We start from the raw sequence: 72,089 nt of genomic DNA, 5'->3' as shown, positions 1-72,089 counted from the left end.
TTCTATGGGTCCCTGCAAATATTCATTTATGTATAATGTACCACAAATGCAATCATTCAAATTCTATTACTAATCTGTCTATGTTTCAGAGTTAGAGAAAACTTCCAACAGCAATATATGACATTCTTCATAGTCATTGCTGCAGTACTGATTCTTGGGTCTTCCTGCCATGCAGAAGCCTGTGACTGGACTTATTTCCAGAGGCTTTACATCACCTTTAGCCAACAGATGTCCGAAGACTGATGTCTGGACACTAGGGTATAAGAAGGGAAAAATTTGATGAAATGTCTCTACTAATTTAATGTTCAAAAAAGTGAACAATTGCTTGAAATCTAGGAAGCAAATCCCATGTAAAGATTTTCACTTATTTTGTCTGTTCTACTTGGGGCCTCAGCACAATGTCTTTAGCTGTCCTGATTGCAAACTTCCATATAAAAACTCTCAAAAGTAGGGCTGAAGTATTTGCTGCCCATATGAAGCCTCTTTTTTGGTTTCCTCAGTGGTGTCGCAATCCACTGCTACTGCAGGGCCTCTGGAGACTCCAGTGTTCGCTAGCATCATTAAAAAAAAAAAATGGGAAAACAAAAAAGCAAAAGACCCTGATGTTAGCAAAAAAAGCTCCAACTATATGTCTTAAGTCAATTGATGACCAAGGTGAGGTGCTTTTGCAGACCCAGGTCTGGTGACTCCTAGGCTTGAACCCTTTTGATGTGATTCCTCAGGAGGCTGCCAGGGTTTCCGGTCTATCTACAAATACCACCACAACTCACACGTTGTTCAGGTCTGAGGTTGTTCTGAAGGCCTCAGCTTCCAATGTACATGCTGTAGTTCTCAAGAGAGACTCCCTGTCTTCCCTGATACCAAAGCTACAACCGAAGTTGCAGTCAGATGACCACATCCTCCAATCACACATTTAAAATGGACTACCAAACCAAAGCAAATGACTTCCTCTGCCTTTGACTACTGCTTCTCAGACCAAAGCAAAAGACCTCCTTAAAATAGCACAGGAGTTTATTGCCTTCATGAAATCTAGAGAACCCTCTCATTCTTCTACCTCTGAGGCTTCCCCATCTAAAAGGAACAGGGAGGTAGCTTTTCAGAACACGAAGATTCCACTATGTCTGAAGATGAGGAGGAATTATCTTACTCTGGCCACTTTCCACACCAAACTTACCCAAACTTAGATGACAACCCCCCCCCCCCCGAGCACCTTTTCATTTAGTGATAGCCTGCATAAAATGGAGGAGGCTTATAGTTGGAAAATAAGCAGTTCTTCCAGGCCCAGACCCACTACAGGAAACTGCTAAGATTAGCTTCAACAAGACCATTGGCTATTCCTCCAGTATACTTTGTATTGAATGATGTCATTGAAGACATAACCCTACATCCTGACTCTCTACCCCTGCTCCTAGGAAACAGACAGGTTTTATGGAGTGTTTGAATCGCACTAGCACCTCTAAAAAATCCAAAGGCTGATCCTTTTGTTGTGTCCACTGAATACACAAAAAAGTGTACCTAAAGGACCAACAAGGCACCCCCTGCCTAATGACAGGAAAAGTATATTTTAGACAAATTTGGGAAGAAGGCCTATGCCTCTGCCACCTTGGCAGTGAGAGCTTTGAATTGTCAATTCCATGTGCTAAACTACCTTGAATCTCTTCAAGACAAAATGCTAGCTAAGTCAGATTCTACTGCAGATAGAACCTTATCCAAGGAAATCCAGGAGATAGCCAGAGAAGTTTTACAAGTCTTCAGACACTCCCTAAAATGTGGCTATGATGCCTTAGATGCTTATTGCAGAGCAGCTGTCTCAGGTTCTGTTATCCGCAGGCATGCCTCAGGACCCAGCCCCTGTCATTTCAGGTAAGGGTTGAACTACTGGATGCCCCATTGGAAAAGAAATTCCTTTTTGGTCCTCCAGCTGATTATGTTTTTGAGAAAATGGACAAAAATTAAAGCAAATTAAAATTATGAAACAATTTTATCTGTCTCCAGCTCAATGTATAGCAGGAATTACCCTTCAAAACCTTGACATTTTTTCACCTAGACAAGACAAGGGGTGACCTCCCTGTGGTAAGACCAAGACAATCTAGGGGATGGCAAACATAACAATCATAAAGGGCAGGGGCCTCCAAAGAACCAATCCGTGACAGAGAGCAACTGTGACTATGTTCTACCCCACCCTCCCTTACCTTTTTCTGTTCCCTCCAAACCTCTAGCATGAAGACTTTCCTTCTTCCTAAATTAGTATAATTTCATCAGCAGAGACCAATGGGTCCTCAAAATCAAAGAAAAGGGTTCTGTATTCAATTCAGAGAAATATTACCCTTTTTTGGCATTCCAAAACCACCAAAAGAGCACGAAAGTCTCTTACTACCTATCATCAGAGAATTACTTCAGTAAGGATCCATTCAGCTTGTCTTTCCAAGACAAGAGGGAAAAGGCTTCTATTCAAGGATATTTCTAGTCCCAGGAAAAGAAGATACTTGGGGCTCATCTTGGACCTCTCCAAGCTAAACAGATTCCTCAACATCCCAAAATTCAAAATGCTTACATTGCAGAAATTACTCCTCATGATTTTCCAAGATGCCTCCATGGTCACCATAGACATAAAGGATGTTTACTCCATGCCCCATAGCAGACAGTCATAAAGAGTACCTATGATTTGTAGCAAAAGGCCCACACTTCCAGTTCTGTGCTTTATCGGTTTAATTTCTCCAAGTCTTTTGAGTTTCTAATACCATGACTGGAATGGACCCTATTTCTAAATCAAAGTATGATTAAAGTGCATGAAATTAGCATTGTTTCAATCTTTGATGTTAGCCAGAAGTGCTCTCCATAGCATTCCCAATGTACTCAGAACTGACTCCTTCTACAATTCATATGGAGTTACATGTATCAGTAACATATCTAAATACGACTGTAAATTCTTTTTTATTAGGCCCATTGTGCCTAATACTATTGGAACTGTCTGGGTAGCCTTCTTCCACATTGCCTCATTTCTGCCTGCAAATCCTGGTATTTTATGACTTTGTGTCTTTCTGTTTGTAAGACACTGTAGTCACTGGTTGTAGCTATTTCACTGATCAATGCTACTTTTATGTTCTTTTCATGGACTACTATATCTGGTTTTCTCGCATCTATTTTTTTGAAATGCTGGTAATGGGTGATCCCATGTGATATAAACTTCATCATTTTCTATAATACTTTGTGGTTCATGTTTCCAATGCTTCTCAGCTACTTTAATGTTTGCACAATCCCCAATGCAACAGTCTTACTAAATTATTATGCCTTTCAGTATGCAGTCCTTCTGCTATTAGTATCACATCCAGCAAAAAGATGTGTGACTCTTTCCAATTCTGTTTTATAAAACCTGCATTTCTCTGTTTCTCCCACATGTTCAATGGACTTTGTAAACCAAGGTGTATGTAGTCCACTCTCCTGGGCCGCCAATATTAACCTTTCGTCTTTTGATTTAAATTTCCCCTCTCTTTAACCATTCCTGCATTCTGTCCTGATTGACATAAGGTCCATGAGCTTTCTGTATTTGCAACTATATTTATGCATTTTCCACATTTCTTGCCTTCTCGTGTGATCCCTCACCTTATGTTCTTTCTTTTGTTTTTGGCACATTCAGTTACTCCCTGATTTTTATCTGCTTCTGGTTTGATTTCCATTCCCACTTAACACCGAAATGCTTCTGCTACACTAAGCAGGGAAGTCATGTTAGACTTATTCTTCTCATGTTTTAAAACTTTCACTATGTTTGTATCTTGTAAGGTCAGCAGATATGTATGCAATCCTACAATTGTGGATCTATACATGCACTCAGTTTTGAGGAGGCCCATACCTCCTTCAGAATGGGGAATATATAATCTTGGTATACACTGATTTTTATAAATTATTTGATAAGCATGAAGCATTTGTCTTGTTTTCCTGTCCAACTTATCCAATACCTTTTGGGGCTAGTCACTCACTCTAAAACTGTAAGTTAGGATAGGAAGAGCAAATTGGTTTATAGCCTGGACTTTGTTCCTAGATGTCGGAGCTGTTTTCAATATTAATTTTAGTTTTTGAAAACATTCCTTACTAAGTTTTATTCACATTTGTTCATGTTTTATTGTTGATCCTTCATCAATTCTCAAATATTTCTGCACTCCCTCTTACTCAAGTTATTTTATATCACATTCCTGTCCCAGGCTGATGTTTTCTTGGTGCTGCAGCTTTCCTGCTTTAAAAGTTGCTTTTGAACATTTATCAATGCCAAATAACATTCTTATATCATTTGAGAAAGTTTTGACCACTTATAGTTGTGCTTTCAGTTCCTCATCTGACAAACTATATAGTTTTAAATCATCCACAAAAAAGAAAATGAGAAGTCTTTACACTTTGTTGTTTTCTGTGAGCCAAATTGTAACCGTGACCTAATCTGTTAAGTAGGCAGCTTAATGGGTTAAGGGCAAGAGAAAAGAGTAGCAGTGACAGAGAGTCACCCTGAAATGTTCCCCTTTGAGTTTTTATCCCTGGAATAATAATTTGCCCTTTTTCATGGCTTAACTGCAAAGTGGTCTGCCACTGTTTCATGGTCACTATAATGTAATCGATCAGTGTAGGGTGTATCTTATACATTTGTAAACACTCTTTTATTACTGAATGTGGGATACTGTCAAATGCTTTTTTGTAGCTTATCCATGCCATACTTAGATTCTTACCCTTTTTACAGTTCTCCAATACGACTGTATTTAGCAACAAATGATCCTTTGTTGCATATGACTTTTTTGTTACCCTTTTGTTCTAATACTATGATTTAATTTTCTTCAAAATGACTATAAACTCTACTGGCAGAAATTCCAGTGTATAGTTTATACATAGTTGGAGGGCAAGTTATTGGTCTATAGTTTTTAGACTAGCTTGCAGGTTCGCTCTTAAGGAGGAGCATTGTTTTTCCTGTTGTTAACCAGGTTACTGTCTGTTTGGGGTGTGCATATAAATAGTTCTTACTCATGGCTAAATCTTCATGTAAAGATGTTAATATTTTTAGCCAAAAGTTAGGTACTGCATCTGGGCCAGTGGTTTTCCAGTTACAAATTTTCTTTAAATCAAGCAACTCTTCCCTTAGATCATTTCCTTCCAAACGTAGGGCACATTCTTTGTTCTCTGTTTCATGTGGGTATTCTACAGAGAGTTTCAGAGCATCTTCCTGTGCCATAGTCTCTTCAGTTTCATCTTGTTTCATTCGTTGTGCTGTCATATGGGAACTCACTATCCTATCACTCCACAACATTGACTGTGTCAGAGTTGCCACAGTTTCCTGTTCCTTCCTTTGTTGTGCATCTCCAGTTGAACTTTTATATTGGTTTGCCACTGAAGGCTTCAAAGTATCTTCATGTGGCAACTGATCAGATGTTTCCCACACAACTTGTTTCTCCTTAATTTGGGGATCCATTATTCTATCCTGCTGTTGTGTTATCACAGTTAGTTTTTCTACACTGAACCCTTCATTTAACATGTAATCCATAACCACAGTTTCTATTTCTTTAACTTCTCCATAACCAATCCTCCTTTCTAGATTCCATCCTTGTTTTCTTATTTTTTTGTATTGTAACATTTTCCTTATCTGGGTGCATTTGCCTGTATTTCTCTTCAAATATTTTTGGTGCCGAAGAAGAAGAGGAGGGGGAAGGCATGCCCGAAGGCAGGAAGAGAGGAGGAAGGTTAGGAGTGTAGTACTGAGGGTCGGAACTTTGAATGTTGGCAGTATGACTGGTATAGGGAGAGAGCTAGCTGATATGATGGAGAGAAGGAAGGTTGATATATTGTGCATGCAAGAGACCAGATGGAAGGGCAGTATGGTCAGGTGTATAGGAGGTGGGTTCAAATTGTTCTATCATGGTGTGAATGGGAGGAGAAATGGGGTAGGGATTATCCTAATGGAACAGTATGCCAAGAGTGTTTTGGAGGTGAAGAGAGTGTCTGATAGAGTGATGTTTATGAAGCTGGAAATTGATGGTGTAATGATGAATGTTGTTAGTGCATATGCTCCACAAGTTGGGTGTGTGATGGATGAGAAAGAAAAATTTTGGAGTGAGTTGGATGAAGTGGTGGTGAGTGTACCCAAGGGTGAGAGACTAGTGATTGGAGCGGACTTCAATGGGCATGTTGGTGAAGTGAACAGAGGGGATGAGGAAGTGATGGGTAGGTATGCTGTTAAGGAGAGGAATGCAGAAGGTCAGATGATTGTAGATTTTGTGAAAAGGATGGACATGGCTGTGGTGAATACGTATTTTAAGAAGAGGGAGGAGCATAGGGTGACGTACAAGAGTGGAGGAAGATGCACACAGGTGTATTATATCCTATGTAGGAGGGCCAGTCTGAAGGAGATTGAAGACTATAAAGTGGTGACTGGGGAAAGTGTAGTTAAGCAGCATAGAATGGTGGTCTGCAGGATGATGTTGGTGATCAAGAAGCGGAGGAGGAGTATGAAAGCAGTGCCAAGGATTAAATGGTGGAAGTTAAGAAAGGGTGATTGTGAGGTGGAGTTCAGGGAATAGTTAAGACAGGCACTGGGAGGCAATAAAGAGTTACCGAATAGCTGGGTAACTACAGCAGAGCTAGTAAGGGAGACTGCTAGGAAGGTGCTTGGTGTGACATCTGGATAGTGGAAGGAGGACACGGAGACATGGTGGTGGAATGAGGAAGTACAGGAGAGTATACAGAGGAAGAGGCTGGTGAAGAAGAAGTGGGATTATCAAAGAGATGAAGAAAGTAGACATGAGTATAAGGAGATGAGGCGCATGACAAAGAGAGAGGTTGCGAAGGCTAAGGATAAGGCATATAGAGAGTTGTATGAGAGATTGGACACTAAAGAGGGAGAAAAGGACCTGTACCAATTGGCTAGACAGAGGGACAGAGCTGGGAAAGATGTGCAGCAGGTAAGGGTGATAAAGGACAGTGAGGGAAACATACTCACAAGTGAGGAGAGTGTGTTGAGTAGATGGAAAGAGTACTTTGAAGGGCTGATGAATGAAGAGAATGAGAGAGAGAGAAGGTTGGATGATGTGGGGATAGTGAATCAGGAAGTGAAGCAGATTAGCAAGGAGGAAGTAAGGACAGCTATGAAGAGGATGAAGAGGATGAAGAATGGAAAGGCTGTTGGCCCAGATGACATACCAGTGGAAGCATGGAGGTGCTTAGGAGAAATGGCAGTGGAATTTTTAACCAGATTGTTTAATGAAATTTTGGAAAGTCAGAGGATGCCTGAGGAGTGGAGAAAAAGTGTTTTGGTACTTATCTTTAAGAATAAGGGTGATGTGCAGAGCTGCAGTAACTACAGAGGGATAAAATTGATCAGTCACAGGTTGAAGTTATGGGAAAGAGTAGTGGAAGCTAGGTTAAGAAGGGAGGTGATGATTAGTGATCAGCAGTATGGCTTAATGCCAGGAAAGAACACTACAGATGCAATATTTGCTCTGAGAGTGTTGCTTGAGAAATACAGAGACGGTCAGAAGGAGTTGCATTGTGTCTTTGTGGACTTAGAGAAAGCATATGACAGGGTGTCTAGAGAGGAGTTGTGGTATTGTATGAAGAAGTCGGGAGTGGCAGAGAAGTATGTAAGAATGGTACAGGATATGTACAAGGGTAGTGTGACATTGGTAAGGACTGCAGTGGGAGTGATAGATACGTTTAAGGTGGAGGTGGGATTACATCAAGGATCAGCTCTGAGCCCTTTCTTATTTGCAGTGGTGATGGACAGGTTGACAGATGAGATTAGACTGGAGGCCCCGTGGACTATGATGTTTGCAGATGACATTGTGATATGTAGTGAGAGTAGGGACCAGGTTGAGGAGACCCTGGAGAGGTGGAGATATGCTTTAGAGAGGAGAGGAATGAAGGTCAGCAGGGCTAAAACAGAATATATGTGTGTAAATGAGAGGGAGGGTAGAGGAATGGTGAGGATGCAGGGAGTAGAGTTGGTAAAGGTGGATGAGTTTAAGTACTTGGGATCAACAGTTCAAATGTAATGGTGAGTGTGGAAGAGAGGTGAAGAAGAGAGTAGAGGCAGGGGGGAATGGGTGGAGAAGAGTGTCATGAGTGATTTGTGACAGATGGGTACCAATAAGAGTGAAAGGGAAAGTCTACAAGAGGGTAGTGAGACCAGCTATGTTTTATGGGTTGGAGACGGTAGCAATGTCGAAAAGGCAGGAGTCAGAGCTGGATGTGGCAGAGTTAAAGATGTTAAGATTTGCACTGGGTGTGACTAGGATGGACAGGATTAGGAATCAGTATATTAGAGGGTCAGCTCAGGTTGAACAGTTTGGAGACAAAGCAAGAGAGGCGAGATTGCGTTGGTTTGGACATGTGCTGAGGAGGGATGCTGGGTATATTGGGAAAAGGATGCTAAGGATGGAGCTGCCAGGTAAGAGGAAAAGAGGAAGGCCTAAGATGAGGTTTATGGATGTGGTGAGAGAGGACATACACGCGGTTGGTGTGAAAGAGCATGATGCAGAGGACAGGAAGAAATGGAAACAGATGATCCGCTGTGGTGACCCCTAACGGGAACAGCCGAAAGAAGATGATGATCTTTGGTGCTGCTCTTTTTGTATTGATTACTCATGCTTTCACCATATTAAATGTCTTTTTCTTTCCCATGTCCATATTTCTTTTTCAGATGTCTCCTGCTCATTCTGTTTCTCCTTACATGGGGGACTCATTGTTCCATCATGCTGTGATATAACAATTGTTAGACTTCTAAATCCTTCACTTCGCAGGTATTCCATTTCCATAAACTCTGCTTCTATTTTTTAACTTCTGCTTCTGTTCTGTGTTCCCCTTTGTGATATTATTTTTGTATTGTGAAATTTTCCATATCTGGGTACCTTTGCCTGTATTTCTCTTCGAATACCTTTGGGGCTGCTTTTTGTATTGATTAATTTAGCTTTCGCCACCATATCAGGTCTCTCATTCTTTCTCATGTCCAAATTTCTTTTTTATACCTTGCAAAAATCTCAAGATTTGTTCTTTATATTTTCTCACTTTCTCAGTCACTTCTTTTTCCAAACACCCCGTGGTTACTTGGTCTATATAATGTTTTTCATGGTCTGTTGTATTAATGAGCACAAAATTGCATTTGAAACTTTTGACAGTTTTTCTTGTGTAAGTATTTTTCTTTCCTTTAATTTCTCTCTTAATATTTTTGTATATCTTCTGTTCTGAAATTCTGGGCTTCTTGCATAATAGTAACAATACATAATTTATTTTATTTTATTTATTTTATTTTATTTACATTTGTTTACCGGGAAATTCCGACTGAACGCAGGTCCTTTTTCAGCGGATGAAAAGCTCCACATCATATACATGATAAATAGAGATACAAAGTTGCAGCAATAGTAAAAAACATTACAGGTTGACTTTAGTACAATAACAAGATATTGATTATCAACAGTATATACAGTAAATGTTGCAAGTTAAGATAGTTTATTGTCGTTTATAATTTTTTTTCTTATCGTCAATAGTCCACTCTATCATCTTTATGGCTCTTTTTTGGCCTATCAGTTTTTATGACTTTTGTGGACTACAACTTCCTTGTACAACAGGGGGACATCCTCCCCCTGAGCCTGGTCTAACCCCATTGTACGAATGTTTCTGTGTCTTGAGGATTCAACGCTGTCATTTTTTTCTAATCCTGATACCAGTGCCCCTACCAGGATTAGGCACTTTTTATCCTGGGACTTATGCACCCAGCTGTCTTTTAGATTTTTTAACCTACTTCTGTCCATGATATATGCTACATAAAATACAGTCTATATATCAGTGTCACCTTGGTGAGATTTTGTAAAAAACAGGGCCCACCTTGTGAAGGTACTCACCAAGACTCGATGATGAATTCAGTTCCAGAAATACTACTCTCCTTTGCTTGCTGATTTTATCATCTCTCCATTCGGACCCCTATCATCTCTCCATTTGGACAGCTATCATCTCTCCAGTCACAGAGAATACCTTTGATTTGTAGCAATAGGCTCACACTTCCAGTTCTGTGCTTTACCATCTGGGTTATCTCCTGCTCCCAGAGTTTTCAAAAAATGTCTAACTCTTCTGATAGCACAATGCAGAACTCTGGTGGTTCATATTTACCCCTGCTTAAATGACTGTCTTATTCAGGGTAGATCCACATCAGAGACCCTAGATGCCTTACAGATCACCATAGATAGTTTACAGAAGGTTGATTTCACTTCATATCTTCAAAACTCCCAAACTTTCTCACAAAAAGAATCCTCTTTCTCAAAGCCCTCATAGACTCAGTTCAACAGAATGCCTTTCTTCCCCAAAACAAAATTGCTTTCTTGACAAGCTACTTGACCAGTCTGCTTCCAAAGCAGCTTATCACTGCAAGAGAATTCCTGAGGATACTGGGATACATGGCATCATACATCCTCATGATCCCATTAGTAAAGTTACAAATGGAGAAACTTTAAAGGTTTCTGAAAAATGTTTGAGAACAGCACTCCCAACCCCTGGAAACCCTAGTGCCCCCTCCTTCCATGTCTGAAAAAAGGAACTCCTATGGTAGAAGAACAACATACAAAGGAACCCAGGGCAGATTTCACTTTGAAAGAAGCAGACAGGACCATTACCATGGACAGTTCAAACATAGCTTGAGGAGCCCACTTAGGTCCCCTGAAGGTTCAAGGCATTTAGACCCACAGCAGAGAAAGATGCATATAAATCAAAAGGAGTTACTAGCAGGCTAGCTGGCCATAATTGCCTTTCAACAAAACTTAAGCCCATGGATACTGCAAATCTAGACAGACAACACCATGATTATATGGTACATAAACAAACAAGGGGGAACTTTGACCCACCTCCTGTGAAGCCTTGCCAGAAAAAATTGGATGCTGCTTCAAGAGATAGGGCTAACTCTTATGGCCTGTTATATTCCAGGCCAAAGCAGTATCCTAGCAGCTTCTCTAAGCAGGAACCTCCTAGAACCCAAGAAATGGATGTTGAAAAGACAGGTCTTCTTGCATCTGACTTTACAGTGAGGGATTCCCTCAATTGAGCTGTTTGCTTCTGTCCACAACAAGCAGCTACAGATGTTCTGCTCCAGAACACAACAGACAGGAAACTGGAAAATAAATGCATTTTCCTTCACATGGACAAACTGTTTCCTGTATGCATTCCTGCCCTTACCCCTGATCCCCAGGGTACTAAAGAAAATCAGGGCAGACAGATCCAGCATGATCCTAGTGGCTTCCTTTTGACTGAGACAACACTGGTTCTCCCTCTTCCTGACTCTTGGCGAGGGGAGATTCTGCACTCCTAAAAGTGGAGAACATCGATATTTGTGCAGTAACTGAGACCTGGTTCAAGGATCCAGAGAGCACCCCTGCAATACCAGGCTACAACTCTTACTACACTTTTCGGCCACCAAACCAGGACCAAAACACTAAAGGTGGTGTTGTGTCTATATTCACCAAGGATATTCACACCTCCAGGCTAGTTTCCCAACGCAATGCATCTGAAATATTACAGGTGCAACTAACACTAGGTAAGACTGCAATCCAAATTGCAGCTTGCTACAGATCCCTCACCATGCCCCAAGATTCTCACTACACCTTTCTAAACATACTGGAAAATATTAAGATACAACCTAACACCCTAATACTGGGTGATTTCAACTACCCTGCCATTAATTGGAAAAACTAATCGGGTACCAACACCTTTGCCCAATGGTTCTTGGAATTCATAAATTCCAATGCCCTGGGTCAACTAATCCATAGTCCTACCAGGGGCTCAAATATCCTTGACCTGGTCATTACCAACATGGGAGATCCATGCTCCACACCAGCGGTCACCCCCTTGTTGGTCAAGTCTGACCATAAGCTAATCACCCTTGACGTCCACATCCCACCCCCCAATAGGGAAACCTCCATAAAAAACTTCTCCAAACCCAACTTCATGCTACTCAAGTCAGAAGTGACAAACTTTACGACACACATGCAGACGGGAACTGAAAGTTCAACTGCCGAATCCTACACTAAGGCACTGTATGAGCATATCCACTCCTGCATAAATCGTGCCATTCCAAATAGAACCAAGACACTCTCCGCCAAAAAAAAGGAAGCAATCTGGTGGTCCTCTGCCATAAACAAGGTATACAACAGAAGGAAGAAACTGTTACAGAAAAAAGGAAAATCCCAGGATACAAAAAACTTCCTTACCAGCCTCAGTAAGAAGCTGAGATCCCTCATAAAATCCTTCAAAGCTAGTTATGAAAATAAAATTGCCAAAGATTCTAAGGACATCCACAAGGCATTCTATAGTTATGTCAAGAATCTAAATGGCAATACTCAGATATGCTCTGAGCTACAACAGAATGTTACTAAATATACTGATCCCAAGGATATTGCCAATATCTTAGAAGATCGATTCAGTGCCAGTTTCATTCTCCTCTCACCCCCCTAAAGGGCCCATCTCAATACCAAAAGATTGCCAAATGCCGGTAATCATGGCCACATAGGTAAAAATGCACTCTCCAAAGCTAAGAATACAGCATCCATGGGACCAGATGACTTCCCAGCTGTGTACTACATGAACTACAAAATGAACTGGCACCTCACCTAAGTGTCATGTTTAATCATAGCCTGACCTCAGACTTCATGCCCAATGAGTGGCGCACAGCTACAGTTATCCCACTCCATGGGGGGGGGTCCACCTTGGACCCCGGGAACTATCGTCCCATCAGCTTAACGAGCCTGATATGCAAAGCCATGGAACACATTATCATGAAACTTATAAACAAAGACATTGGCAACCTTCAAACACTGGACCCCACCCAGTTTGGTTTCGTGAAGGGCCAATCTTATCTCCTCAATCTGATTAACTTCTTAGAATCAGTCTCCAGAGCTGTGGATGAGGGTAAGATGGTCCACACAGCCTATCTGGACCTTGCCAAGGCCTTCAACACCATTCCCACTCTGGAATCATAGATAAACTTACTAAGCTGGGCATTAATCCCTACGTCACTCGATGAGGTCACAAACTGGCTTACTAACAGAACCCACACTGTAAAAGTAGCCGACTCCAAATCCAGCTCCAGACAAGTGACAAGTGGAGTACCTCAGGGTTCAGTCCTGGGACCGCTCTTGTTTGGCATCTATTTCTCTGAAGTACAGGCCAACACCAAGGGACTCTGGATAACAAATTTCTCAGATGACTGCAAACTGGGAGCCATTATCAAATCCCCAAATGATGTGGATATCCTACAAAAGGGCCTTACAGAAACATATGCTTGGTGCCAGAGCCATGGGCTCAAGTTCAATGCCAAGAAATGTATAGTTATCCACTTTGGGAAAAAGCATGTACCCATGAAGTACCACATAAGTGGCAGTACACTAAACACTGAAAGTGTGATAAGGGACTTAGGGACACAAGTGGACAGTGGTCTCACCTTCGATAACCACATCGCCACAACATTCAGGAAATCCTTCTGTGTGGCACATCTCATTACTAAGGGCTTTTCATCCAGGAAAAAGGAGGTCTTTGTCCCACTGTACTCAGCCCTCATTAGACCCATTATAGAGTACAACGCCCATTTGGTATGTACCTCACAAGACATCTGCAACAGTTGGAAAGGCCGCAGAAATACCTCACTAAAAGAATCACAAGTCTAAAGCAGATGCCCTATGCTGACCATCTAAAAAAACTCCAGCTATACTCTGTCACATATCGTCTACTCAGAGGCGATCTCTGCTTAACATACAAGACTATGTCAAACCCAGATCTATTGGACATGCTACACTTAAAGAAATCCTAATTCCTCAGAGCCACATGCTCCAGGGATCTAAACCTGGTCATCACAATGAACAAAACATGCTGGAGGGATAGATTCCTGTCCCAGAGACTCCCCATTCTCTGGAATAGACTGCCCATACATGCCAAGCAAAGCGCCTCTTTGGCCCTCTTCAAAAGGAACCATGATTAATGGATGGGAGATAGAAAATTCCCCCTGGGGATCATGTCAGTCACCCTGCTAGACAGGGGATCAGAGAAGAAAATTCCTGGGAAAAAATAGCTGAGGAAATGTTAGGGCTAGGCTTGTATAGCCCCTAGGGCCAATAGCCTAGTACCAACCTTTGAACCTATGAACATATTAACACCTAGGACTACATCCTAGCCCATGAATGTGCTCTTTATTCTAAGGGAAGCAAGAAAGCCCAATACCAGAAAATCATACCTGGCAAAATGGAAAAGATTTTCCACTTGGTGTCAAAACAATGACACTGGCCCTGCTCAAGCAGAAGTCAGCTCAATCTTGCAGCACACCTGTTAGGCCTCTTTAGACAAGGACTTCCCTATTCCGGCATTAAGGTTCATGAATCTGCAATATCAGCTTGCCTGCACAGTGATCCACTTATCTTCTAACACCCAGAAATGAATTGTTTACTAAAAGAGGTGATTCATTTGAGATCACCCACAAGGAACCCTATTTTGGCATTGGATTTAAATTGTTGGCTAGGAAAAATTAACCTTTGCCCACTTTGAACCTGCTGCCACTACCTTTCTAAAGATGCTCAACTGGAAGACCACCTTCCTTATAGCTTTCACTTCAGGCAGGAGAGTTTCTGAGCTACAAGTCCTCATATGTAAAGAGCCTTTCAGTGTTTTCCAAAGGGATAAGGTCACCCTCTGAACAAACTCATCTTTTATGCCTTTGTTGGTATCAGAACTTACCCTAAACTGGGCTGTCCACCTGCCAGTCTTCTACCCAAGTTCACAGAACATGACAGAGCAAGTCCTTCACTCCCTGGATGTGCACAGGCAGAACAGGTGCTATCTAAACAGGGCAAAAATCCCTAATGGAGCAGAGCAATTGATAGTGGCTTTCATAGAGGGTAAACATGGTAAGCCTGTCTCCAAACAAACCATCTATAAATGGACAGCTAACTGCATTAACTTCTTTTACTCATACCATGGAGAGGATTTGCCTGGCCATATTAAACCCCACTCCACCAGACATGGGGTGACTACCACTGCTTTCCTTAAAGGAGCTCCCACCCAGGTCACCGTAGAGGCAGACACATTGAACATAGTACACACCTTTATAAAACACTATAACCTAGGCAGTGCCTCCATGGCTAGAGCAGGTTTTGCTTCTGCCATCCTGCAAAATCCTGCTTCCTAAGGTCATACAGATGACCCACCACTCAACTTTCAATTTTGGGAGTCCTTCTAAGAATCAGTACTGCAACACTGACTATGAAGATTATAGTACAGTAGTGTCTCACTTACCATAATTGTAGATGAGTAGATCAGTGTTGCAGTACATGCTCCCACCCTCCAGATCCTCTGTCTACTGACCACTTGTCTCCCCTTGCTGGATACAGGGGATAGAGGAGTTTTAATGCAGATAGTCCTCTTATCTCCATCATCTCCTCTCTGCCTCCTACATTTTTTCTTTCTTCTCATATAAATTCAGACAACTGGGGAGGTCATGCTGTCCTCAGGCATCAGACAGCTTGTTCACTGCTTAGAAATACCTGAAAATGGTACAGATGGATGCCCTTCTTATACCCTGATTCACAGACATTGGTCTTTGGGTATTTATTGGCTCGGGATGATGTAAAGACATCTACCATTATGGTAAGAGGGACTGTAATGTCTGTTTAGACTAATACTTGCTTAATATGATGCAGTCATTACAATTCTTATCTGTAGGTAACAAAAAAATATATATAGCTCAACCATTAACATTAATAGTTGTATACCTCAGGATTGAGATCTTCCAGTCTTTGATTGTAGAAATATTTCAAACATCTCCTTTAGGGTATGGAAACACTTTGACACTGGAACACAGATGCGATGTAATCCATTTTATTGAACCAAAATAGGTTTTGCAGTTACTTGAGCTTTCAAGCTGGCATGAGCCCTTCATCAGGATTTATGGATTTAGCGTATGGATCACACTGCTACAGAGCTCTCCTAATTCCAGATGTATGAAGTGAAATGGAAAAGAAGAAAGAATATATGTGATCTTAAATCATCATGGCTTTTTATTAAGTAAATATTATGCTTATGCAATTGATCACCACTTTTACACTTTTCAGGTTATTAAATATACTCACATCTACAAGTAAGCATCTTTTCCAAATACTAATATCATGCAACCCACTGACAGTGCATACAGAGGGAGATTTACAACAACATCAAATGGCTGATCATAGCAGAATACTATTCATAATGATGGCTTGTGGTCTGAAATAATCTTTGCTCAGTTACTTAGCCCATGTTTATCGTTTGCCTCGTAGTTTGGTGCAGCATTCAAAAAATACAAAGTCATGCTGGTAGGAGTATAATATGACTATTATGTAATCAGGTAAACAAATCCATTTTCTGCATTGCCACTTTGATTTAATGGTTTTAGGAATCTCTCATTCTTTCTCTCTATCCTTCCTCTCACGTTGTAGATGTTTCCTTTGTTTTGCAAGCTGAAATTGTGTGATAAACTCACTGCCAGTCCTGCAGCTGACCAGCAATATTCATCTTGTGATTCAGAATCTGGTAGTGGGTCTTCCATACACTCATGTCTATTCCTGATCTTAAAATAATAGTCAGTAGATGCTTTCTTGGAATCTCCTACCCTCTCTGGTTCTTTGGTTAGTATTGTCACTATGTAGCCTCATTACTCTAAGTTGTTGACATTTCATAATATTCTTAGTTACACGTCCTGTATGCATACTGCCTTTATCTAATAATGCATTTTTTTCTACAACGCTTCTTATATAATCTTGCATGCAAACATGTCTTTGCTAATAGTAACATCTAAAAATTCAATGGTGGAGTCTGAAATATGTTTACTACATTTCAAAAAATCCATAGTGCTATGAAAAAACTCCACAAATTCTTCAAACAATTCCAGTGAACCTGTCCAAACAAGGAACACATCATCCACAAAATGCCTATAGAAGCTGATAAATTCACAATAAGGATTATTCTGCAATAGCTGTTTAGTTTCCCAATAGCAGAGCACAAGGTTGGCATAGCTGGTGGCACATGCAGTGCCCATAGCCATATACTCCTAGACTAGCTATATAAATCACTTAAAAAAATTCTGTATCTTTCAAGACTGAAGCTATATTGTCCAACACAGGTCTCAATTTCTTTCTAGAAATATGGATAAGGGTTCAGTGACCCATCCTTTACTGGAGACTATGGGATGCATAGGTGGATCATGCATACACCTGTGGACCTTTGGTAATCCATACAACATAGGTATGACAGGGTTTTCAACTGTAAAATATTCAAACAAATCATGATTAAGTAAGCCAGTCATATGTGAATTATGCACAAAAATGCACTCTGTAAATCAAAGCCACTGTTTGTTATTTAGTAAAATATGCATAAGTCATATTATCTGCTAATAATTGTCCCATAAGTACCAGATATAATAATTATCCATAATTACAATGCCCCTACCTTTATCAGCTGGCCGTATTTCTAGGTGGTGGGATGCACATAGTTCCACAAGTGCTTGTCTTTGTTCAGTAGACAAATTATAGAAAGACTGCTTATATTTGGTATTAAGAGCATGCAAAATTTCAGTTTCACAAAGACCAACAAAAGCTTCTAAAAATGGATGAACAACAGGAGAGAAAGAACTGGGTTTGTTAAAAACATTCTCATTTCCTACACTTTGACCAGGAAACAGCAAAGATAAAGAAACTTCCCTGGCAAACAGTTTGAGATCTGTCAGTACTTCAGCTACATCTGATAGTCTTCTAGGGATGATCAATAAACCTTTACTCAACAAAAAAGTCTATTCCCTTGTTAATTCAAAAGATGAAATATTAAAAATTAGTCCATTTGCTGCTGTCATTTGTTCCACTTTATCATCTGGACTTTTCTATCTGGTAGATTGAACTGTCATACACTCTCCTTTCTTGAATGGGTCCTGGAGCAACTCTTTCTGTAATCCCTTTCTTTGGGTAAAGGGACACCTAAAATTGACAAAGCAGAAATTCAGCACTTAAGACTCAGCCATTGTAAAAACTTAAGTATAATCTTCATAGATATCTCACCAAACAACAATATCACAATAGCAGAAGATATACTTTCATGGAGAATCTTTAACATTAAATATGAAACCATTATCATAGGAGACCTCATCACTAATTGTCCCAAAACTGATTTTATAACATCTACCACAAACATAATCTTATTTAACTTACCTGATTCAAACACCAACTAGAATCAACAGACCTCCCAATAAAGAAAGACTGGATATTAATTTTCAACCTCAAAAAGACTCTGCACCATGGCATACTACCTGATTGATTTGGCAATAATCACACCACATTTGTAATTTTGGGCAATCTAAGGTAGACAACTGAACACAGTATACTATAATTAGAAATCTCATCAAAGGTGGGAGTGTGGCCGAGATGACTAACTGAGAGCAGCAACTGGTGAAAGCTCTTTGACTGAAAACTTTTCTCTGACACAAACTATAATAAAAAAAATAAAGTTGGGAGATACTTGTTAGCTAATTTTATTTATTAATAGTCAGAGAAAAGCTTAAAGTTCTTCAAAAGCTGTATTTTTTCTGTCAGAATTTCAACAACTTGGTTAAGAGAGAAGAGACTTCAGTACGAGTCACTCAAGAAATGGTACTCAGGATTCTTGTGTTTAAAAAGACATACAGTTACTAATATCTGCTGTGCAGGCTGTATTACTTAAAATAGACAAACTGGATACCAAACTAGAAAGTTTCATAGAAGAGACCAGAAAGAAGATAGAACATTTATAAATTCTTATGAAACAACACAGTGCACATATCAGCAGTATGGAAGAAGGTTTAAATGATCATGATAGAAAAATAACTGAAGATGAGTCTCAGACTGAATTTCTTTTAAAACAAATAACTGGATCTTAGAAAAAGTTAATGATTTACAAACTAGACTGAGAAGAGATAACATTAGAATTGATGGTATACCTGAAAAATATGAGGTAGAGAATATAATAAACTTCTTAACAACCTGGATACATAAAATATTAAATCTACTTGAAACTTTATCTTTTGGAATTGAAAGGGCACATAGATCCCTGAGAGCACCTTTGAAGAGGGAAAACTCACCATCACATGCAATTATAGTTAAGTTCATGTCTAGCTTAGAAAAGATCAAACATCAAAAACAGCATGGTACAGCCACTCCATTAAAATAGGTGAACATGTAGTAAGATCTGACAATGATTATTCCAGTAAAGTAATGAGTAAAAAGAAATCCTCTTTACCACTGAGCAATGAACTTAAAAATAGCAATATTAAAGCTACTTTGTTGTTTCCTGCAAATTATTTCTTTCTGAAGAATCCAAAATGTTTAATACACTGAAGGAGGCATCCAGTTTTGTTAACAGCAATAAAATCCTTAACAATACTAAAGAAATGGAGTGAAGCATTATATCCCTCAAGAAACAGAGTGAGCTGAATTCCTGGAAAACTGTTTCTAAAATTAAAAAGTGGGTCTATATTAGATACTCGAAGGGGCATTTCATTGAATGCCTCTTCATCGACCTGTAAACCACAAAAACACAAAACAGTGAATGTGCATATAAGCAATTTCTTTCCCTGGGAAAGAAATTACCGTAAAAAAAAAAAAAGTCACTACAAACAATATAAAGTGGGAGGCTTCACCCACTTCACCCCCCCAATGTGGGGGGGCTGTGACCCCCACACCCCCTAACTAAATATACCAACTCTGAGATCACACTACAGTGGGGAAAACGGCAAAGTAACAGAGGTGGCCATGCAATTTCTTTCCCAGGGAAAGAAATCTCTTATATGACCATTCAATATTTTGTGTTTTCGTCATTTAACGGTCGATGAAACGCCTCTTCGAGTATATGATAGGAACCCTTAAAAAGCTTAAATCAAGTGACTTTTATTCTCTGATTGCAGGATTTCTATTTTGAGAAACAATAGATTTGACCTTTAAGTAAAAGGTTTATACTGGACTTTAAGCAACAAAACATATGTAAATATGCATTTATATTTTAAGTTAAAACATTTTTCATAATGAATATAAATGGTTAGTTTTACTGTTTTACTATATTTACAGTGAAAGACTTAGTATATTTCATTTAACTAAACTTATAAGTGTATTTCTAAATGTTAAATACTTCCTGTAAGATAATTAGTAAATTTAAGACTATATAAGTTAAGAATGTTATTGTATTTTTTCATCTTTGTTTAGTACGTGCATTGCTGGGTTAAGTGAATGTCAGATGTAAATAATATGATAATTAGAAGTGTTAAAGTGCTGACTATTTTGTTTTCTTTGTTCCTATGCAACACATTTCTTTCACATGTAATGTATGAAGCGAGTAGCACTTAAAGAAAGCTTGAGAACAAACTACTGTTCCAGTTGTGTCAGAATGATGGCTTCCTCCTGCCTTGTGCTGTTCTGAAGAAAATCTAGGTCAAAGTTCATCACTGATGTCTGTGCAAACAGAAAGGAACTTTCTTTTTCCTTCTTATCTTTTCAAGTATATATGTGACAAATCTGCACAAAATAACATATTTTTTTCTTTTCTTAGAAGTGAAGAATTGGTAAAGCAAAAGTTATAGTAATATTTTATATTGAGCTATTGCTCCCATATAATTTGCTTACATTTTGATGAATGTTAATAGCTTATGTTGTAGTATTATTAACTCTCACTGTCCATATTAATGGAAATAAGTAAAATTAGATGTTTGTTACTGATTAGTACAGCTTAAAAGAACTAAGAAGAATGAGAAAGTTACAGAGGAAATTAGTAGCTGCTGTGTGCTATGAGTTGTCATTTTCACATGCTGTAATTGAATTCTATGTCAGGATGTGAAGCTTAGATCAGAACAAGAGTTCACAGTGGCTAAAACACACATTAAAATTGAACAAACAGGAATTATTTTACATATAGTCAAGATTACTTGTAATACTAGAGTTAATAACAATAAACATCTTATGAATAATATGCAAGTGCGCAAATAATTAAATATTTAATATTTAAGGTTAATAAAAGAGCAGTATCAGTAAGCTAATATATATATATATATATATATATATATATATATACACACACACATGCCATAATTTTTAATAGAGAACTGATGATTAAATAGCTCTTTGATGGGAGATTTTAGAAATACAACATATATAGAATAAGGTAGAATATTAGTGGGAAATTGAGACAGAATAAATATATTTAAAAAGCAAACTGTTTATAAGAAAGCTGTGTATTACATAGACCTGCATATGGATGAAATGTGAATGCACAAGATCTCATATAATTTATATAGAAAATCATATAAAATATGAAAATAATCTTAAAGATGAAATTTGAAGCTTGGTAATATGAAATTTGAAGCTTTTAAATGTTGTATGCTATTAGATTCCCTAAAACTACCTGATATAACTCATTTTATAAGTCAAAGCTGAAGTTTGAGTGTTGTATTGCTGAATCTGTACATCCATTTTGATAGAAAGTAAAGCAGATTTTTCAGTATGTTTGAACTAGGGATGGGAGAATAAGATTTGAATTAATCACATTGTAACTTTTGAATACAGTATAGACTGCAAATATTTTTGACTCCATAGAAATAGTAAGACATTTTATTCGACCTTAGCAGTGTACATCTTTTTATGAAGTAGTTTAATAAGCTAGGGGAATTGGAAATATTTTGACATTTGTCATGCTAAGAGTGTTACACAATTTTGAAATATAGGCACTTGTACTTTAAAAATTAATTCAGAGCTTTTGCTGGATCTATAAAATGTGTGTGTGTATCTTTTAGCATGATAAATATATACGTGCAGTGATTTCCCTTTTATATTATAGTTTAGTATGATAAGATTACCTGTCAGCTGTAAGTTTACAGATGTCTTTATCTCTTAAGGTTCCACTCTGTTGTACTTATTTATTTAGATATTTAGCTATAATAATGTTGAATGAGTGAATAATTTATTAATATTTAATGGCTAGTTTATACTAATATTACATAAATAAGTATATAGCACACTATTTCCTGGATTATTTAAAGGACAACTATGGGAAGCAGTATAGCCTTTCTATTACCGATCATTATCCCCCCCCCCATTTAGAATGGCCCTATCACTTTAAAAGTGCATTCGGTAAGTATAAAAATATTATTCCCTCTGTCTCTGCAGATATCCGCAACTGGTTGTCTGTACAGCAAGCCTTTTGAAAGCAAAACTTGTTCTCGCACTTGCTGGCTTCGGCGACATTTCCCCCATCAGTTTGAGTGAAGTCTTCTGTTGATAGCATTATTATACGCCCAGTCCTTCCCTTTTTGCCCAGTTGTCACCCACTCGCTAATTATTCATGCCCTCGTGAGCATTAACATTTGACTGCACACCTTCTTTGTGTATAAAAACAGCCTTTGGCACCAGCAGGAACTTCTTTTACTTTTATCAGTTGCTGCACGTCGTTGTTTTTGTAAAGGAGAGTTCTGCTGCTACGAACTTTTGGATTTGCTGCAAAAGCTGCCATTTTTTCTGGGAAAGTTTAAAAAGAAAAAAGGAATCATTACATCTTGTAATGTTTCTCCAGGATTGTAATTGGTGAGTGTATTAAAAAACATATACATTGGGGCTAATGCTTTTTCTGTTCATAGGACTGAATGCCTACCTCTTAATCTCTTAATGCAAGGAATCTGGACAAAGCATGTCATAAAAAGGGTAGGGGGCAAAAGTCCAAAAATAGGGACAGATTTTACATCTTGCTTTTATAAACTTAGTAATTTGCTGCAATGACAGGATTTCTATTGTCTTGCATTTTCTGAACTAAATGTATGTTCTGGCTAATGCATTTGCTGTTGATAGGCACTAACTATATACTTCTCAATCTCTTTATGCTGGGAATCTGTACAAAGTACGACATGGAGGGGCAAAGGTCCAAAATTAAGGACACATTTTGCATGTTCCGTTTATAAACGTAGACATTTGCTACAATAACAGATTTTCTATTTTCATACATTTTCTGAAGAATATGAAATATGAAATGTGAAACTCAAATAAAAGACATAATTTAATGAGTTCAGTTCTCAGATACCCAGTAATTTGCCCAAAAACCACAAATGGTAACTGCAAAAATATGAGCCACAAATCTGGACATTCTGCAAAAATCTGAACAGCTAGGAGGAATGATTGAGTGTATTACAGTGCAAGAGCAGGAATTTTATGTGGGGAAAAAGTGTCTTTAAATGTGAGAGCATCTGGCTTGTCCTGCATTTTTTACTTGCTGAGTTAGCAGAACTCCATATTTTTTGCTGGTTTCTGTTTGTGAAATTTAAAAGATGTGACCTTCAATGAGGGAATGTTACACTTTGGGAGGTTGTCAGCAAACATTACATATATGTTTCTCAATCATGACAAGTGTATTGCCAAAATGGATAAGATTTGCCCCTTAACAGATGAAATGAAGTGCATTTAGGATTAAATAACTCTCGGGTGATGTAAAATTCACATTTTCAAACATGGCTGAAGATCGGAAGTAAGTTCAGTCATCGGTATGTGTGCATGCACATTGCAGATGATAAATTTACAATTTCCAGATAATCACGGGGCCCTTCACAATTGCTTGTAAGAATGTGTGTGTGTGTGTGTGTGTGTGTGTGTGTGTGTGTGTGTGTGTGTGTGTGTGTGTGTGTGTGTGTGTGTGTGTGTGTGCGTGTGTGCGGGCACGCGCATGTCCTAACATGTGTTCCATATCAGTCATCTGCCCCTGACTTGGCAGACCCTCCTCAATCTTGCCTCATATTGTGTCTCAGTGTGTTTTTTTTTTGGAAATTGTGGAGGACTGCAGCCAATAAATAACAGTCCAATGAATTTCAGACTTTATATTCTTCCCAAAATGCATAGTAATGCACAGCCTGATATTCCAATTGCTTTCTAACAGTTTTATATATATATATATATATATATATATATATATATATATATATATATATATATATATATATATATGTGTGTGTGTGTGTGTGTGTGTGTGTGTGTGTGTGTGTGTGTATACACACATATACAAATACATACAAGAGAAGTATTGGATGGCATATATTAATTATCTGGTAATTTGTTTTACTGGTCAGAGTATTATCAATTTTATTAAAATTGCAAGTATTAGTTGTTTTAGGATACACTAAACATCCACTTAGCATATTTTTTTTAACTGTAGAGAGATGGTGGAGCATTTTCCTTCATGTTGACACATTTATCACTCTCATATTAGCATTTGATACCTTTTTTGGCATATGGTTGTTTTCAAAGGAAAAAACTTCAAAGACCAATTCACGTTAGGTTCAGGTATGGCACCTTTTATTACTTGCAGCAAGGAGACAAAAACATGCACATACAGGATTTTGCCTAACTACTAACAGGAAGTATGCTTTTCTTATACTGTTCTACAAAACGTTGCTTTCTATAGTTGACGTAATTAAACACAACTTTCTGTATTGTTCTACAGCAGATGTTAGTCAGATTTTCTGCTGACATGACTGGATTTATGAAAAACATTTGAGAAAAACAACCTGACCTTGGGGGCTTTAGCCCGCTACAAGCTTCTATTGTGTAGTTCTAATACATGTTACATTTCAAGGTACTTTTCTAGTTTAGACACAAGTAAACGCTGATTGCAGTTCATATATTTTCAAGCAGTCTTTGTTCTTATTGTCAATAGCTTCTGCAGCTGTGTATTTTCTCACAGCATAAGCGGAACTCCTTGTCTAAATCTCGTAACATTAATACAAGTGATACATCTATTTATTATTTTCCTGACACAAGCAGAAATTATCTGCTTCCCTGTAAATTTCCAGAGCATAAGCAAAGATTATAACTGCGCATATTTCATGACAATACAAGATTGGAAAGCTTCTGCAGTTTGTACAGATTTATGCAGTGTGAAATAGAATAAATGTGTTAACCCTTTTCAAACCTTAAATGCACTAAGCATTTTACTAATACATACACTAATACATATTTTTCTAACATTTCCCCCCTTTTAATACTTTTATTCTACTTTCAAAATAAGCATAAACAGTTTTTCTTCCCCTAACCTCTTCCTACTCAGGATTTGCAGTTAAGAGAATCATTCAGTTTAAACTTATGAAAGCGTTTCCAATTTTTTAACAGTTCTTCAAACTCAGCACCTTGATATAAGGTTTCTGAAACTGACATGTCTATGAGGTCTTTGATCAGTCGTTTCATGCAGGGGATGCCACAGCAAACACATACTCCCAGTAGGATCATTCCTACACAAATGGCAATCAGGATGTTCATTAGGATAGTACCCCGCCCCCAAACCATTTCTGGAAAAAGTCCATCAGTGGGTTTGGTCCTTGTTTGGTCATGTCTGACACTCGCTGAATTACCTCAAGGTTATTGTCTATCTCGTGTTTATGGTCAGGAATATACGAACAGCACTCCTCCTGGATTAAAGTGCACGTACCGCCTCTCACCGCTAGGGTGAAGTCGCGAGCCATGCAGTTTTGAAGCACTACAGTTCTCATGGCATTCAGTTCATCAGTCACCAATTCTAGAGCAGAAAAAGTTGCATTGCTCATTACTTCGAGAAGTTTAGACAGTTTTCTCAGCTCCCAGATCGATTTTTCTGCTCCATATGCTGGTAATATACCTGCCCACGATATAACACTGTCACTCAAGTCCATGTGTGTCAGTTTATCACTTATAGAATGATGTTTTTTCCAGCAATCATCGATTTGCCCCGCTGGATTTACAGGTTTCTTGACAGGTTTCTTGACGACCTCTCGGACATTCCAAATTTTTCCTCGAGGTAAGACTACCGTGTGTCGTATGGCCAGAACCAGGTAGCCCAAAAAACAACTGCCGGACCAATTCTCAGGTAACCACTTGTATGCTTTCCTACCACATACAAAATAACAATTCTCTACTTTAGTAGTAACTTTACTATGAATATACACTTGTCCTGCATGAAACATTTTTCTATCAATTATAGACAGTTGTTTATAAAGAACAGAATCATGTTTTACTTCATCAATTGTTTTGTGCATCAATTCAAAAAATGAATCATAGTTTGTATTACAATAAGAGCCTGCGTTATTAGCTTTAGTGTAGCATCTATAAGGAACAGTCACATTGCAATTGCTCCAACCCACCTGAACAGTATCATTTTTATAAAAACACACAGTCCCTTTTTGTGGAATAGACAAGTGCAATGCTATTTTATCTTGTGATGTAACAGCTGATGTATCATAAATCAAGTTTTCCCAGGTCTCGTTGACTCCTAGGGGGACTGAAGTTAACAATAATCCCCCGTATGCTGTCAGCAAAGCTGTGCAAATCCAGCAATTCGAAACATTGAAAGTCTCAGCATACACATATTTGATGGCCTGGTAAGTGCTGAAGTTTGGGTGCCAGTCTATGAGCAACGCTTCACATTTATTCAGTTCAGTTTGTGTGGCTGGGAAAAGGAATGGCCACAACAAAAAGATTATTGTCACTAGTACAGTTAACAGGATGATTATGCAATACTTCTGAGGAAATGGTTGTTCTGCATTCCTGTTTTCTCCAACTCTTCCGAGTAGTTTTATTTGCTCTTGACATGTGACAAGATTTTTGTTCAGTTCAAAGTTCTTAACTAGTTTGCAGTGCATTAGGTGGATCCACGAGGCCCGCTCTGTGATTTTGACTGCAGTAGGTGACGACAGGAGCACCTGATATGGACCTTCCCACTTTGGTGTCGTCCAGTTTCTCTTTTTGAGTGTTTTCACCCAGATCCACTACCCAGGGGCCACTGCCACTTCCGATGTCTTGGTTTGTTCTTTATCTGAATTGAACCAAGAAGTAATCCAAACCACAGACAAGGAACAGGATACGCCAACTTCTCAGGAAGGATGCTGCTACAAGAATCCACTAAAAGCTGTTTATTTAACTTCAGATAGCAAGTAAAAAACGTATAATACCACCAATACTGTTAAACACTACAGAGCAGCAACACTACTGAGTGCTTTTCGTTCTAAAAATGCTAGAACTTCATCAGACAACAACCAGCATTAAAACAAGCTTATTTATAAAGCTGATACATAGCAAATTGATTAATTAGCACCAATTAAAACTGCAGTTAAACACCATAGTTAAAATTCCCTAACTACAACCTATAATAAAAAACTGTGTCCTGTGTTTAAATACAAGAAAATATCCTGTTAATAATGTCTGTTTTAAACAAATAAAACACATCGGAATTCCTTTTAAAATAAGTAAATTGAATTCTGCATAATCATACATTCTAAAAGGTGTTGTTAATATTCTGAATAACCCCAAATATTACAAAACAGTACCAGACTAGCAATCCTATAATTATTACTATGTTACCTAACACTTCCCTTTACATTAAATATATTTTTTAAATAAATGCATAGGTACTTCTATCTATTGATGTGTTGGGTAACTACCTCAGTAAGTTCTTCAGTTTTAAAATACAAGCAATTGAAAAAACTTTGTTTATTCCTGGCTCCCTACATGCTGCTAACCTTAATTGCCATGCTAACTCTTTTTTCTCTAACTCTAGTTTCAAAAAAAGTTCATTAACAAATTTGTTTTCTTCTCTATACTTGGCAATACTATCTATAACCATAAATGTAAAAGAATGTCCAGTGTTGGTGTCACAATGTCTAGCCAATGCATTGGAATCTTTTTTCTTTTTTATTATTGCATAGACATGTTCATAAATTCTGTCCTTTAGACGTCTGTCCGTTTTTCCTACATAAAATGTCGGACATTGCTTGCATTGAGCTAGGTAAACTACCCCTTTAGATGTACATGAAAAGGATCCCTTGACCTCATAGCTCACTGACCTGATGGTGAATGAATTTGATGTGTCTATTACTTTACAGTGTTTACAAGCACCACATTTTTCCGTCCCTCTATTTACCTTCCCTTTTGTATTATATGATTTTGTTTCAAGTAGTTGCTTTAAATTTCTGCCCCTTTTATATGTTATTACTGGGTCAAAGTTTAGAATACTGGAGATACTTTTGTCTATTGATAAGTAACTCCAGTACTTTCTCACTATCTTGCCTATGGTTTGTGCTTCTGGACAGTATGTAAAAGTAAATGCTATTCTAAAAGCATTTAGATTATAGGTTTCCTAGTTGAACTAGTCAGTTGTTGACTGACATTTAGGTTAGACTGCGGACTTACTTCTACCCTGTCAATATCCATAATTAATTCATTATTAGTTTGTAGGGGCAGCAAAGGGTTGTAAAACCCTGTTTTCCTTTTCTCCCTGACTTCCTGAAATATGTTGTTTAAAAATGTTTCAGGGTACTCCCTTCTCTGGAACATCTGATATAACAGTTTACATTCGTCTTCAAAATCCTCCTGTAATGTTGTCATCCTTGCCGCCCTCACAAGTTGGCCTTTGACCACTGCCTTTTTCTGATGGAGGGGGTGCATACTAGTAAAGTGCAAGAAGTTGTTTGAATAAGTTACCTTCCTAAATATTTTAGATACATATGATGACCTATACTTCCTTAAGTCCACATCTAAAAAATTAGTTCTACTTGTCTGAAAGTTGGAGGTAAAGGCCAAAAACGAAGTGGTTGTATTTAAAAATTTCACAAAGTTTTCAGCCTCGTTTCTGTTCCCTTTGAACAAGATAAAAATGTCGTCAAGGAACCTTCTATACAGCTGTATTTGTTTAAACCAATCACTCTTGAAAATACAGTTGGTCTCCCAATGGGCTAGTACCAGGTTTGCAAAACTTGACCCCACAGGTGATCCCATTGCAACTCCAATTTTCTGTACAAACAGCCTGTCTTCGAAGGCCACAAAGTTGTTTTTTAAAATAACATCCAGAAGTTGTTCTATCAATAGAGCTTCATTAGTATTTGCACCTTTTGAGCTGATATAATCTACTACCCATTCAATTCCCAATTCATGGGGTATACAGGAGTAAAGGTTTACAATATCTACTGTTAAAAAGTTGGTACTCTCATCAAATTCTAGGTTTTCAAGTTGATCAAGTAAGGCCCACGAATCTTTTAAAATTTGAACTTCCAAGTTAACATATTTTTTCAATAGGTTGTCCACTAATTTAGCACAAGCATATGTTATGGACTGCCTCGCATCTACTAAGGCCCTAAATGGAGGGTTGGTCATACTCTTGTGTAACTTTGGAATTCCAAAAATCTCAGGGATTTTTGGTGCTAACATTGACAAGTAAGTATGTTGCTCTAAGGTGATAAGGCCATCAGTAAAAAGGTCGCTGATGTACATCTTAATTTTACTGTATGCTTGATTTAGTTCATTTCTACTGATAGGGGCATATGTTTCGCTCTCTAGAAGTTTGAACATAGTGTTAGAATAGTCGTGTTTATAAAACACTACCAAACCCCCTCCCTTGTCAGGCTTCATGAATCTAAGTGACAAGTTCCTTAACAGTTCTAGTAAGGTTTTCTCTTCAACAGATACATTAGGTAAATTTTGGTTAGTGTGCTTTAACATATCCCTGAATTCATTTTCACATAAAAACTCAAACATATTCAGGGTATTATTCTGTGGTGGGTTGAAGGTACTGGCCACCCTTAAATTGTTTTCAATTGCAGAGTTCCTTCCAAACATTATGTTCAAATTCAGTTTACGTAAAAATAACTTAAAGTCAATTAATAACTCTACAATATCACATTTTCTTGAGGGGACAAATGTCAAGCCCTTAGCAAACAAGTCAATCAAAACTTGATCAATCTTACAGTCAGTGAAATTATATACAGAAAAGTCCTCTCCACTATTTTTCAAAATTTCACGTAATTCAGTTTCGTTCAATTGAAGTTGTTGCTGTTGCTCCGGGTATTGTACCGGCGACTCATCCCCTGCCCGCGTTTCAGTGGCCAGTTGCCCCCCCTCCCCCGTTGAAAGTTTTTTTGGGGTGCTTGATTATGACTGCCATTATTGTCTGTCAAATATATTTGATTTGGTACTTCAAAATTGAAGTCTCCTTCTATGAGGTCACTCTCATTTGAACACCCAGGATTTTCTAGTTCTGTTGTTGGTTCCAAATTTTTGAAGGTATTTCCATTGTAATTCTGGCCTCCTTGGTTCCTCCCCATTGTTGGAATGCCAGAAAATTTCTTTTTATTGTCCCTTTCCTGGGGCAGTACAGGTTTTGGATAAGCTACCCCATCCTGATACGCTTTTAGGTCTCTTTGTAGTTTCCTGATTTTATTAGCTTTTAGTTTCACCATTTGTTGGGAAATACTAGACAGAATTCTGTCATACTCAAATTCGTTTCTACGAAAGTCACTGTGTGCTTTTACGTCCTGTTCCAAGTCTGCAGTTTCCCCCATTACTTTTTCTAAGTCAAATTGGTAGTATTTGACCATACATTGCATGACCTCTAGGCCATGCCTATTAAACAAGTCAGTTAATTCTTTGTAAAAGTCAGAGTCATGTACTATCCCCGATGGGTAAGAAAAATGTCTCATGCCTTTAGGAACTATTTTCTCTTTGAGACATTTTTTAAAATAATTTACTTCAAGTTGAAGTTTCTTGGTTCTAAATAGTTTAGTGTCAAAAAGTTTAAATTTATCACAAAGCGAGTACTCACTCATGTTGTTCTCCTTTTGCAAAGCTCTGTCACTTGCCTGTATACAGTCCATGTCTAATTCGCGGTTAAGCCATGTTCCAACGTCAAACCTTACATCTGGTAACTGCTCCGGTGCACTTCTGCTTCCTCTACTGGTGTTGCTTTCACCATACTGGTTACGTTGTGGCAATGCCTCCATAGATCCTTCGTTGGTTTGCTGAAAACCCGGAATTACTTTACCGGCGCTGGTTGTTGCACTGTTTTGGTCTCCGCTGGAGTTAGGAGCGTTATCGATCCTCTCCGATAAGCGGTCGAGCCTCTTGTTTATGAGTTCAAGTAACTGGGTAAGATTTCCTTGCGATAAGTCGCTTCCATCCACGTTTGCTTCCATTCCTTCGTAGTTGACCTCCGACACAAAACCACAATTGAACCAAGAAGTAATCCAAACCACAGACAAGGAACAGGATACGCCAACTTCTCAGGAAGGATGCTGCTACAAGAATCCACTAAAAGCTGTTTATTTAACTTCAGATAGCAAGTAAAAAACGTATAATACCACCAATACTGTTAAACACTACAGAGCAGCAACACTACTGAGTGTTTTTCGTTCTAAAAATGCTAGAACTTCATCAGACAACAACCAGCATTAAAACAAGCTTATTTATAAAGCTGATACATAGCAAATTGATTAATTAGCACCAATTAAAACTGCAGTTAAACACCATAGTTAAAATTCCCTAACTACAACCTATAATAAAAAACTGTGTCCTGTGTTTAAATACAAGAAAATATCCTGTTAATAATGTCTGTTTTAAACAAATAAAACACATCGGAATTCCTTGTAAAGGGAAGTGTTAGGTAACATAGTAATATTTATAGGATTGCTAGTCTGGTACTGTTTTGTAATATTTGGGGTTATTCAGAATATTAACAACACCTTTTAGAATGTATGATTATGTAGAATTCAATTTACTTATTTTAAAAGGAATTCCGATGTGTTTTATTTGTTTAAAACAGACATTATTAACAGGATATTTTCTTGTATTTAAACACAGGACACAGTTTTTTATTATAGGTTGTAGTTAGGGAATTTTAACTATGGTGTTTAACTGCAGTTTTAATTGGTGCTAATTAATCAATTTGCTATGTATCAGCTTTATAAATAAGCTTGTTTTAATGCTGGTTGTTGTCTGATGAAGTTCTAGCATTTTTAGAACGAAAAGCACTCAGTAGTGTTGCTGCTCTGTAGTGTTTAACAGTATTGGTGGTATTATACGTTTTTTACTTGCTATCTGAAGTTAAATAAACAGCTTTTAGTGGATTCTTGTAGCAGCATCCTTCCTGAGAAGTTGGCGTATCCTGTTCCTTGTCTGTTGTTCTTTATCTGAAACAGAATTTGACTGCAACAGATGTTTAGAATTCAACAAATTTCTCATGCACTCTGTTAGTGTACAGTCGGCTTCCTGGTCTGTGGGCATGAGAGGTTTCCACTGAGGTGTATAATAAGCTCTTCCAAATAGTTTTTCAGAAGGAATCAATCCTTTTGCATTTGGAGCAGTTCTCATGCTCAGCAATGCCAGGGGCAGACAGTACACCCAATTCTTTTCTGTTTCTGCTATTAATTTCCTTAGTTTATTCTTTAAAATCCCATTATGCCTCTCAACTAGCCCTGCAGATTGTGGATGGTATGCACAATGATTCTTTAAAGAAATACCAAAATGTTTACTTAACTGTTGTGTGGTTTGGTTTACAAAGTGTGTACCGTTGTCACTGTAGATCCTTTCCAGAATGCCGAATCTAGGGATGATTTCTTTAACAAAGATTTTCGCTACTGTAGCCGCGTCTGGATTTTTGGTCAGAAAGGCTTCCAACCATTTGGAAAACATATCTACAATGACAAGACAATACTTCTTATTTTCACATTTGTTCAATTCTGTGAAATCCATACAGATAGTATGAAACGGATACGGTGGTGTAGGGAAACTCCCTTGCTTGGGCTTTAACACCCCTTGTGCATGATGCTTGTTACAAATGTGGCACATCAAACAAAGTTTTTTAGAATAGTTGGTGAATCCATATGTCGTGAACACTCGGTTCACCAGCTGTGCCATCCCCCCTGTTGAGACATGGCATTGCCCATGGCTCAACAAAGCTGCATATCTAAACAAATTAGATGGTAATATCGGTTTCCCTTCTTTAGAGATGTACAACCCCTTTTCGAGAATTGCTCCTCGTTTTACCCATCTTTGTTTCTCAACTTGCGTAGTGAGTGTCTGCATTGTCCTTAACATTTCTAAGTCTAAAATCTCAGAGGGTTGTAGTTCCTCATTCAAAAGAAACACTTCTGAAGCTGCCTGCTTTGCAGCTGTATCAGCTCTTGCATTACCTTTTGAAACCCTATCCTGTTGCTTGGTATGAGCTGTGCATTTACAAATAGCTACTTTCTGAGGTAACTGAATAGATTCTAAGAGATCTAGAATAAACTGTGCATGATTAATAGGTTTGCCAGTAGATGTTATCATTCCTCGGTTTTTCCACTGTTGCGCAAAAACATGTACAGTAGAAAAAGCGTACTGGCTGTCAGTAAAAATGTTCACTTATTTACCCTTTGCTAAGGTACATGCCCGTGTCAAGGCAATCAATTCTGCTGCCTGTGCAGATAAGTTGTGTGGTAAAGGTTTTGCTTCTATAATCTCAGTATCAGAGACTACTGCATATCCTACTAGGTTCTGTCCTGCAGGACCCCTTTTGCACGAATCATCCACGTAGTATGTCACCTCGGCATCATCCAAGGGGACATCCGTGAGATCTTTTCTAGGTAGTGTCTTTTTCTCAATTACCTACAGGCAGAGGTGTGGTGTGCCGTCTGCAGGGGTTGGGAGCAAGGTAGAAGGGTTCAAAGTCGTGCATCGTTCAATTGTTATATGAGGTTGGCTCAACAATATAGTCATACAGGAAAGATGCCTAGCAGGGGAAAGATATGCTACCTTCTCTTGCAGTAAAATAATTGCGACTGCATGAGGCACTCTCAAAGTGAGAGAGTGGAATAAAACTACTGAGGCAGAAGCCTGTACTGCCATTGCAGCTGCAACTACTGCTTGTACACAGTGAGGTAAAGACCGTGCCACTGGGTCTAGTTGTGATGAATAATAAGCAATGGGGTGTTGCTTGTCCCCATGCTGTTGTGTTAATACTGATGTCATATAACCTTGCTTACAATCTACAGTTTGGAAAAAACGTTTATGATAGTTTGGTAATCCCAGAACTAATGAGGACGCTATTAACTGTTTCAGTTTGCAGAAAGCAGATTCTGCTTCTGGTGTCCATTGTAACAAGTCCTGTGCTGCCATAGGCTTTTTATATATCAGGTCAGTCAGTGGTGCAGATTCCAAGGCATAGTTTGGAATCCAGCTCCGGCAAAAATTAGTCGTGCCCAGGAAGGACATAATTTCCTTCTTGATAGTGGGTTTTGGTGCTTGCAAAATTGCTACTTTTCTGTCCTCATCTAATGTTCTACCCTCCTTGGATATTACATATCCTAGATATTTGACTTGTTTTTTCCAAAGCTGCAGTTTATTTTTGTTTACCTTATGTCCTTCAGCGACTAAAAATTGTAATAGCGCTATGGTATCTTCTTTGCAATCTTGCTGGGTGGGCGCCGCCAGCAGGATGTCATCAACATAAAGTAAAATCTGACTGCCTCTTGGTGGGCTAAATCCTGCCAAGTTGCTTGCCATTTCTTGTGAGAATATTGTTGGACTTTCACAATATTTCTGTGGTAGTCGCGTATATGTATACCTTTTCCCCTGAAATGTGAATGCAAACCAATACTGGCTGTCAGGGTATATCGGTATCGAAAAGAACGCATTGCTGATATCTACCACAGAAAAATATTTCTGTTGAGGTTTTAAATCATTCAACAGGGTGTGTGGGTCTGGCACTGTAAGTGCCCTTGGTATTACTGTGTCATTTACAGCTTGTAAATCTTGGACCATACGCCATTCTCCATTTGCTTTTTTAACAGGAAATAAGGGTGTGTTACATGGTGAATCGGGAGATTCCACCAGCACCCCTTCCCTAAGTAAAGCTGCTATAATAGGTTTGGTTCCTACCTCTGCATCTTTTCTTAGGGGATACTGTCTTTTCTGTGGTCTAAATGCTGACTTTGGCGTGATAGTAACTGGTCCCGCTGTACGAATAAGTCCTACATCTGACTTTCCTGTTGACCAGAGAGTTTCTGGTATATTCTGTAAGGCATTCTCTTCCTCTTTTAATAGGAGTGCTAATCAGCTGTTCTTGCTAGACTGCAAGTGTACGACTGGGTGGGTCTGAGTTATCCAATTCAGCTTCTGTATTTGTATTCCCTGTTCTGACAGTTCTAATTCTGTCTGTTTTTCCCATCTCATGACTTTTTCTCCTAGGTCCGCCCATTCTATGTTTTTGTCCTTAGTTAAGCTAACGTGTGGTAATTGATTAGATTTATAGAGTGCAAAGAACTCCTGGGGCAATGAACAGCTAGCTACACTGTTCCCTTCTGTGTCCCAGTACAGATTATGTAATATCAGTCTGTTTGCATGATTTTTAAACAATTCTTGCTCATATTCTTTATCAGGTCCTGGTGTGTTACAGTAATACAGAGTACAGTGGAACAGGTGCTGTTTGTCAATGTCAAGGGAGGGGAACTTACTGATGGCTATATTCATTAATTCTTCGGTCACAGTCCCTGGACCAGTCGTAACCAAGTCCTGACTGTACCAATAAAACACTTCACCCTCTGACTTCACTGCAAAGGTATCAACTTGTCGCTGTGCTTCCATACCCTGCATAGTCGGAGCTACTGCTATACCAAATAGCTGCATAAGGTCTCTGCCCAAGAGGTTTACTGGGCATTTTGCAGAAACAACAATTTTGCTTTTCTGGGTCAATCCTGAAACAGGGTCAGTTATTGCGATGCCATGGGAGAGAGGCTCCCGGTACAGCTGTCCATGAGCTGCTTTTACTAGTATATAATCAGGTGACTCTGAATTTTCTGGCAGTTTGGAGGGATGTATCAGGGTTCGTGATGCCCCTGAGTCACACAAGAATTTGACTTCCCTCCCTTCTACCAAGAGTGTAACTTCTGGTTTTGTGTCTGCTAAATAGAGCTCCAGGCTCAATAAAGCTAGGTCTAATATTTCATTTTCTTCACTATCCGTAACTTCCTGCACTTCCTCTATCTCTTCTGTCACATCCTCTACTCCCTCTATCACATTCTCATTTGTCCTTTCTTCGCTATCCTCTTCTAGTGATTCCTGATTACCATATAGTCAGTCCTCACCTTCCTTGTCTTCCATGGTTGCCTTCTTATTTTTCTTGCAATCCCTTGCCAAGTGTCCCTTTTTACCGCATTTGAAACATTCACCCCTTTTCTTTCGCCCTTCAAAGTCCTCTGATCATTGATCAGATTGTTTGTTTGCCTGTGCATTTTTTTGCCCTTTTTCCCGGACTGTACTACATAAACTTCTGCTCCATCTTCTACAGAAAACACTTGAGCTTTCTTTTTCTTTTTGCTATTAAAATGCCTTTCGTCATGCCTAGCATATTCAAGTAATGACTGTAACCTGCTTGTACGATGGTCTACCATGTGTTTTGTAATAAAACTGCTTATGGGTGCAATACTGCCTTTTAAAAATGCATTCTTTAACTGCTGTTCATATGGGGAATCTTGTGTTTGATCTTCAGGAACCTGCATTCCACAGTGGTTATTAAAATATTCTAATAATCTGGCATAATATCAGTCAACAGTTTCACCTTCTTGTTGGATGCATTGATTAATGCAAGTCCAGTCTGCCCTAGACTTCCATTTCTCAGAGATGCGGTCTGTAAGACCTTTTACTCTGTTGTCTAATTCTGCTCTGCTATGTGGGAGGGGTCTTTGTGCAGCGTCACGGGGATTCCAGTTGCCACTAATCATGTGCCAATCTGGCCCCACAATTTGTCTAACTACTTTTTCTACCTCTTCTCTATTTAAGTTATAACTCAGCCTCATTCCTTGTAAATCTTCTGAGAACTTTCTAAAATTAACTTTTGGATGGGGAATTCCCTCAGTGGCTTTCCGGATATCTTCCGGAGTCCAGGGTCTATACACTAGAATAGTTGGGTCCTGACCGTCTTGTCCTGCCTGAGGATTAAATACTTCTATGAGTGGGCATATTACTTCTTCACTCATAGATCATGAATTCTTAACCATTTGATATAACTCAATGCCTTCATTTGAGTTACCTGCCCATGTTCGAGACCTGGTCCCGATGGGATCTCTAATAAATGATTTTACTTTTATAATGTCTCTATTTTCAGTGACAACAGGATATCGTGGGGGTGGACTAACCTGTTCACTTGCTTCTTATTCTGGTAAGGGAGGTGGAGGTGCTGATGCCATTACTAAGTTATTGCCCTCTTTGTCTAAAAACATCGTTTTTGAATTGGTGTTCTTTTGTTCCCTATGGTTTACTTCCTCAATCCACCTGTGTGCCTGAGGAATTCCTAATTGGCGTTGCTTTTTTACCCGACCTTTGGAATCAGTTTTGAGCTGTTTGACAAGTTTGATAAGCGAGGATTTTTCTAATGTTCCATCAAATTCATACTTATTAACCCATTTTGAATAGTATTTAATATTGTCAGCGCACTGCGACTGCATGTATTTTGTGTCTTCAGTTAATGGCAGATTTTGGGGACTTTTTGTGCAATTATTACCCATTTTGTTCTACCCTTTTAATCGTTATGCAACTTCTCTTATTTTTTAACATGGTACCATGGATTTTGTTATAGTCACTTCAGAATGACTACCTACCTACTCTGTTTTCCCTGATCTATGACAACACAGTAATCTTTTCTGTCCCTGACTTGTAAAAATACAGTCTTGACAAAAACAATACAAATCTAGTCCCTGATCTAAAACAGAAAAAAGTAGATTCACCTTACCTGAGCCTTCGTGATTGATCACCTGGTTCATAAAAACCCGTCCTTCAGTCGCAGATCAGAAAGTGGCTGGCCTCTTTTGTATGACAATTCAGTCAGAGGGCTTTTCAAATAAGAAGAACCGATGTGGTTTCTTCCCCATACGGTTTCAAGCCACCTGGCCTATCTGATCCGAGGCGAAGTGAGGGTTTCCGGTCCGAATCTGTCAAAGGAAAAAACTTCAAAGACCAATTCACATTAGGTTCAGGTATGGCACCTTTTATTACTTGCAGCAAGGAGACAAAAACATGCATATACAGGATTTTGCCTAACTACTAACAGGAAGTATGCTCTTCTTATACTGTTCTACAAAACATTGCTTTCTATAGTTGACGTAATTAAACACAACTTTCTGTATTGTTCTACAGCAGATGTTAGTCAGATTTTCTGCTGACATGACTGGATTTATGAAAAACATTTGAGAAAAACAACCTGACCTTGGGGGCTTTAGCCCGCTACAAGCTTCTATTGTGTAGTTCTAATACATGTGTTACATTTCAAGGTACTTTTCTAGCTTAGACACAAGTAAACGCTGATTGCAGTTCATATATTTTCAAGCAGTCTTTGTTGTTATTATCAATAGCTTCTGCAGCTGTGTATTTTCTCACAGCATAAGCGGAACTCCTTGTCTAAATCTCATAACATTAATACAAGTGATACATCTATTTATTATTTTCCTGAGACAAGCAGAAATTATCTGCTTCCCTGTAAATTTCCAGAGCATAAGCAAAGATTATAACTGCGCATATTTCATGACAATACAAGATTGGAAAGCTTCTGCAGTTTGTACAGATTTATGCAGTGTGAAATAGAATAAATGTGTTAACCCTTTTCAAACCTTAAATGCACTAAGCATATTACTAATACATACACTAATACATATTTTTCTAACAGTTGTTGTGACTTTGTCTGGATTTTATAACCATGTGAAATTAACAATAGTGATCTAGTGATCTATTAGTGATCTATATTTGCTTTTACTGTACAGTCTGATATTGCTGAAATGTTTTTTCTTCGATACTATATCTTGTACGCTGAACAGTTCCACTGCAAGACAAACTTAGGGGAATTACTAGGAATATGACACTGGAATCAGACTGTAATAGTCAGAAGATTTTATTATAAGCAGACTAATACTGAGATGAATCAGACATATACACACACACACACACACACAAACATATATATATATATATATATATATATATATATATATATATATATATATATATATATTTATATGTCTACTATGTTAGACCGACAGTCCACAACACCGACACCCACAACACTGACACCACAAGAACGAAACCGCAAAAACACGAAAGCTCACATGCCCGACAAACCACAATACCGACAGTTAACAAAACAAAACGTTTGCTGTTCCACACAACACACACATAACACAAGCACACCAACAACCTAAAAATCTACACTACACCTTATACACAACTATCTATGCACTAACCTTAACCCAAACCCTAACCCTAAGGTCCATCACTATCGCACACTTACTTTACCCACACCCTAACCTTAACTCACTTAATCCGCCCTAACCCTCAAGTCCCTCACTATCGCACACTTACCTTACCCGCACCCTAACCCTAACTCACATAATCTGCCCCTAACCCTCAAGTCCCTCACTATCACCCACTTACCTTACCCACACCATAACCCAAAGTCCCTCACTATCGCACACTTACCTTACACGCACCCTAACCTTAAATCCCTCACTATCGCACACACACACACCTTACACGCACCCTAACCCTAAATCCCTCACTATCGCACACTTACCTAGTCGCGCTCACACGTTTCCCGTGTTGGTGTTTTCACTGTCGGGATTCTGAGTTGTTGGTTATCTGCTCCATCGGTCTTCTGGTGTCAGTGATGTCAGTGTCGATCTTCCGAGCTTTCGTTCTAACATAGGGAACCCATATATATAGGTACATTTTGAGGCAGTGTAATCAGAAGTAAGCACATTTTGGTAATGTTTGAATATAGGTATTGTGGGAATGCTGGGCTATAGGGATCACTTAGAACAATGTTTGTTTTTGTGCTTGTGCATACTTGCATATATAAGTGAAGTGGCTGCAGGGGTAAATGTTTGATTTTTGTGTTTAAGCATGCTAAGACATATCAGTGAAGGGGTCACCTGGCTAAATGTTTCTTTTTTGTACTTTTGCATACTTGGACATTTAACTAAAGGTGTGACTTGGGAAACTGGCTCTTCTTCATGCTTGTACAAAGGCAAATACATCACTGAAGAGATTGCTCTGGTAACTGTTCAGTTGTTAGTGATTCTGCCTTCGACACACTACTGTTGGGGTTGCTTGGGGCACTGTTTGATTTTGGTAGTCGGGCCAATATGTGAGGAGCTTGCTAGGGCATATGTTTTAGTTCTGTGTTTCTGCATACTTGGACATATTAAGGAAGGGTTAACTAGGGTGAAATGTTTCAGTTTTGTGCAGCTGCATACTTGGACAAACTTCTGATGGTCTCACTTGGGAAAAAGGTTCATTTTCATGCTTGCAAATGCTGCCACATCCTTTGGAAGTGATTGCTTGGTTAAGTGTTTCCTTTCTTAGTCTTGTGCATACTATAACATATTACTCATAGGCTCATTTGGAGAAATGCTTAAATTGTTTGTGCATTCCATGGACAGATAATGGAATGCTCCCATACCTCTCAACCTGGAAACATCAAAAATCTGGACAAGGCCCATGAGAAATAGGTACAAATCTGTATGCTGATTAACATACAGTTTGCATACATAATTATGTAACCCTGCCCACTCCGATGGAATTGTAGGATACCAACTTTCAAATGCAAACTTAAGAACAGACAACCAAAATACGGCACCAGAGTCCCCCTGCAGCCATTCCAATGTCCCATTACCTGGCTATTTTGCCCCATTTACCATAAATACTGATGTGTGCATACTGCTTTAGTAATACAACGATTTGGATTTTATTTTTACATTTTACAGCCCAATGCACAAACACCAATAGACATCTGCTAAACAAAGCAACACTGTCTCACAACGAAAATAGACTTGGCATTAAAACTTCTCTGCCCTTGAAACTCACATTCATTGAAACAACATTGAAACCCACACCACATTCAAAGAAAATGCATTTGGCCAGTGGCGGATAAAGATTACCTTTGGTCTGTTTTCAAATCATTGGCCCCTTACATTTAGATCAGAGATGGTTTTCAGTATTCACAATGGTATACACTGCATACATGAGGCATTTCACTTCTTTTTGAACTTCAGTGGTGGAGTCAATGCATCTTACTTAGGCGGACACAGAATGCCATAAAAATGGAAGCAAAGTAGAAAATGTTCTGTCACTAGATTAGCTGTGAATGATGTAGAAAATATGCTGAAAGAAAAGGGTGTATGCAAGCTTGTAAAATATGAGGAAACCTGTAAGAGAAGATGGTGGGGTATGACGGATAAAAAAAGTAAGTGACAGTTGGAGGAAGGCTGCAATATTTGTGAAGGAAAGCTACTTGAGTCTGAAAGTGCAGTGGCGGGAGTCCTGCAGAGACCCTCATGCAAAACTACCACTCTGTTATTGGCAAATATCTGTTTCCTTAGGTCACCCTGTGGTGAAAGATGTTATGTCAGTAGAAAATGACCCACATTTTGTTTCATTTTTACATGCAAGATCAACATCTTTTACACACAAAAACTACAACTCAAATGTTTTTAAAAGTTATCACATCACATCACATGCAAAAGGGTTTTAAAAAAACTGAAAGCTGGAACAGTTTGCAAGGCTTAATAGAATAGAATGCACCCCGTAACAACAGAATACAATCAGTGGCTTCTAAAGACAAACTTAAGAGCTTTGCAAGCTTCACCTTGACATACGACATACACATGGATGAAATGCAAAAATACACAATGCTACTTTATTAAAAACTTTCATAATGTTCACATTAAACATCAATATTACCTGGCACCTGAATTCACAGAGGAAAAAAGTGCGATATAAACAAAGGACAGACTTGGCAGTTGTGTCACCTAAACACAGTGCGCTTTATAAACATAAAACCTTGCAATATACAACGTTGCTTCTACACTGAGAATGCATATCATCTACGCTTTCCTGAAAATATACACCTTACTCATGTTTTGCCAACATCTCAAAATCAGTGCGAGTCAACAACTTCCCAGAAAGTACAAATTGCAATCCCAACTGAGTACTATCTACAGCAGTTAACACCCTCGTGAAAGTGCACTTTTGCATCTCACCTGGTAAACAACACTCTCATTTTCTCACTTTACAAATCTGCCCCGTAAAGATGAAACTTAAGTTTGGAGAGTCAAGTCCTCTCCTGACCAGTACCACTCATTTCATTCTGGGTCTGGGAGAATTGCGAGGATCCTAGTGACTAAGTTATCACCATCCACTCAGAAGTCCCTCGTCGATTATGTCACTCCACTACCAATGTCGCACTCTGGGTTAGAGTACAGTCTATAACAAATATCTCACACAGTCGCTCCAACTGTACTGAAATACAACCTGCCTTTGTAGATCTTAAGCTTACCCAAAAGAAATGCTGTTTGATTAAGACAGAGTTTCAGTATCTGGGACACCATACATGTACTAGTGGTATAAACCAGATGCAAAGTCCAAGCTATAGCAAATTTGTATGATCTGTCCTGCGTAACTGAACAGCTCTAGATGACTAACTTGGCAAGATTTTGTTTAACCTTTGTACAATCCTCTGACTTTTAACAAATTTTTTAAAGAAAATGCGACATTGTCTCCGTTTCAGCCAGAGCTTTGCACAGCTAGGTTCCTTACCTTCTAAATAAACCAGAGAGCCTTCTAATAAAATCCGAGAGATAATACATATCCTTTCTGCGAGCCTTCTAAATAACTCCTTGCCATTCACACTCGCAAAACATTCAAACTAGAGCCGGAAATATGTGTGTGAGCTCAATTCCAACAGGCTGGTAGCCCTGATGGAGCTGATGTCATCACGCACGCGATCACATGGACTGATATGCAAATACAGCAAGTCACAGGATCCTTACCGGTTGTAGGGTGTGGATTTGTATTAGACAGCACTATGGACACTACTGAACAGAGCACATTGGCCTTATTAGAATGGAAAAGTCCTTTAGTATATGAGCACATACCTTTGAGTGTGCAAATTTCAGGCGAGAGTGCAGTCCATGTGGTAATCCCTGAGAAGTGCACTAACCCAGCAACTGAAGAAATACCTGTGGAAGTTATCCAAGTAGGTCAGACCCTTACACCAGAAGCTGCAGCTTCACTGCCCATAAATACTATAGGGTCTGAAGTTTTGAATGCCTTGGAAAGTCTTGTAAAAAAATGCTTTCAGCCTACACAGCCATTCACTGGGTTTGGCTACCGCAATTTGCGTTTCTTTTCTGGCAAACAACCCACACCTCAGGGAGAGGAAGATTTTGAATCTTGGATAGATCAGGCTTCACAAACCCTAGAGGAGTGGGATATCCCAGAATATCAGAAGAAGCAGCAGATAGCTGAAAGTCTAAAGGGATTAGCAGCGGATACCATACCCAACCTAAGGATGGTTAAGCAAGATTGCATGGTCAAGGACTATTTAGGAGTACTGCAGGATGTTTTTGGAAAGACTGAGAGGGCTGCGGACCTAATGTATCAGTTTGAACATACATACCAAGTGGTTGGTGAGAAACTATCTGATTACATTAAGCAGTTAGATAAAATACTCCACCGGATCATCCTAAAGAAGGGGATGGAGCCTAAAGTATCTGACCAAGTACGGTTCGGACAAATTTTACAAGGAGCTCAAGTTATAGACCCCATTATGTGGAAACTGAGGATGAGAAATAGGGAGGAGACTCTAACTTATTCTCAGTTGGTTAAAGAAGTGAGGGAAGAGGAAGCCCTGTTGGAAGAAAAATCTCAAGGTTCAACAGCAATTAAAGCAGTGAGTGAACACAAGCAGGAGCCTATAGCCGTGCTTACTACTCAAACAGGGGTCATGGCCCATGGTGTCTGTGATGTAGAGGTGTCACAGTTGCAGGTGCAGATGTCTTCCCTAACTGACACCATAGCTCAGGTCACCAAGACAGTTGCAGAATTGCAAAAAAAATGTGGTAACTTTAGCTGAAGGGAGGAATACATCGGCTAGAACCTCCATGAAAGGACTCAGGGAGGAAATGAATCAGCCAATGTTCAGAGTTCCTACTGGATCTTAGTTATGGGGATACAGGGCATATAAAGCGACAGTGTCCTAATGCAGAGAACTTGAAAAGAGTGAACAAACTATTATTGGCTAGTGCAATGCAGGGAAACTTCAAAGGGCCTCAGTGAAGGAGCCAGCTGAGTGCCCAGTTACAAAGAGCTCCATAAAATCTAACATCAAGAGAAGGCATCCTGGATCTCCTTTCCACACTAACCCTTGTAATAGGGGAGAGAAACTACCTACTATGCACACCTCATCTGAGGTGAACAACAGAACTGAAAAGCTATCTCAGCAAAAATCTCAGCATCTGAGACTGCAAAGCATTACTAAGAAAGAGTCTTATCCATGGAAATGGCAAGGTCACCCAGTGGTACCTCAACCTCATACTGACTGCCATGCAGCTGAACAACACCGGAAACAGAAACTACCCAATGATCTATTGGGACTGACCCCTGTTGTGTCAGTAAAAACAGAAGGGGTGTATAGTAAAGCACTGTTGGATACTGGTGCAGAAATCACCATTCTGTACAGAGACTTCTACCAAAAATACTTAAACATCTGCCACTTGAAAAGTTAGAAGATCTGGAGATCTGGGGGTTAAGTGACATGAAGTTCCCTTATAATGGGTATGTCTCACTCAAGTTAGAATTTTCCACTTCAGTTGTTGGGTCAACAGAAGTCTTTGAAACTCTCACTATTGTGTGCCCCAGGCCAAAAGGAAAGGATTCCACATCTGTTTTAGTAGGGACAAATACTGACCTCGTCAGAAGAATGCTGACACCTCCGTTGACCCAGGAACACCCATTACATCCTCTCCTGAGACCAGCTTTTTGTGCCCTTTAAAGGGAGAAGGATAGTAAGAAGGATGAAATTGGTCATGTGTGGACCCTGCCTGGGAAAGAGCATATAATTCATCATGGTCAGGTCACCTGTTTGAGAGCCAAAGTGAGGATGTGTGGACAAGCAGTTTCCTCTCATCTCATGATGGAAACAGATCCAGAAAGTGACTTGCCACCGGGGCTGGAACTAAGTTCCAGAAGTTTAGCCTGCTGACATGTTAAAGCATCCTTATGACACTTTGCCTGTGGAGTTAAACAATAAAGGAAGTACTCCCATTTTTCTGCGTTCACAAGTGCATATGGGAAATGTTTATGCTGCCACTCCCTTACCTGTTTATGTGTTGACAAGGAATGAGAGCAGGGCCAACGAGCTGAAGCTGGAAGATATTGATATAGGAGGTGGTCTCTTTCCCCCTGAATGACTAACTAGCATTAAAGAGCTACTAATGAAAACGAACAATTGTTTTTCTACTAGTGAACTGGATGTGGGCTGTGCAAAAAGTGCAGAACACTGAATAAGAGTGAAAGAGGACTGGCCTTTCTCGGAACGTTCCAGAAGAGTAGCTCCAGGAGACCTGGAGGACTTAAGAAAACATTTGGAAGAACTTAAAGCCACAGGGATAATTTGAGAGTCAAGAAGTCCATATGCCTCTCCCATCACCATTGTCAGGAAAAAGAATGGGTCAATTTGCATGTGTGTTGACTATTAAACTCTGAATCAGTGAACCATTCCAGACCAGTACACAACTCCCCAGATTGAAGATGCTCTAAATTGCCTGGTGGGGAGTAAGTGGTTCAGTGTGCTAGACTTAAGGAGTGGAGACTATCAAATCCCTATGCACCCAGAAGATAAAGAGAAGACTGCCTTCATTCACCCCCTTGGGATTTTTTGAATTTGATCGCCTACCTCAAGGTTTATCAAATGCACCGGCAACTTTCCAGAGAATCATGGAAAGAACAGTTGGAAACAAGCATCTCCTGGAAGTCTTACTCTACCTGGATGACATCATTGTTTTTGGGAGGACCCTAGAGTAGCATGAAGAAAGACTGATGAAAGTATTGGACAGGATTGAGAAAGAAGGCCTGCAGTTGTCACTGGACAAATGCAAGTTTTTCCAACCTTCAATGACTTATGTGGGACATGTAGTGTCTGCAAATGGGATATCCACAGATCCCAGCAAAGTTGAAGCTGTGGCATCTTGGCGCAGACCCAAAACTATCCCACAGCTGTGATCTTTCCTGGGGTTCTGCAGTTCCTATAGAAGGTTTGTGGAAGGATTTTCAAAGATAGCAAGACCCCTCAACCAGTTGCTCTGAAATGATGAGGAAAGCAGATGAAACAGATGAAGATATCCTTGTGAAGAAGCCCAAGGGACAGAGAGGCTCTAAAGAACTCATCGAGAGTCACTGGACTCCTGAGTGCGGAGAGTCGTTTGAACAGTAAGTATTGCCTCACACATGCCCCTGTGCTGGCATATGCTGACTCAACAATTCCATACTCTTTACATGTGGATACTAGCAGGGATGGCTTAGGGATAGTCCTTTACTATGAGTATGATAAGAAGCTGAGACCTGTGGCTTTTATCAGTCGGAGTTTATTCCCCACAGAAACAAACTATCCTGTCCACAAGTTGGAATCCCTTGCCTTAAAGCAGGCAGTAGTGGACAAGCTGCATGACTATCTCTATGAGGCTGAATTTGAAGTGCAGACTGACAACAATCCTCTGACATACATCCAGACCACTGCAAAGCTAGCTGCTACTGGCCACAGATGGATGGCAGCTCTATGCAATTATAATTTCAGTTTGAAATATTGCCCAGGACACAAAAATGGAGATGCTGATGGTCTGTCCAGAAGACCTCATGGAGAGTTACATCCCAACAATGAATGGGTGGAAATTCCAGTGCCAGGGGTGAGAGCTATGTGTCATTTTGCAACCTGCTATCGACACACTGAATGTTGGGCCGAGAAGCTGGGTCTGTCTGCAGCAAGCATACCCGAAGCTTACTGTAATCTGGTTACTTTACAGGCTTCATCACTACCAGCTTTAAGTAACAGTGACCTCAGCAGAGATCAAAGAGAAGACCCCTTGGGTCAGCTGGTGGTAGCTGCTTTAGAGAAGAAACAAATTGATATGCTTCACACAAATATTCATCCTCTTGCCAGACTTTTGGCCAAAGAATGGGACAGACTCCAGATATAGAATGGACTAGTGTACAGGAGATCTCCTAGTACACTCATCAATGAAAAATGGCAATTGTTGCTTCCTCAGAAGTATAGAGAAGTAGTACTCCGGTCATTACATGATGAACATGGTCATCTTGGTTATGACAGAACTATGGGTCTGGTATGAGACAGGTTCTACTGGCCATGCATGAAGCAAGATGTTGAGGATTATTGTCGTACTTGTCTTCGTTGCATTCAGAGAAAGACTCGGCCAACCAGAGCTACCTCATTGGGTCAAATGGAAAGTAGTGGACCCGTGGAACTGGTCTGTATAGATTTTCTGTGCATTGAACCGGATGAAGGCGGGATCAGTAATGTGCTGGTGGTGACAGACCACTATACCAGGTATGCTCAAGCATTTCCCACTTGCGATCAGAAAACTATTACAGTGGCGAAACTACTAGTTGAGAAGTTCTTTGTACTCTATGGCCTACCAAAAAGGATACACTCTGACTAAGGACGTGATTTTGAGAGGAAGCTTGTCCATGAACTCTTTTGGGAGTTCAAAAAAGTCGCACTACTCCATATCATCCTCAAGGGGATCCACAGCCGGAGCATTTCACAGAACTTTACTAGATATATTGGGGACATTATCTGCTGAGAAGAAGAGTCAATGGAGCAGACATGTAGCCACAGTGGTGCATGCCGACAACAGTACTAAAAGTGATGCTACATGGTTCTCGCCTTACTAATGTTTGGAAGAGAAGCTCATCTTCCTGTTGGTCACCTTTGGAGTCACAGCTGATAATACACCGGTGTGATCTCATGGCAGTTATGTGGAGAGACTCAAGAAGAACCTCAGACAGGCCTATGAGCTAGCTGAAAATTCAGCAGGACAAATACATCGGCGAAACAAGGCTCAATGTGACAAGAAAGTGAAGATGCATGATTTGTAACCAGGGGACAGAGTCCTTTTGAGGAATTTGAGTCTACAAGGAAAGCATAAACTAGCTGACCACTGGGAGTCTGAAATTTACATAATTTGTTCTCAGCTACCTAATATCCCTGTCTACCAAGTTTGCCCTGAGGGGAAAGAAGGACCTATCAAAACCTGGCACTGAAACAACTTAATGCCTTTGGCAAAATCAGTGAGACTCATGAATCTGGAACCTAGAATGTCTCAGCTGAAGCCTAACTCAAGGCGATCCAGAAGACTAAGGCGGAGAGGAAATATCCTCTCCAATGTTCAAAAGTCCATGCTTCTTCCTGCTGAAAGTGAGGAGGACAGTGACAATGACTGGGGTGTCAGTGGGCTTTTTTATGAGGATGTTCGAGACCCCATGGATTGTAATCTCAATGTAAATGCACCGGAATTTGTTCCATGTCATTTTGAACAGCCCAGACCTGACAATAGACTAAGTGGTGTTTCTGTACTTCTTGCAGGACTTGATACTGATGGAGGCCCTGCAAACTTCAAAAAATAGTGCTGAGGACAGTCATACCATTATGGAAAAAGAAAGTGAAGTTATACAAGAGGAGATCTTAGAAGTAGACAAAATCCCTACTGAAGAACTGGACATTGAATGTACTGTGAGTGACAAACCTTCTGAACAAAACTCCTTAGTTGTCTCAACTGAACCAAAATTGCAGAGACTGATTCAGCCCCCTTAGAGACCTACATATGACAGTTTGGGACATAGTACACTGGAAACCTGTGACCACAGCTCATCTGAGAGTCTGCGCCCATGACCCCTATGCTTCCTGCTCCATTGGTGACACCCCAGTCTAAGTTAAACATAATGTTGATCGCCCTTGTTGGGAGGTATGCAAAAATATTATTCAGCTGATGGTGCATTAGTGCTTGTAAATATTTTGCTCCTAATCTACCTTTGACTTGGGGGGACCCAAGATTTTCAAGTGGGGGGAGAGTGTAGCTCCCACTGTATTTTATTGTAGAAGTAATAGACTGCAGTTTTCCATTATACCACAAGGTGGAGCTCCTTTTCAGGAATATAAAAGACAATTTTGAAAGTGAAAGGGAGGAGACTGGAATACTAGCTGAAGGAGGTAAGACTGAAAGACTAGCTGAAGGGAAAAGGGCCTTGCAGCATGACTGGATTTTTTTTCTTCTAGTGTTTTGGGACAGAGAAGTGAGGTAGCAGTTTGTGTCTTGTCTCTTGCTGAAATCCTGGATGATGGTTTTTGTGGATTCAGGAGAGAAGTCTGAAACCAGTAATTCCACTCCTGCATATGAGTCAGCAAGAAAAGGAGTTTCCTTGGGCCTAGTGCAGAGATGCCATAGATGACTATCAGAGTTCTGGCGGGTGATTTTCCATTTTTCTAGTCAGAGGAACTGTGGTGCCTAGTCGCTGGGATATTCTTGACAGAGTGGTGAGAGGCTTTTGGCCATCATTTTTATACTTTTATAAGATTGTGGATCCCCTCCAAAAACACTTTGTGGATTACAAATAGCTGGGATCTATATGAGCTCCAACCTTGGGCCCCATCATGCCTGCAGTAGGACTATAAGTAGTCACTGGCCAGTGAACAGGGTACAATAGAGTGTCTCATAGTTGGTCTGTTTAGATTGCTCTAGGGGATAGAGGGTGTTAGTACTGTTTCCCTAAAGACTCTTTATTGCTAAATGACATTGCATTTTCTCATATTTGTATTGCTCCATTATAAATCTTTATTGTTCAGTGACATTGCATTTTGCTCATGTTAGTACTGCTGCCTTCAAGAATCTTTATTGCTCAATGACATTGCATCTTTTTCATATCTATACTGTTGTATTATAACCCTTTTTTTTCTCCCTCAATGTCATTGTATTTTTTTCCGTGTTTGTATTGCTGCATTATAAAAGCTTTACTGCTCATTGATATTGCCTTTGTGTGCATGTTTGAATGTCAAGATCTTTTCTGTTGAGTTCTGGGGAAGGGGGTGTATGGTTTCATTACATGCATATCTCACTCTGCCCTACTGCTAACTGGTGCACTGTTGAAGTAATTTGTTTGTTATTGTGCTATTGCCCTTTAAACTAAAGTGTCACCTAGAACAAAATCTGTTATCACTTGCCACCTTGGGGTGTTGGGCCTAAAGAAGGGGTGTCACCAGAGTCAGGTAGGAAGGAACCCATATCTGCTTCAGCTTTACCTGCGTGTGTGTGTATACATTTATTTATTTAATTTACATTTGTTAACCGGGAAGGTCTGACTGGACACAGGTCCTTTTTCAGCAGAGGCCTGGGGAGAAAAGCTCCTAATACAGTGTATGTATATATAACTTTCTTGTCATGCAGTTTTGGTTACATAAGACACTTTGAGATACATAAGATATTTTGAAATACAGTAATATCAGTATACAAAAGACTTTTTGAAATACATAAGACATTTTAACATACAGTAATATCAGTATACAATGGTAAGTTAGTCTTGGTGTAAAAAATAGAAAGACTTACATACTGTATTCATATTCTGATTTTTAGCAGTTTATATATATCTTCTAAAAGTCTAATAATCTATGTTGATTCACAGGATCAAAACAATGAGGATTAAATACAGTTACTGTAAAAATGAGGGCGGGGTAAATGAAAGTAGGTGAGAGAGTGTTAGTGGGGAAGTAATGGCTTAAGAGAAGGGGAGAAGTTTGAGTGCAATAGGTAATATAAACAGATTTAGGGGTTTACAGTAATGCAGAGCCAGTGTGGAGGGGGTATATAAATGTGAAGATTGCAGAGCAGTTTCTGGTATAAAGGCTGTGTGGGGGGTTAATAAATGTAGGATAGATAAGGAAGGACATATGTTAGTGGGAGGAGTACATATACATCTATTAATGTGTGTGTGTCTGTGTCTGTGTGTGTGTGTGTATACACACACACACACACACACACACACACACACACACACACACACACACATGTACATTATATGTTATCATATATTTATAAACATGTATTTATTTGTTTATATTTATATATACTGAAGCCCTCCTCCAAACCTGAAACAATCTCAGTAAGTTGTTAGTATGCCAACCGCATCTGCTGCTTCCTACCAGAAGTACATCACCACATATACATTCCCTAATCAAGTAAGCAGAACATTCTTTTACACTGATTAACCCTCTGAACTAACAACTACTACTTAACTGCATTATCCTCTTCTTTTACCCTTTTTCTCTTTTCAGCATCTATTACTATATAGTGTCACAGCAAGTGATTTGACATAATGTCTGCTTCCTCAGTTAGCATCACTATCTACATAAGAAATGTGGTAATTAAACAAGCATTTGCACATGCAGTACCCAGGGGTGTCAATGACTCAGTTTATGTAACATAAACAGTCTTGCATCAAGCTTGTTTGAACCAGATGATGAATTTGAGGCTTGCCACATGAAAATTTAGAGCTGGCCAGGGACTTGCATACAGTATGGCTCATGCAGACATCATGGAAAATCTAACTGCCTTGAGCATCTTGTGTTAAAAAGTGATAGCAAACTTGCTGAAAGACAGAAACTACACAGTGCAGTTAGCTGGTGCCTCATCACTAAGTATGCAATGCTGTCTTTCAGAGATTGTTGCTAGGAACTCCGTGGTACTTAATGCACAGATCTCAGTGCAGGCAGCAGTTGACTCTAAAGTGTGTTCACCTTACAAAACTGAAACATTCTAGAATGAACTGCCAGAAATACACTGTTGGTGTACTAAAACTGGACAACTGCCTCCCCTCATCATACTGTATGGACACCACACGACCAAACAAGCAAACTATGAACTTTGGTATCCATGGTAGGTTATGTTTTATTAGCAATATATACAGTTATCATTGTAGGCTTGTCTTTGTTTTTGTTATTTATGGATTTTATTAGTAAGGAAGAATTCAGAAAATGTAAAATGTTAAGAGAGTGTTGGAGGAATGCATTAGAGTCATATATAATAAATGTGTCATATTATCTTTTAAAATAAATCTTTTTAAAAACACACTATGGATAGTTTTTTTATTTTCTATTAATATACATGGATTAAATGGTGGAAGTTAAAAAAGGGTGATTGTGAGGTGGAGTTCAGGGAAGAGTTAAGACAGGCACTGGGAGGCAATGAAAAGTTACCGAATAGCTGGGTAACTACAGCAGAGCTAGTAAGGGAGACTGCTAGGAAGGTGCTTGGTGTGACATCTGGACAGAGGAAGGAGGACAAGGAGACATGGTGGTGGAATGAGGAAGTACAGGAGAGTATACAGAGGAAGAGGCTGGCAAAGAAGAAGTGGGATTGTCAAAGAGATGAAGAAAGTAGACATGCGTATAAGGAGATGAGACGCATGGCAAAGAGAGAGGTGGTGAAGGCTAAGGATAAGGCATATAGAGAGTTGTCTGAGAGATTGGACACTAAAGAGGGAGAAAAGGACCTGTACTGATTGGCTAGACAGAGGGACAGAGCTGGGAAAGATGTGCAGCAGGTAAGGGTGATAAAGGACAGTGAGGGAAACATACTCACAAGTGAGGAGAGTGTGTTGAGTAGATGGAAAGAGTACTTTGAAGGGCTGATGAATGAAGCAAATGAGAGAGAGAGAGAAGGCTGGATGATGTGGGGATAGTGAATCAGGAAGTGAAGCAGATTAGCAAGGAGGAAGTAAGGACAGCTTTGAAGAGGATGAAGAATGGAAAGGCTGTTGGTCCAGATGACATACCAGTGGAAGCATGGAGGTGCTTAGGAGAAATGGAAGTGGAATTTTTAACCAGATTGTTTAATGAAATTTTGGAAAGTCAGAGGATGCCTGAGGAGTGGAGAAAAAGTGTTTTGGTACCTATCTTTAAGAATAAGGGTGATGTGCAGAACTGCAGTAATTACAGAGGGATAAAACTGATCAGTCACAGCTTGAAGTTATGGGAAAGAGTAGTGGAAGCTAGGTTAAGAAGGGAGGTGATGAGTAGTGATCAGCAGTATGGTTTAATGTCAGGAAAGAGCACTACAGATGCAATATTTGCTCTGAGAGTGTTGTTGGAGAAATACAGAGAAGGTCAGAAGGAGTTGCATTGTGTCTTTGTGGACTTAGAGAAAGAATATGACAGGGTGCCTAGAGAGGAGTTATGGTATTGTATGAGGAAGTCGGGAGTGGCAGAGAAGTATGTAAGAGTGGTACTGGTGAGGACTGCAGTGGGAGTGACAGATACTTTTAAGGTGGTGGTGGGATTACATCAAGGATCAGCTCTGAGCCCTTTCTTATTTGCAGTGGTGATGGACAGGTTGACAGATGAGATTAGACAGGAGACCCTGTGGGCTATGATGTTTGCAGATGACATTGTGATATGTAGTGAGAGTGGGGACCAGGTTGAGGAGACCCTGGAGAGGTGGAGATGCGCTTTAGAGAGGAGAGGAATGAAGGTCAGGAGGGCTAAAACAGAATATATGTGTGTAAATGAGAGGGAGGGTAGAGGAATGGTGAGGATACAGGGAGTAGAGTTGGTAAAGGTGGATGAGTTTAAGTACTTGGGATCAACAGTTCAGAGTAATGGTGAGTGTGGAAGAGAGGTGAAGAAGAGAGTACTGGCAGGGTGGAATGGGTGGAGAAGAGTGTCAGGAGTGATTTGTGACAGACGGGTACCAATAAGAGTGAAAGAGAAGGCCTACAAGAGGGTAGTGAGACCAGCTATGTTATATGGGTTGGAGACGGTAGCATTGTCGAAAAGGCAGGAGTCAGAGTTGGATGTGGCAGAGTTAAAGATGTTAAGATATGCACTGGGTGTGACTAGGATGGACAGGATTAGGAACCAGTATATTAGAGGGTCAGCTCAGGTTGGACAGTTTGGAGACAAAGCAAGAGAGGCGAGATTGCGTTGGTTTGGACATGTGCTGAGGAGGGATGCTGGGTATATTGGGAAAAGGATGCTAACGATGGAGCTGCCAGGTAAGAAGAAAAGAGGAAGGCCTAAGATGAGGTTTATGGATGTGGTGAGAGAGGACATGCAGGCGGTTGGTGTGAAAGAGCATGATGCAGAAGACAGGAAGAAATGGAAACAGATGATCCGCTGTGGCAACCCCTAACGGGAACAGCCGAAAGAAGGTGATGATTAATATACATGGATTAAATAATGGATTACTGCATTAATAAGCTATCTAATATTAAATACAGGAGACATTATACTCTTGCAAGAGACTCACTTGATAAAGATATACAGAAATTATATAACTTACATTATGAAATGTTATCATCTGTTTCTTTTAACTAAAAGAGAGAGAAACTGCTTTACTTTGGAAAAAAATCTACTGTAATGCCTAAGGTCATGGAATCCATTAATGATCCCAATGGAATGTGTATATTTGTAATAATCAGATATAATGCAAAATCTATATACTAGCTAATTTTAACTGAATCTCAGGAATAGAAGCAAGAGTGGCTAAAGATCAGTTAAACTTACTACAGAGTCACTGGAAAGGTAGTTTAATTGTAGCAGGGGATTTTAACTGCATATCTATTATAGGATCATAGGAGATTACTAGGCTATCAACCCAGAGGTCATTTTAAGCCTAGCCATTTCAACCCAATGTAATATGATACAGGTGCTAGTCAATACCCAAGATTGCATTCAGTGATGACTGCCCATGTCCAGGAAGGTTGTAGACACTATCCTTGGTAGAATTAATGATGACCCATTCACTCATCCAGGTTCCTCTTGAACAGTGTCATAGAGGTGCGCTGTTTTACATGTTCCAACAAAACAGTGTATGGAAGACACAATTGAACAGAAGAAAGCTAAAATACTGACATTAGCTAAAACACTAAACAGATGGATTAGTAATAATAATTTAGTTGGTTTACTAGTAAAAGCAGAAGATAAGTCATTGTTCTTCACTCATTATTCATATGCACATGGGGTGCAAACTAGAATTGATAGGATTTATGCCTCTACACATGTATTAATAAAGTGAATTATTTTAAAACTATCCTTTTCCTTAATCTGATCATAATGCACTAAATATTAATATATTAATGGATATAAGGAAATTTGAGATTATTTATAGAATCCCAGTATGTATGACAAAACTAAAATAATTTAAGACTTATTTTAAGAATAAATCAAAATTTTTTTTATCTTTGAATGATAATGGTCAGGTTAATAAAGTCATACTATGGGATTCCTTAAAATACATATTAAAGATAGATTGGAGAAATGGAATAGTAATAAAATAAAAGAGTGGGATAAAGAGTTGTTAGAAGTTCAAGATAAGATACACAAAGCAAGGTCTGAACAGCAAAGCAATTAGATAATACTGAAGTCATTAAAAATTAATGACAAAGTATTAAACAGTTTTAATGCATAAAGTGATGATAGCTTTAGAAACAAAATGCACAGTTATGTGATGACTTCAAAAAATCTAAATAGATTAGGTAATAGAAGTAAGATGTTAAGCAATAAGGCACAAATCAATAATATCTGAAATCCTCACACTAATAAACTTACTTCAGACATAAAAGAAATGTTTAATATCTTTAAAAATCCATGAGTATCTTAATAAAGATAAAAATATTCATGATAATTACAAAAATTTACAAGTATTTAAAGAAAAATATTACTAATAAACTTGATGACCAGCAAGTATTTCTGTTGAATAAGCCTATTACCCTAATAGAAGTTAACGAAGCTTTAAAAAAGGGAAAAATGGTAAAGCTCCAAGTTAGATGACTTAAGTATGGAATTATATAGTCTACTTCTGTTAAATATTTTAGAAGTACTGAGTGATGTTTTCAGGATAATTCCAGCCCCCTCTTCCCTATTATCTGTATCCCTGACCACAGTCAACCCTATCAGCAAAATCTCTTTTCTCCATTCTTGTGCTGGTTTGGTTCTTAAAATACTCCCTGCTATTTTATGACTATAATACTCTGTATGATTTTGGTTGTTCTCCTTAAGAGCCTGCATCCAAAATCCCAGTCTCTTCTTGTTTCTTGAGTTACCTTCCTGGATCAGCATCATTCCTTTCCACTTTGAATTGTAGTTTTCTGCTTGTGCTATGTACTAGAGCCTTAACGGTGTTGCTCTAAAATACCCCCTCAAATTGGGTAATCCTAGTCCGCCTTGTTCTATTGAAAGAATCAGCTTATCCCATTTTACCCTTGCAGTCTTCCCTTCCCAGATAAAATCCTTTAACTCTTTTTTTAATTGCTATCCACAGCTTCTCCTCTGGTTGATAAAAATATGCCTGACCTATGTATAAGACTAAAGGGACTAAAAAAATTTTAATGGCTTGTATCTTAGTATCCATATCCATATAACAACTATCAGTTTCTCAATTTCTCAATTATCTTCTGTTTAGTCTCTTCCCACATATCCTTAGCTACCACAACAGAAACACTTTTAATCCATACTCCTAAATACTTCATTTTTATCATGTCCCCATAAATATGGATATTGTTGGACCAAATGGTGTGTGGGTACATAATTTACCACTACTGCCTTTGTTTTAGCTTCATTAAGTTTGTATCCTGAGAAGATCTAAAGCTGACTTAAAATGTTCCACTACACTGTAATGTCTCTTTCTGGTTTTGTCATGTATAAAATAATATAATCTGCAAACAGAGCCAGCTTTTCCTGACTTGAATTTCTGAATCCCTTATTTATTTGCCAGTGGTTGTAAATATAATGCAAACAACAAAGGGGAAAGTTGACAATCCTGCCTGGTTCCTCTACTCAAGCAGAAATTATCAGGGAGGACCCCACCCACCTTAATTTGTGCCTCAGATCCCTCATATATTCTTTTAATCAACCTTATAATTGTATCAGGGAAAGGAAATGCTTCCATTGCTCTGCTCATGAAGTCCAAGTCTACTCTGTCAAATGCTTTCTCTGCATCAAGACCCATCAATAAAAGTGGTATTTTCTTACATTCTGCTTCCCACTGGATCATCAGTGTTCTGTTAATATTGTCAAATCTTTGCCTTCCCTCCACAAAACCACAGTGATCCATATCTATCAATTTTGGTATTACTTTTGCCATTCTTTTATCCATTATAGATATAAACACTTTATAATGATGGTCTAGTATTGAAATGGGCCTGTATGAAACTGGATCTGAGGGATCTTTTTCCTCTTTGGCAGTGGCGGATTTAGGCATGGGCGCAGGGGCGCGCACCGGCCCCTTTTTCAATTTTTTTTTTTTGGAAATCACGCCGGCCCAAATTTTTTTGGAAGTCACAATCAATCTTTCCGAAGAATCCTGTCACCAATGCGCCAAATACATCGATCGGAGATGATTGGAGGTTGCAATCAGATGATTTTTTTTTTAAAACAACATTTAAAACAGTCCTCCTCCAACTGCATCTCTCCTTGTAATTTAGGCGCGTTGGTGAAAGCTGTCAGTAATCATCGTGTTGTAGTCGGAACACAAGCAATCTTGTTCAATTTTAAAATAAAAATAGCTGGACAAATTGTCGTTTGAAACAACTTATAACTACTGCTACCGGAGTAATCTACTCTGAGGTATGTGCTAATTCTTTTGACACCACCAATTTCAAAGGCGCCAAAGAAGCGGGGTATGAATAGCACCCCGTATGTGCTAGAAAAACAGATTCAGATGCATTCGCACAAATTGAGACTATTTAATTTCCAAAGTTATTTTAATATCCAGCACGTAAAGTAGGCATGCCCCAAATGTCACACGCATGCTAGGCTGTCCCACATCCCTTGAACTCAAACCCTAAGGCCGATGGTTACATTCTTACCATGTTGTTACTGCTACTAGGGAATAAGTTAACCTTTGAGATGGCTCACATCAACACTACTCCCCATTCCCCAACAGTTTCTAGAATAGAGTCTGCAGTCGGCCCCTGAGTCTTTCCCGGGTGGGGGGAGGGAAACAGAGACTGAAGAAGTGGGGACCAAGAGAAGGTGAGCTGTCACCAGGGACTGAGTGACTCTACTGGCATTAAGCAACTAAGGGAGACTTGAAAGGAGATGTTGACCACTGACAATTGTCATTGTTAAGACTCTTAACTTGAGACAGGTGTGTCAGTGAATACCACATGTATTCTGATGTCAATTAAATGCTAGCTCATACAGCTGCATTTCTTAACCCATTCATCTAAAGTCATTCACAATTACTTATTCCAGCTCTTAAGACAGTTGTAAAAGTTGTTCATTTGACATGTACACTTACCCTCACACGGATACAGACGAGCGTATGCACACGCCCATGTGCCACCAATTCCCATCATTAAATCAGTTTATTTCACTTTGTTTCAAATTGCTGCAGTTCCTTTCTGTTTAATTTTCTGTGGTTCATTTTTCCCAATATCAGACAATTCTCAAATCCTCATTCTGGGAAAAAATGCTTCATTCGGGTTAGGCGGTGAAGCACACATCAGCATGTTAATTGTGATGGATGCCAGCATAGCACTATATTCAAAACTTGCATTTAAAAAAAGTCTGTCTAGTTAGTGTTTGCTTTGTTATTTCTGTCCTGAAGTGCCATTAAATTCTGTTAGTATTAGCATGTCTGATATCCAGCTGAATTCTTTATAATATTGTCTATTCCGCTAGTGTTGGACTAGCGAGTAGTCCTTATTGCTTCTTGGTGCCATGATTTGTTTGATGTCTGATATCATCTTATGACTTCAATTGATCTGAGCACATTAACAAAGTGAATGACTGAATGAGGAAATGCCTTTAGATAACCCGTAAATCCAATTGTCCGTCTTATGCATTTATTTTGCATTGTCTTGTTTTGCTTTGCTTCTTTCTCGGAAGACAGCTACAGCAGTTCCCTACAGGTCTACAGCATAGCTCTCAACCTTACATCTCCAAAATGAAGAACACTAACCCTTATAATGTGGAACAAATGGGCAAAATGTGGAACATATACTGATAGCATACTAACAACTTCAGCTAGGAAGGTCTTAGGATTGTTAAAATATGCTGGTTTTACCTATAAAGAAGATCTTTTAATGAATTAATATGATTAATTTCTATTTACCATGGATTTCACTTAAAACATTCCTAACACTGAATGTGTTGCAGACCCTTTCAATGTGGAACTTCGAGGAACTTGAACTTTTTAAGATCCCAAATGAGGTACATTCCTTGTAATGAGGTACACTTAAGAGGTATGCCTGAGAGTCTCCAGTTTATAAGCGACTTGGTTAGTATAAAAATGGTTAAAGGGTTCAATTCCTAATCAGGGAGTTTCAGCTCTACTGTATGTTTTTAATTATTTTGGGTATGTCTATCTGTGGAATAATTGTACTTACACAAGGAAGCCGATGTATGGGGGGTGTTACTGTCCTTAAAAACGAATATGTCGGCCTCTGTGTGTTTAAAGGTTAACATGGAAAGAAAATTACTCAAAACAGCTGGATTGATATCATTTTTAGGGTATTGATTTCATATAGGACTTATCAGTTAAGCAGTTAAAACTAAATAAATGTAAGCTGCCTTCATTCAACATAAACAGTAAAATAAAATAAAAGTACTTAGCTTGCAGTTGTCCTCATTACATCTGAGTGATGCCTCCAGGTGCATCTGCAGTTACCTCCTACTGCTCCTCTAGGCGTCAAATATTACTTGTTCATACTTGTATTAATAATTCCAAAACCATGCTACATACAAGGTTTCAGAATATTTTATCTTGAAGCATACATGATGGCAAACACAATTATATTGATATTTGACCTCTGTCAATGAGTATTTGTTAGAATTGTAAGGTGATAACTTCATTTTTAAAGGCTCAGGCCACACCCACTAGGAGTTAAAGGTACGCACTCAAAAGAGTTGTACCGGAGGGAATGAGTTAAGTTAAATTGCATGTTTCAGAACCATAGAAAGGATAATGGATGACCCTTACCAGTAGTCAAAACATTAACACTGTGCTGCTCCTATTTGTGGAAATATGTTGAACTGTAATACAGACACAATCTAAACAGTTTCAACTTTCCAATAGTCTGAATCAAGGGGTTGGAAATGCATGCACTGAAAGACATATGGAATATTTAATGTCCTAAATGTGAAATAGCTAATGCACAAGAAATTTAGAAATTAACTGTAAAGGTAATACCTGGGTATTGTTTTTGGATTATGACCCACACATGCACATGCACACACACACACAGACACACACACACACACACACACACACACACACACACACACACACACACACACACACACACACACACACACACTTACTTCCTCTGAAAACCATAGGACTGACAAGGCTGTTTAAGTGTTTATTGGGAAAAGTTACTTAAAACGTAAGGGATGGTCATCTCAGGGCATGAATGGTGCTAATTTCTGTACATTTATCTGTTTGTTTGTTCATTTATTTATATCTGTTAACTAGTGTAGGGCTCTGATACTTGTATATCAGTTTCAGGCTCATTCTCTGAGTGTAGATATGGGAAAAGGAGAAGCTGTAGTAAGTATACAAAATTTTACAGAAGAGACATGACACTTGCATGATTATAAGATGTACAGAGTAATTTCACTAAGGGTATCCAAAGATGTACTATATGAAGCATGTTGTGTGGGCATGTATGGAAAACAGTATCTGGCATGAGAATAATATAGGTAACACATCACCCAGGCAATGGGTTTGAAATAATGGTTTAAGTCTTTGCCTCATAGACATAAGGTACAGAGTTTGATTCTAACTTTGGCTTATTGAATAGATTTAAAATTACCCTTCTGGGCAGTTAGCCTAAGATTCACGTAGAACCTATCACAAACATATACAGTATGCACATAGCAGACACAGTGAACCTCTCACAAAGGTGTCAATTATACTTTTTGTATTTTTAATTTTCACCTATTGGTAAGGCAGAAGTTGCATATCTAAACTGGGTAAGAATGTGAGGTAAGAATAGAGATGGAAGAGTAGAGTCTGATTATAAAGTGGAAGGAGTGGGCTGATGTAGAGTATATATAGGAAGAATATTAAGCTGGGTGGTTCATATATGGAGAAGGGGTTGGAACTGTAGGTGGGATTCTGAAGTGATTGTTAAGAAACTATAGGTGATGTACTGCAGTGTAAAGAACATATAGAAAGTCAAGCTCTTTTTTATTTTTGTATACTTTTGTTGGTTGAGAAAGATTAACAGAGTGGAAAATCCTTTTTTAGTGGATGCCTCGGGAGAATAGCTCCACAAGATACAGAGAGAAAGTAACACACATACATATAAAAGTGCCATCATTGTTTTTAAGTAAAAATGTAGTAAACCTGTTAATTGAACTAACATTTTATAAAAACTGCAGCTGTGGCTTTCGGTGAAATGTATTATGAATGCAACACATAAAAACTTGTAGAAAAACTATGATAATAAGACTGCACATCTTCCAAACAGCAAATGGTAAGTATCATACCGCAACTGAACAAGTGAAATTCTAGTTTGCAGTCAAGTCCCACAGGGCTCTGTCCTAGACCCTTACTTGTTTAGGTTGTAGCTTTCAGATCTAACTTTTTTCATCAGAGGTGTTCTACAGTCTGTATACAGGTGACTCGAAAATAGGCAAACAGGTTTACATCTGTTATAGGTAAAGCACGTCAGCAAAAGCACTTGACTAAATGTACCATTTGGGTGCAGGAGAATAATATGTTGATAGATACATTAAAATCTAAATAAATGATATTTGAAAGACAAATTGAAGGGTAAATATTTAATACAGCACACACTGATTGATGCTGTAGATTCATTCAAGGACCTCATGTATGTGTAGATGCAGTTTTAAGTATTTTAATCATACAAACCAAATGGTTATGATGATTATAAAACTGTAGGCTGCATATAAAGATTTATAATGTCTATGAAATGAAAGACTGATAAAATCATTTGCAGGTTACATTAAACCCATACTACAATATGGAATAACAACATGAAAACCTTATAAGGCTGCCTTCATTCAACATAAACAGTAAAATAAAATAAAAGTACTTAGCTTGCAGTTGTCCTCATTACATCTGAGTGATGCCTCCAGGTGCATCTGCAGTTACCTCCTACTGCTCCTCTAGGCGTCAAATATTACTTGTTCATACTTGTATTAATAATTCCAAAACCATGCTACATACAAGGTTTCAGAATATTTTATCTTGAAGCATACATGATGGCAAACACAATTATATTGATATTTGACCTCTGTCAATGAGTATTTGTTAGAATTGTAAGGTGATAACTTCATTTTTAAAGGCTCAGGCCACACCCACTAGGAGTTAAAGGTACGCACTCAAAAGAGTTGTACCGGAGGGAATGAGTTAAGTTAAATTGCATGTTTCAGAACCATAGAAAGGATAATGGATGACCCTTACCAGTAGTCAAAACATTAACACTGTGCTGCTCCTATTTGTGGAAATATGTTGAACTGTAATACAGACACAATCTAAACAGTTTCAACTTTCCAATAGTCTGAATCAAGGGGTTGGAAATGCATGCACTGAAAGACATATGGAATATTTAATGTCCTAAATGTGAAATAGCTAATGCACAAGAAATTTAGAAATTAACTGTAAAGGTAATACCTGGGTATTGTTTTTGGATTATGACCCACACATGCACATGCACACACACACACACACACACACACACACACACACACACACACACACACACACACACACACACACACACACACACACACACACACACTTACTTCCTCTGAAAACCATAGGACTGACAAGGCTGTTTAAGTGTTTATTGGGAAAAGTTACTTAAAACATAAGGGATGGTCATCTCAGGGCATGAATGGTGCTAATTTCTGTACATTTATCTGTTTGTTTGTTCATTTATTTATATCTGTTAACTAGTGTAGGGCTCTGATACTTGTATATCAGTTTCAGGCTCATTCTCTGAGTGTAGATATGGGAAAAGGAGAAGCTGTAGTAAGTATACAAAATTTTACAGAAGAGACATGACACTTGCATGATTATAAGATGTACAGAGTAATTTCACTAAGGGTATCCAAAGATGTACTATATGAAGCATGTTGTGTGGGCATGTATGGAAAACAGTATCTGGCATGCGAGAATAATATAGGTAACACATCACCCAGGCAATGGGTTTGAAATAATGGTTTAAGTCTTTGCCTCATAGACATAAGGTACAGAGTTTGATTCTAACTTTGGCTTATTGAATAGATTTAAAATTACCCTTCTGGGCAGTTAGCCTAAGATTCACGTAGAACCTATCACAAACATATACAGTATGCACATAGCAGACACAGTGAACCTCTCACAAAAGGTGTCAATTATACTTTTTTGTATTTTTAATTTTCACCTATTGGTAAGGCAGAAGTTGCATATCTAAACTGGGTAAGAATGTGAGGTAAGAATAGAGATGGAAGAGTAGAGTCTGATTATAAAGTGGAAGGAGTGGGCTGATGTAGAGTATATATAGGAAGAATATTAAGCTGGGTGGTTCATATATGGAGAAGGGGTTGGAACTGTAGGTGGGATTCTGAAGTGATTGTTAAGAAACTATAGGTGATGTACTGCAGTGTAAAGAACATATAGAAAGCCGAAGCTCTTTTTTATTTTTGTATACTTTTGTTGGTTGAGAAAGATTAACAGAGTGGAAAATCCTTTTTTAGTGGATGCCTCGGGAGAATAGCTCCACAAGATACAGAGAGAAAGTAACACACATACATATAAAAGTGCCATCATTGTTTTTAAGTAAAAATGTAGTAAACCTGTTAATTGAACTAACATTTTATAAAAACTGCAGCTGTGGCTTTCGGTGAAATGTATTATGAATGCAACACATAAAAACTTGTAGAAAAACTATGATAATAAGACTGCACATCTTCCAAACAGCAAATGGTAAGTATCATACCGCAACTGAACAAGTGAAATTCTAGTTTGCAGTCAAGGCGTCCCACAGGGCTCTGTCCTAGGCCCTTACTTGTTTAGGTTGTAGCTTTCAGATCTAACTTTTTCATCTGAGGTGTTCTACAGTCTGTATACAGGTGACTCGAAAATAGGCAAACAGGTTTACATCTGTTATAGGTAAAGCACGTCAGCAAAAGCACTTGACTAAATGTACCATTTGGGTGCAGGAGAATAATATGTTGATAGATACATTAAAATCTAAATAAATGATATTTGAAAGACAAATTGAAGGGTAAATATTTAATACAGCACACACTGATTGATGCTGTAGATTCATTCAAGGACCTCATGTATGTGTAGATGCAGTTTTAAGTATTTTAATCATACAAACCAAATGGTTATGATGATTATAAAACTGTAGGCTGCATATAAAGATTTATAATGTCTATGAAATGAAAGACTGATAAAATCATTTGCAGGTTACATTAAACCCATACTACAATATGGAATAACAACATGAAAACCTTATAAGAGAGCAAGCATGAGTAAATTGGAGTACAGCTAAAATATACCAAGGGCATTCATGTATGTGAAAATTTAAGTTATGATGAAAGACTAAAATATCTGAACTTGTACCCCTTATTCAAGTATATAGGGCATTTAGAAATGGCTACCTCTGAGAATGTTTGGGGCTAGCAAAGAGTAGTAGACAGTCATCAGAGAGTCTACATAGAAGATTATATAGGAATGAGAGATGATGCATGAAACAGACAACTAAATTATATTAAAGCAAGCACTAGTTTAAATATTTTTAAAAAATAGCTTGGGTATTTATTATGGGAATGATTGTTTGGTGTATTGGCAGGCTAGAAGGGCATTATTGCACATGCCCAAAGTATTTATATGTGTGTGTGTGTGTGTACATACCTAAGTATGTATGCAAAGGAAATGTAACAATGTTGCTCTGCTGGTTTAATAAACTGAAAAAAAGCATAACTTTTTTCTGTGGGAAAAAATAAATTTATCTCACACACACACACACACAAGCGCGTGCGCGCACACACACACACACACACACACACACACACACACACACACACACACACACACACACACACACACACACACACACACACACACACACACACACACAGAGTTTTTTTTCTTTCGGCTGCTCCCGTTAGAGGTTGCCACAGCAGATAATCTGTTTCCATTGGCATTTTTGAACTGCTGGAGAGCAGCATTGCCTCCCCCTCCCACACCCACTCCAGAATTTATTGAAAGGAGGGCAAAGATACAGTAGGACTTTTGTTATGAAAACACTAATAAAAGATAATTAATCGTGCTTAAAACCATAGAACGAACAGTAAACAATCCAAAAACATTACGGTCTGCTTAGGAAAGTTTTATGAGTTTAATTATTTGGTACAGTCATTAAATTAAGCTTTTACTAATTTATCACAACATCTTTGCCTGTGGTATATATTTTATGTCTCATAACAATAACATATATTTCAGATGGTTTCTTTCCAAATTTATAACAGTGCATATGCCCAGTATGACATGGAAGGAGAATGATGTGACTTGGTATGGGCAACCAATCATCTTTTCCAGACATGCATTGAAAGTGCTTGTACTACCTGTACATGTGCTGTGTGCTGCACAGGAATTACCTATTTCTACTATCATAGCCACAGCAAAATCATGTGCAACTGAATGTAAACTGATGTCTTTCCACATGTGATGTCAGAACTTCTTAAGGTGATCTTTCCACAACCACCAAACCCAGTGTCCCACTTTCCCGCTTTCACCTGGTAGTCAACTAACCAGATTGCACCCCCCCCCCTTTTGCAAATTCCTGGATCTGCCACTGTTTAGGTATTACCATTACCACTGCCTTCTTCCAGGATGCTGGTACTTCTCATCGTCTTAAAATACTGTTAAAACATTCCATATCTTTATCAGTTTTTTTTCCCTCCATACTTCCAAACTTCTACAGGAATACCATCTATTCCTGGGGACTTTCCTGTAGATTGGTTATACACAGCCATTTTTATCTCATCCCTTCCTATCCTGGCTGTTAGTAATTGAGCCTCATCTACCTCTAACCTTGGCATATTTAATTCTTCCATAAACATTTCCATTTTTACCTTTCCTTGATTTCCATACTTCTCTGCTTTATACAACCTTCCATAAAATTTCCAAAATATTTCTACAGGGTCTCTTGTTATCCTCCGTGTTATAGGCTCCCTAAGCTTGGTGACAGCCCTTTCTACTTTCTGTTGCCTGAGCTGTTGTGCTAAAAGTTTTTGTGCTCTAGAATTATCAAAAAATAGTTGCTTAACAGCAATCTTCTGAAACTCCTGCATATTGTCAAAGTAATCCCTTATTTTCTGTTTAGCATTCTGCAGTTGCTCCTTTTCTTGTACTGAGAGATTCCCCCTAATTTGCAATACTTTAACATTTATCAATTCCTGTAAATAATTCTTGTTACTGTTTAACCATAGCTCCCTTTCTTTTATTTCCACCCTAGTTTTAAACTCCACTTTAATTTTATCATAGGTTCATAGGTTCATAAGAAAATTCTATCTTCTCTAGTAGCTCCTGAATTAATTCCAAAACCCATTCCTTAAATTCCTCTCTTTTCAGCTGATAGGTGGGAAAGCACCAGTGTCTCATTTTTATTTCATTACCTTGCATTTTTATTTTAGTTATTATTGCGCATGATCTAAAATAGTTATTGGGTGTGTTTCAAGACCTTCAATTAAGTGCACATGTTTCTGTGAGATATAAAATCTATCTAGCCTAGCCCAGTTTTTGTATCTTGGAGAATAATATGAAAATTCACTCCAAATTCCTAGTACTGAATGCACCTTTTCCCTGCCAAACATTTTCATAAATTTCTTCAAAAATCTACCCTCCTTTGTTATATTTTCCCTTCTAGGCCCCCCAGACACATCTTCACTGTTGCAAACTAAATTCCAGTCTCCACCTATAAGTAATATTCCTTGCTGAAAGCTGATTATTTCTCCCAGAATTTTCTTAAGCTCCATTATAGCAGTTTTAGGGGGGATGTAAATGCATGCCAGTGTAATCCTCCTCCCTAGCCAGTAGCCCCTTAGTACTATGTATCTTCCATTATAATCTTTTTTATCCTCTTCTATCACTATTGAAGCTCCTCTTGCAATTGATATAAGTACTCCTCTTTTCCTTTGCCCCAGATATTCAATTGAATAACCATCCTGAAACCTTTTCTTTATCAAATTCACATGTTCAGTTCTTTCCAGGTATATCTCCTGTAGCATAACTATTTGCGCTCTACATTTTTTAATATAATTGACTACTCTTTCATTTGTATGTTTATCTGTAAGACCATTCAGATTGAAAGACATTGCAGAAAACATAATTTTCTTATATAGTTATCATTATCACATTTTATGTATAACTGCTTTTTTGTTAAATGCCTAGTTCCAACTTTTATGTTACATGTATATACTGTTCAGCAGGTTGGTCTTTTATACAGTTGTTTATTGTCATATCCACTTGTACCTATGCCACATTTTACATAATGTTTTGTTTTTTTGAAAGCCCTCAAACAGAACAAACAGCCCCATATCCTCCTAAAACATATTAACTTAATAATAACACACAAAACTATGCACATCTTGAAGTATTTGAATTTTTGCTTTTTAATAAGAGCATAATTTCTAAGTTGATAGCTACACCGACAGCTAAATTTAACTAAAAAGAAAGGTTAGTCATGCTAAGACGGCGTTTATATCACACTATCGAAAGATGAAAATAGCGAACGCTATTTCATCTACCTAAAATATCTGAATCACAAAATATCAAACATTCAGAACACCGAATTTTTTCCCATGGAAAAAATTTGCTATTCCGAAACACATACACACAACACAAGCACACCAAAAAAACAGCAATCCACACACATACACTTAAAATCCTACATCTAACCCTACACTAAACTGTACATACACTATCTATCCACTTACCTTAACCCAAACCCTAACCCTAAAGTCCATCACTATTGCACACTCACCTAACCCGCGCCCTAACTCACTTAACCCGCCCCTAGCCCTAACTCACTTAACCCGCCCCTAGCCCTAACTCACTTAACCCGCCCCTAGCCCTAACTCACTTAACCCGCCCCTAACCCTAACTCACCTAACCCATGCCCTAACCCTAACTCACCTAACCCGCACCCTTAAATTTCCACCACAGTGCTGAAAATAGTGAAGCCACAGAAACGGCCAACCAAATTCTTTCCCTAGGAAAAAAATTTGGTGTTCTGCAGCTTGACTATTTTTTTGCTGAATAGGGGTCGATATTAGAAAATTCGAAGTTTTAAAACTTCAATGTTCTGATATAGACCCCTAAGACGCATGGTATAGCCTGTGCTACTAGTAAGTGCTATTTGATTTTGTATGTCTTTATAGCTTTCCCAGTTGATAAAACACTTGAATGCTTTAGGTAAGCACTTTCTACAAGCCATTTCTCTTTATATCAAATTGTCTTCTAGTGACATGCAAACCAGACACAAGACTGCTAAGGGTACCTTGTTTATCAGAAAAAAAGCCTTAAAATATTCAATATTCTTTATAATTTACATGCTTTGTAATAAACTTGTTACTGGATATGCCTAGATTTTTAACCTAGTCACAAGCATGGGAAAAAGCACACTGATTTTTCTTTTGTCACACTCTCATAACCAGACCCTCCCCCATCTTCTTCCCTCCTCATTTTTTTCCATTGTAGTGCCTACTTTTCTTAAAACTGAACAAAGAAAAAGAGAGAAAGGTGAAAAAGAAAAAACAAAAAAATCTGTTTATATTAATATCCCTATGTATTTTAAACTGAGAAATTGTTACTTCAGGTCCAATTGCTTTTGTATTATCTTTAAAGCTGTTACACCGGGGAAAACCCCTGATTGTTTTCAAAAAACATTATGTCCAAGCCAATTTCTTTGTTCTTTTTTGTTTTCCCTCAGCCAATCCCCTTCCACCAGACTGTCTCCAGTTTCTCTTTATCAGATTGTCTCCATGGAGACATGAAGAACAGCTGCAGAAATGCTACTTAGTATACTTACATGCAACTTCTAGAAAAAAAGCCTCATATTATTCAATATTCTTTTTTATTTACTTGCTCTCTCTTAAAACAAACGTCCTTAATCAGTCATTTCCCCATGCAAGAATGAAAAAAGCACATTAATTTGAACTTTGTCATGCCTTTTTAACCAGGCTTCCTTTGTTTTTGTTTTTTTTTATCATTGCATTGCCTATATTTCTCAAAACTGTGTAAGAAGAAAAAGATAAGGGGGGGGGGGAGAAAAACAACACCTGTTTACAATCCCCATTACACTTAAAGATAGCATGCAAAGAAAACTGTGCACTACAAATACAGTACTATTAAGAAAAGAAAGTATTTTGTTTACTTACAGTTAGCATTCTCCCATCTTTTCCCCTCCCCAAAGCATTTTTCTGAATATTACTTACATGAAATAGGGCATATACTTTAGAGTCCCCCACACATCAAACAAATTTTGAAAAAGTCCAATATTTCCAGATTTTTGTGTTCTGTCATATGTCACAAATATAATTATTGGATTGTAATCCCACATTAAGTTAATGATTTCATTACTGTTCTTCTCCATAACTCAAATTCTGTCTTTTTTTCATTTCAACATACTCTTGATTCTTCTATTCAATTCTCATGCTCCCTTCCTTCCCTCCAACATTTTCCATTGAAATAGTGGAAAAGGTTTCACAGGTACAGTCTCTCTGTTGTCTTTATTACCAGATCAACAAGAAGCAGAATCTTCTTCTGTTTCACAGCTCAATTTTTGTTGGACAAACTTTTGTATTTTCTCCTTAGCATGCATTTCATCAAAAAATGATTTTGTCCCTCCAGGGAAGAATACCTTGAAGACAGTTGGATACAGCAGTTTGAATTTCACACCTGCATCTCGACATTTTCTGAATAGTAGAATGAATTTACTTTTCTTTTGCTGGTGTACAATGAGTAATAATTGTCCACAAACACTCTGCTATCTCCCACTTTTAGTATTTTGTCCTTCTCCCATGGTTTTGTTAAAATCAACTCCTGCTGGTAGGATTGCATCCTTACTATTATAGGTCTAGGTTGTTTTCTTATGGACCATTTAGTTAACAGTTCCTGCTGTGGAATACCAGTCCAGTTGCTTATTTGTGCTTTCATAAAATTAATGCAGTCTGTTCCTTCCAGCTTCTCAGGTATAGCTGAAAATCACAGGTTTTCCCTTTATGCTCTGTCCTCTAATTCTATTATTTTTTGAAGTATCTCTTCCTGAGCAGTCTCATATTCAGCCAGCCTTTTCTTCATTTCGACCTCTGATTTTTGCAGTTGTATCATGTCAACTGAATATCTGTTTAAAACTTCTTCCATTTGTTCCAGCCTTTTGTTGTTTGTGCTGATATACTCTACCAGTGTTTTGTTTATTTTAACCAAGTCTGTATGAGGTTGTCTTATATCTTCCTGTAGGTTATTGGAAATCATGTCTAAAGGTTGCATTACTTTTTGCTGAACAGCTGCAGAACTCTCCCCTGGCAGTGTTTATTCCTCACTTTTTGTAGCTGATTTTTTTCCAGGTCTTCTGCATTTCTTTATTCCTGGCATTCAAGCAGTGTACTTATTAGCCAGTTATTGAAATTTACCCATAAACACAAGTCTACTGGTCTTCTCTGATGAGTTTCTCTTTTCACATTGGCAAGCTAGAAACAAGCTGTTATTCAGTGTGCAGCCATCTTGGAAGTCCAAGAATCCATATTTGTGATGAGTTTTTCTTATGCAATTTTGTATATGCAGGTTGAATGTAAGATTATTACCCACTACCACCCATAATAGTTTGCTATGAGAAGAGACTTCAATGGGTGTATTATCAAGAGAGAGGACTTTAAATTTAGTTTTTTCATGAGAGAGGGATTTAGGGAAAAAAGCAGTAGTTTGGTCTTTTTCAGTTTTAGAATGAGTTGTGAGTTACAAAGTCATGTTTCAGTGGCTGATAAAGCTTCCTGACTAATGTTTTGGAGATGTACCATGCTGTCAGATGTGCAAATGAGATTGGAATCATCTGCATATTGCATTAAGGTGGCTTGTTGTCTGGAAGTATAGAGGGTGTTGGTGAAAATGTTAAAGAGGAAGGGACCAAGGATAGAGCCTTGTCTACACTGGTGGTGACTGGAAGTTAAGAAGAGAGCATGGAGTGCCATTGTACTGACCGATACCTATTGGTCAGGTAACTTTTGAATCACAGAAGGGTGGGCTGAGAGAAACCTGGTGAAGATATTTGAAGTAGAAGTTTGCTGTGCCAAACTGTGTCAAAGTGTTTAGACAAGTCTATAAATATGGAAGAGACTAGTTTGCCATTATCTCTAGCTGTATTTATAGTGTCCATATAGGTTAGAAGGGCAGTGCTAGTACTATGGGAAGGACAGAAGCCATGTTGTGTAGGGGATAGGAGTTCTTGCAAGAGATAGTCTAGCGATTCTTTTTGAATACAGTTTTCAAGAATTTTGGGAAGGGAAGATAAGATTGTTGTAAGACTAAAGTTACTAATGTCTGTTGAATTTCCTCCTTTGTGCAGAGGGAAAATGTGTGGCTTTTTCCAGAGAGAGGGAATGTGGGATTCATGGACTGACCTATTTTAAGGATTGAGACAGGATAGACAATGCTATTCACTGCTGTTTTTAGCTATTCACTTGGATGGTCAAGAGGTGAAGAAGAGCATGTTTTAAGTTTGTTTAAGAGTAGTTTTATATAGGTTGTGGCCACAGGTTTGAAGATGAAAGTGGATGTGGTAATATGTGGCTGTTGGGCAGGGTTAGGATTAGATGCTGAGGAACGCTTAGTTAGAGATGTTATGCTATCTACAAAATAGGAGCTGAACTGTATTGCAGCTTTGAGTGTTGAGTTATCAGGAGAAGGGTGTTATTGGGAGAGGGGTTTGGGTTGAATTTTTGACCGGAATGTAAGATTTCTTTAACGGATGTCCAACATTTTGTAGGGTCGTGTTTAGTATCATTCTGAAATTTATTATAGTTTAGTTTTTTGTTTTCATTTATTTGCTTTTAAGTAGGATTGCAAAGTATTTTGAAATCTAGACGTGTCCAACCTGCGGCCCGCAGGCCGCATGCGGCCCTCAGAGCTCTTCCTTGCGGCCCTCAACCTCTAACTGCAACATCGATGTATGCATGCCCCAAAACACTTTTTTTTGTTTTGTGTTTTTCGCTCCTGTGACCTGTAACGCTAATGCTGGTGTGCGCATGTGCCAAAGCACCCTTCTAGTTTTGTTTTTGAGCCAAAAAAGGGTCAGTGCGATTACGCCATTATTTTGCGCCGAACAATCAGTGTGTGTGTGTTCTCGCTGAAGAGGGACTCATGTATGGATTTGCCTCTGTTGCCTTTGAAAGGGACA

Source organism: Protopterus annectens, chromosome 1.part0 (assembly GCF_019279795.1).
Source record: "Protopterus annectens isolate FY-2018-M chromosome 1.part0, PAN1.0, whole genome shotgun sequence".
In the NCBI taxonomy this organism is placed as follows: domain Eukaryota; kingdom Metazoa; phylum Chordata; order Ceratodontiformes; family Protopteridae; genus Protopterus; species Protopterus annectens.
The sequence above is the reverse complement of the archived record's forward strand: the minus strand, read 5'-3'. Positions refer to the sequence as shown.